The 72,089-nt window shown below is 45.8% G+C and overlaps 2 protein-coding genes across 5 annotated transcripts; one reads left to right on the top strand and one right to left on the bottom strand.

The window, feature by feature from the left end:
* Positions 1 to 741: 741 nt before the first annotated feature.
* Positions 742 to 7,888, bottom strand: LOC106603889 (ubiquitin-like domain-containing CTD phosphatase 1). Of its 2 annotated transcripts, none has more exons than XM_014198100.3 (11): positions 7,702 to 7,888; positions 7,065 to 7,242; positions 6,803 to 6,894; positions 6,510 to 6,595; positions 6,225 to 6,340; positions 5,919 to 6,017; positions 5,802 to 5,839; positions 5,436 to 5,534; positions 5,212 to 5,328; positions 2,018 to 2,145; positions 742 to 1,883 (listed from the first exon to the last, which is right to left on the bottom strand). In XM_014198100.3, the coding sequence occupies exons 2-11, from the start codon at positions 7,216 to 7,218 to the stop codon at positions 1,856 to 1,858; spliced, it is 957 nt and encodes a 318-aa protein (XP_014053575.1). In that variant the 5' UTR covers positions 7,219 to 7,242; positions 7,702 to 7,888; the 3' UTR covers positions 742 to 1,855. The 2 variants fall into 2 exon arrangements, with proteins under 2 accessions (XP_014053575.1, XP_014053574.1); XM_014198099.3 differs by having other exon boundaries at positions 744 to 1,883; positions 7,698 to 7,888.
* Positions 7,889 to 14,631: 6,743 nt separating this feature from the next.
* Positions 14,632 to 56,115, top strand: LOC106603890 (RING finger protein 145). Of its 3 annotated transcripts, none has more exons than XM_014198103.3 (11): positions 14,632 to 14,698; positions 16,569 to 16,782; positions 31,149 to 31,257; positions 31,548 to 31,639; positions 49,365 to 49,600; positions 49,744 to 49,919; positions 50,175 to 50,315; positions 50,510 to 50,692; positions 50,934 to 51,081; positions 52,977 to 53,333; positions 53,758 to 56,115. In XM_014198103.3, the coding sequence occupies exons 2-11, from the start codon at positions 16,599 to 16,601 to the stop codon at positions 54,220 to 54,222; spliced, it is 2,091 nt and encodes a 696-aa protein (XP_014053578.1). In that variant the 5' UTR covers positions 14,632 to 14,698; positions 16,569 to 16,598; the 3' UTR covers positions 54,223 to 56,115. The 3 variants fall into 3 exon arrangements, with proteins under 3 accessions (XP_014053578.1, XP_014053577.1, XP_082830889.1); XM_014198102.3 differs by having other exon boundaries at positions 14,649 to 14,841; XM_082974763.1 differs by lacking the exon at positions 14,632 to 14,698 and adding an exon at positions 16,410 to 16,427.
* Positions 56,116 to 72,089: the final 15,974 nt, after the last annotated feature.

Genomic DNA, 72,089 nt, shown 5'->3' with positions numbered 1-72,089 from the left:
GGTCAAATGCATCATTTAGAAAAATATTGTAACCAGGTACAGAGATATATTTGGTTTCCAGGCAGGCATAGCTGACGTCAACAGCCAATGAGGAAAAACTAAAAACTGCCTGATGGACAACGTCACCGTCTCCTTCTGAAATGACCTCTGTGACCAGCAGCAGGATACAGACGTCACACTCCTAATAGAGACCTAATCCACCTCAGTGTCAGACTGTGCACTCGGTAACTCAGTGACTGCGCCAGCTTCAATCAGTGACTGCGCCAGCTTCAATCAGTGACTGCGCCAGCTTCAATACATCTACGTGGTATGGTGGTGTCATAGAGGAGAGGCGCAGGGGGAGGGGAGAGAGCCGCAGGGGGAGGGGAGAGAGCCGCAGGGGGAGGGGGAGAGAGCCGCAGGGGGAGGGGGAGAGAGCCGCAGGGGGAGGGGGAGAGAGCCGCAGGGGGAGGGGAGAGAGCCGCAGGGGGAGGGGAGAGAGCCAGGGGAGGGGGAGAGAGCCAAGGGGAGGGGGAGAGAGCCGCAGGGGGAGGGGAGAGAGCCGCAGGGGGAGGGGAGAGAGCCAGGGGAGGGGGAGAGAGCCAAGGGGAGGGGGAGAGAGCCGCAGGGGGAGGGGAGAGAGCCAGGGGGAGGGGAGAGAGCCGCAGGGGGAGGGGAGAGAGCCAGGAGGAGGAGAGAGAGCCAGGGGGAGGAGAGAGAGCCGCAGGGGGAGGGGAGAGAGCCAGGAGGAGGAGAGAGAGCCAGGGGGAGGAGAGAGAGCCGCAGGGGGAGGGGAGAGAGCCAGGGGGAGGGGGAGGAGAGAGCCAGGGGGAGAGGAGAGAGCCGCAGGGGGAGGGGAGAGAGCCAGGGGGAGAGGAGAGGGGAGAGCCGCAGGGGGAGGGGAGAGAGCCGCAGGGGGAGGGGAGAGAGCCGCAGGGGGAGGGGAGAGAGCCGCAGGGGGAGGGGAGAGAGCCGCAGGGGGAGGGGAGAGAGCCGCAGGGGGAGGGGAGAGAGCCAGGGGGAGGGGCAGGGGAGAGAGCCAGGGGGAGAGGAGAGAGCCAGGGGGAGAGGAGAGAGCCAGGGGGAGGGGAGAGAGCCGCAGGGGGAGGGGAGAGAGCCGCAGGGGGAGGGGAGAGAGCCAGGGGGAGGGGAGAGAGCCGCAGGGGGAGAGGAGAGAGCCAGGTGGAGAGGAGAGAGCCGCAGGGGGAGGGGAGAGAGCCAGGGGGAGGGGAGAGAGCCAGGGGGAGGGGAGAGAGCCAGGGGGAGAGGAGAGAGCCAGGGGGAGAGGAGAGAGCCAGGGGGAGGGGAGAGAGCCAGGGGGAGAGGAGAGAAAAGAGAATACAGAACACTATCAGTCCAGAACAAACTCATGTTCGTATAACTCTGAGGTTAAGTGTCATAGCTACAGATGACAGTCAGTAATCTGAAAGAACGATTGGGTGAAACCTAACAAAAAACCATTGCATGTAAACTAAGTACTGATAGGTGTAAACTGAGTACTGATAGGTGTAAACTGAGTACTGATAGGTGTAAACTGAGTACTGAAAGGTGTAAACTGAGTACTGATAGGTGTAAACTGAGTACTGATAGGTGTAAACTGAGTACTGATAGGTGTAAACTGAGTACTGATAGGTGTAAACTGAGTACTGATAGGTGTAAACTGAGTACTGATAGGTGTATAGTATTTACTTTGTCTCCCAGACTGAAGTCAATAGAGAAAGACATAGATGAGGGAAGAACAGAAGTTTAAAAAACAAGCCAAACAATAGGAAACAGCTCCCAGTCAGAAACAGGCAGTAGTAGTAGAGGGCTTGAGTGTCTAGCACTGTTCCTGGTTGAGGAATGACCATCCCTTCACACATCCACAACAATGCTCTCACTGGCTCTGCTTCTTTGCGCGATACCTGCAGACATACACCACAACACAGCAATTGTCACAAAGCTATGATCATCTAGTAGAAAAAAGGTCAGGACTGAAGCAGCAAAACAACAGGAAGGTACGTTAAGACGAAGTTAGCTGCAGAATCAGTAACCTTACCTCTCCCAATGCTTATGGTTGAGACCAGAGAAGTCCTCCAGTTTGGCAATCTCTTTAAGATACTGAGACAGTTTGAAGAGCTCTTTGTCTTTTTCACGGTTTAAGTGCGCTTTCATGAATGGACGAATCTAAAGGGGGGGAAACATTGAAAATGGGTTGTATCAAAATGAACACCATAATGACAGCTGACAACTCGAAGACCCAGGGAGGTTTTGGTAGGTTTTGTTACGTTTTGGTAGGTTTTGGTAAGGTTTTGGTAGGTTTTGGTAAGGTTTTGGTAAGGTTTTGGTAAGTTTTGGTAAGGTTTTGGTAGGTTTTGGTAAGTTTTGGTAAGGTTTTGGTAAGGTTACTTATTGAAAACTGACATTAAAATGCAGAGGGCTCTATTTTCATCTGGCCTTAAGCCACTACTATTGTCAAAACACACACTAGTTTGCAATTCACCTGTTAAAGCCTTCACACATCTATTTTCCAACCCTAGCCCAGGATTGGTAATGTACCTCTCTTATAGGAACCAATTTCAGGCAGCACTGGTGGGGATATTTAAGACCCAACCAAAATGTGGTCTTAGTGGTAACGATGGCTGGACTTCCAGCGCTACGATAGCATTACATTAGGTTTGTTGAAATAGAGCCCAGACTCTCAAACAAACGCTGATCTCTTATAATGGCCGGCCATCACATTAGAGCAAATATTACGCCAGCCTCTAAATACTGTTGGGGTCTATAGAAGTGTAATTACACTGCATTTTACTGGTCTGCTCTAGTGGATTTCATAGCATCTCCACCTCGGTTAACACACATGTCCGTCCATGTAACCAGTGAGGAGAACTGATTAGTTCACCCCTTTAGTGACATTTTTGCAACGCGTTCTAAATGCAATGTGTGTTCTAAGTACCAAACTGAACTGATGGACCTTCCCTGTAGCTCAGTTGGTAGAGCATGGTGTTTGCAACGCCAGGGTTGTGGGTTCGATTCCCACGGGGGGCCAGTACGAAGAAAAAAAAAAATGTATGAAATGTATGCATTCACTAGTGTAAGTCACTCTGGATAAGAGCATCTGCTAAATGACTAATGTAAATGATGGACGACAATGTGGTTATCAACCTGTAAGGTAAAAAAACCTCGTCATAACGGGGTGAGCTGGTCTCTCTCACTCCCTTTTTATCCTCCATCCAGAAAGTACCACGACCTCAGAAACAGAGCAGATTTTACTCAGACTATTGAAAGTTCGCTGCAGCTAGCAACTGGAACGAGCTGCAACAAACACTCAAACTGGACAGTTTTATCTCCATCTCTTCATTCAAAGACTCAATCATGGACACTTACTGACAGTTGTGGCTGCTTTGCGTGATGTATTGTTGTCTCTACCTTCTTGCACTTTGTGCTGTTGTCTGTGCCCAATAATGTTTTTACCATGTTGTTGTTATGTTTCTACCATGTTGTTGTTATGTTATGTTGCTACCATGTTGTTGTTGTGTTGCTACCATGTTGTTGTTATGTTGCTACCATGTTGTTGTTATGTTGTGTTGCTACCATGTTGTTGTTATGTTGTGTTCCTACCATGTTGTTGTTATGTTGTGTTGCTACCATGTTGTTGTTATGTTGTGCTGCTACCATGTTGTTGTTATGTTGCTACCATGTTGTTGTTATGTTGTGTTCCTACCATGTTGTTGTTATGTTGTGTTCCTACCATGTTGTTGTTATGTTGTGTTCCTACCATGTTGTTGTTATGTTGTGCTGCTACCATGTTGTTGTTATGTTGTGTTGCTACCATGTTGTTGTTATGTTGCTACCATGTTGTTGTTATGTTGCTACCATGTTGTTGTTATGTTGTGTTGCTACCATGTTGTTGTTATGTTGTGTTGCTACCATGTTGTTGTTATGTTGTGCTGCTACCATGTTGTTGTTATGTTGTGCTGCTACCATGTTGTTGTTATGTTGTGTTGCTACCATGTTGTTGTTATGTTGCTACCATGTTGTTGTTATGTTGTGTTGCTACCATGTTGTTGTTATGTTGTGTTGCTACCATGTTGTTGTCATGTTGTGTTGCTACCATGTTGTTGTTATGTTGTGCTGCTACCATGTTGTTGTTATGTTGTGTTGCTACCATGTTGTTGTTATGTTGTGTTGCTACCATGTTGTTGTTATGTTGCTACCATGTTGTTGTTATGTTGCTACCATGTTGTTGTTATGTTGTGCTGCTACCATGTTGTTGTTATGTTGTGCTGCTACCATGTTGTTGTTATGTTGTGCTGCTACCATGTTGTTGTTATGTTGTGTTGCTACCATGTTGTTGTTATGTTGTGCTGCTACCATGTTGTTGTTATGTTGTGCGCTACCATGTTGTTGTTATGTTGTGCTGCTACCATGTTGTTGTTATGTTGTGCTGCTACCATGTTGTTGTTATGTTGTGCTGCTACCATGTTGATTGTTTCTACCATGTTGTGATGTGCTACCATGTTGTTGTTATGTTGTGTTGCTACCATGTTGTTGTTATGTTGTGTTGCTACCATGTTGTTGTTATGTTGTGTGCTACCATGTTGTTGTTATGTTGTGTTCCTACCATGTTGTTGTTATGTTGTGCTGCTACCATGTTGTTGTTAAGTTGTGTTGCTACCATGTTGTTGTTATGTTGTGTTGCTACCATGTTGTTGTTATGCTGTGTTGCTACCATGTTGTTGTTATGTTGTGCTGCTACCATGTTGTTGTTATGTTGTGTTCCTACCATGTTGTTGTTATGTTGTGTTGCTACCATGTTGTTGTTATGTTGTGTTGCTACCATGTTGTTGTTATGTTGTGCTGCTACCATGTTGTGTTTCTACCATGTTATTGTCATGTTGTGTTGCTACCATGCTGTGTTGTCATGTGTTGCTGCCTTGCTATGTGGTTGTTTTAGGTCTCTCTTTATGTAGTGTTGTCTCTCTTATCGTGATGTGTGTTTTGTCATATATATATATATAAATAATGTTTTTATTTTATATACCAGCCCCCGTCCCCGTAGGAGGCCTTTTGCTTTTTGGTGGGCTGTCATTGTAAATAAGAATTTGTTCTTAACTGACTTGCCTCGTTAAATAAAGGTTAAATATAGTTTTTTAAATTCACACTTCCAATGATAATAAATGCCGTCTCAAACAACCGCAAGTGAAGCAAAGAAACGTCCGGTCTTGTCATGTAAGTTCTACCAGAACTTACCTTCAGTCCGTTCTGTGGGTTCATTAGGAAATTTCTGCCAATGTCGTCAAACATGATAGTGTTCCTCTTGCTGTAGAACTCACTGTACTTTCCCCATATCACCCCAAGAGGCTTCACCTGAAACACACCCACCACAACACTGACTGGAGACAGTTCCACCAGGCAACTGGGACATGAATGAGTGGGATTTATGAGGTTGTCTGCTCCAGTGTAGGCCCACTCACCTCCACTACACCCCTCTTAGGCGTGTGCACTGTGATCATGGCTGCACTGTCCAGCATGAAGGTGATCTTGTAGTTAGGGTTGTCTGTCACTCCCAGCTCCTGAGAAACCAGAGGGCACGGGGAGACAGTCACATACACCACAACAGGAAGACAACATCTAATCTGACATTCTATACTACAGGTCAATACCGCATATTAAATCACTGCTACTCAATATGCATGTGTATAGTGCTCTCAATGGAAGTTTACATGTTGGGAAAAATATATTTGGGGAAACACTGCCCCTTTCTGGCCATGAAGAGTCAACAAATTGAGACTGATAAAAAAACATTTTTAAATATCAACATTTCAGAAGGGAATACTTACTTTCATTTTAGCATCAATCCACTTCATACTCGTGGCAGCTAGAACAAATTAAACACAAAATAGGGGCAGTTAAGTTAAACTTTCCATGTACATCAAAACAAGCAGTTTGGTACTTACACCAGATGACGATGTCATAGTCCTCATATGCCGAGGTCAGGAACTCATGGAGAAAAGGCCTCATGAGCTCTTGTCCCGTCTCGGCACATGACTTGTGATCTGGAATGAAACAAATCATAGAGAAACATGCTCAAACGTTTGAAAAAGCACAACCCCAAAACAGCAGAAGGACAAGGGTATAAAATCTTCCAATAATATTCTAACATCTTAGAATATGTTTCATATTTAGAAAATGGTGTAATTATTAAATCACTTAACTAGGCAAACAGCAGTTCCCAGTGCAGTTATGAAAGTCTTCCTACTCACCAAACAACGTGTAGTCCACATCTAGTACTAACAGACTCTTTCCTGCCCTGGGTGGGTTCATCCCCTCCACTTTGTAGTCTTTGACACGGCGGGCTATCTTAGCCAAGTTCTCCTCTCTAAAGAAAACAATAAAGGGCATTAAGTTAAAACAAGACATTGGACTGACTATGTGATCTTAGAAAACATACCGTAGAGTGCCAAGCGAAGTTTGAGTCGAATCAATTCATTACTTGGATGACTGAAACTACAGTATAAATTATTTGGATCTGCAAAGTCCTACTGCACCTGTTCTGTACTTCAATCACCTCTTCTTCAATGTCAAAGTCATTGACAATGTCATCATTCTCTGGGGGAGGTGCTAAAACTTCTTCCTTCACAAAACAAAACAAATCGATTGAGTGTTATGAGGCCTAGGGCTTTGACATGCTAAAGTTAGAAAATCAACACTCTACAAGTCGGTGCTTGTCGTGACATTGCTTCTGGTAAACATCTGGAAGCAGGCTTCACCAATCACAGTCCTAGGTGTGGAATGGTTCACCGTACAGTTTAGTACAAGAGCAGAAGGAAGTGGAACCCACCAGACTCTCTTCTCTGCTGCCCATCATCATGATCTTGGTATTGGGTTTCAGCTTCAGTGAACCCAGCTTCACTTGGTCCTCTGCTGGTTTGCCTGGGAGAGAGACAGAACCATTAAGACGTGATGAATCAGATATCCACAATGGTGTGAAACGTGAGAGGGAAAATACTTCCATACAATCTGTGCTGCACGTGCCAATTAGCTCTCAAATGCAGTAAAACAGTTATTGGCCTTTACATCTGCCATCCACAGATGGGTTTTACCTTTGACCTTTAATCCTAGAAGTTTCTGCCTCTCTGGGAGAACCCCTGTCAGGGACTTGATGGACTGCTTGAGGTCCAGCACAGTGTCCTCTTCGGAGAGTGTCCTGATGGAGTACTCCTGCCCACCCCATTTAATGATCACAGACACAGACATGCTGGTGCGAACCTCCTGCAACACCTGCACGAGATCAGAATAATAACTCTCAGCTACACATCCAGAAACCATGACAGCATAGCAATCTTATTGGAGATGCATTGCTTCCAGTACTTTGCAATGAAAACAAGTTATAAATTAAGTTTAATGTGGCTACCATATAGTTTTGTTAGTTAGCTACCTCGGTTAGGGATGGCCTAGTGTTATCTTTGTAGATAGATTCAGCTCACGCCATTCAGTAAATTAGCTAGCTAGCTAACGTTAGCTAGCTAGTTATTATCCGCAATTTATCAATCACTCAGATGCAATCTAATCAAATGATGATTGAAAAAAATGAACATAATGTCTGGCATTAGTAAGAAAAAATGACTTGCGTGTCTCTCATCCAGATCGAGCTAGCTAGCGAGCTAATTCGATGGCCTGCCAGCCATGGACTGTTATTTTTACAAGAGTAAAGACAATCAGATGCGCATTCATACCTACAAATTGCGGTGTGCCACAAATCCTTTCGTTTCTGTGGTGTGCAGGAACACGTGCTACGACGTGTAATAAATGTATAAAGTAAGTGATTTCTTAAAACTCAGTTTCATTCAGTGTTGTTTAATCAGCACTCGTTTCTGTCGCCCGGTTTGTTACCGAGCGCGCTTCGTTTCTAACTTCCTGTGGGTGGTGGAATACTAAAATACCGACAGATGGAGACAAATAGCAAGAGATAAAGGTTCAATAGCCAGGGCTTGTAAATGCATTGACTCATCCCATTTTTAACTACACAATCACCGAATAATATACTTTAAGTTATATTGATTCACCTAAATGTCGGCTTTGTGCTGTTGTATGTAATTTTATTTTGTCTAAAAAGTTAGATTTATTTTCAACTCTATGGAAGTATTTTAGAGCCATTCAACCATGCGTCTCTGTTCCATTCCACATCAGAGTGATTGGACAGAAGGCGTCTTCTCACTGCCGGTCCTCATCAGGCAGGATCAGGCGCTCACCTATGGCGCCATTTGCTGAGCTAAACACACCAAGACGCACCTCAAACAACACATACAACCTCACATAATACTGTCCAAAAACAATGACAATTTCTCTTAACCAGTGGCATATGGGCTTTTTAGGTGAGCGCTGATGCCGCCCTGTGATAAGCAGGGCTCACTTTGTCAAATGCAAGGATGGGTAATATTTAGCTTGTCCATTCCCATTGCGCCTCTCTAGGGTGATGTTGGAGAGACTCATCGCTGCAGCTCCACCAACGTTTCGTATATTTGTACCTAACATAAATCCCGTAGCACATATAGGACTTGGCAGAAATAGTATGTGTCCTTTTCTGTAGCCTACAGGTTGGAGATAAAATGGATGACAATGTAATGAGACATTTACTTTTTACATCTTGCAGGTTTCTTCGATCAAATAGCCTTAATAACTTGGCGCTCAATCAAATAAAACATGCGCAGTCATGTTAACAAACAACATATCCTAAAAACTGGACAGGTCAAAGTAAAATGGACAATCACAACTGTTGTACTGGAGTTTCACCACATTGTCATGATCAGTAGTTTCAAGTTTGTATCCATCAATTTTTGAAAAGCTGATCATAGGGAAAAATAAAATACTTCTGCATTTCCCGCTGTGTAAACACATTGCAAATAGGCTCATAATAACTCATGATACAGTTGGGTTGCTGATATTCAGTGTTTAAATAGCCAAAGTTGATTCATTACAGGAATCAGGACTAATAAACCAATGCAACGGCCTGTTTTACAAGTGGTGGGCATTCATCCAATTCCATTGCTGGCAGACATGGTAGACTACACCCCAGAGCTGATGTCTTTTGGCCGTCTTTTTCTGGTGTTTGACAAAAGGTAGGCTTACCATATAGATGGACAATCATACAGTTCAATTTCAGGCAACACTCTAGGCATCTCAGTAAGCACGGACCGACGCGGACGCCTTTTGGACATCTTTTTTTGGTGCAGTCTAGAACGGCCTTGATTTCCACATCCTTGGACATTGATTTTTGGTCCGGTCCGGAAATAAGCTTCTTGTGCATATGGAAAATGTATGGGATCTTTTATTTCAGCTTATGAAACATGGGACAAACACTTTACATGTTGCATTTATATTTTTGGTTAGTGTAACATGCTCATAATGGAAGAAGGCCGCCAGAAACGTGTTGTCACTGAACAATACTGTTGGCTGCAACTGTGATAAATCCATTAAAACAGTATACAGTGAGTGTATATTTTGCATTTGTGAAATTCATGAATTCTTTTAATTTGATATGAAAGTAAAGGGCTTTATGTTTCTAGAACCTAATTGCAATTCAGAATCAATTCATGTTTACATGGAGTATTTGGCTGTTTTGGCTGACAGAGCAAGTCTACCTGTGTAAAGGTACTAGGGCTAAATGTTTATATACTAACATCATGTGTACATCAAACAAAAGCTGCAATATGTAACTTTTTAGTTGACCCGGACAAAATCCACATAGAAATATTAGTTATAGATCTGTAATTCTTAATGAAAGGAAGTCTAAGAAGCAGTAGATATGTTCTATGTGTGCTATTCCTATACTTCCCTTACTTTTTATTTTATTTATTTATTTTCACCTTTATTTAACCAGGTAGGCAAGTTGAGAACAAGTTCTCATTTACAACTACTTACATTTCGTTTTTGCGTCTTTTACTTTCTGTTTTGTACACCAGCTTCAAACAGCTGAATATACAATATTTTTGGTTATTGAAAATATATTTCACAATGATTTAGATGGTACAATGATTTTCACAAACTGAAATTAGGCGAATTATTAGAATTTTAGCAACATTAAATGGCAGTGCGATTTTTGCATATTCCACCTGTAATTACCTGATTCCAGAGATCTCAAATCGTATTTTCTGTTGAGCATTGCAAACTTAACGAACAAATTTGGAAGCTGTTGACAATAAAAATAACCAAAAAATACAGCATCTCTCTGACCAGCAAGGAGTTCATTACAGCTGCTGCGCATGCTCAATAGACACTTGTTCATGATGAAGCTGCGCATGCTCAATAGACACTTGTTCATGATGAAGCTGCGCATGCTCAATAGACACTTGTTCTTGATGAATCTGCGCATGTGTCGTGGAAAATTGTTTTAAGAATATAATTAGGTCCATCCTTTATGTAAATGAGGTAAAACCCCCTATGCGTCCTGCCACCTTTTTCTTTCAACCCAATGGATAACGCCCATATCTGCTTTTAGCTCTAACATATTGATGGCTAGACTCTCCTCATATGGATATGAAAATAATGCCTGCATTGCATGCTTACGCTTGGCATATATTTAGTCATGGCCATACATACAGCTTGCCTGGCCGTTTCACATCGGTTACATGTGGCCATCTGTTATTTCCACTCAGGGCCTGCTGCCAGTCTCCTCTTTCGCTAGCTAATGTATTTCTATTTTTCTTTCCCTCAGCAAGTCTACCTTTCTCCCACACATGCTCAATAGATACTTGTTCATGATGAAGCCGCGCATGCTCAATAGACACTTGTTCATGATGAAGCTGCGCATGCTCAATAGACACTTCTTCATGATGAAGCTGCGCATGCTCAATAGACACTTGTTCATGATGAAGCTGCGCATGATCAATAGACACTTGGTCGTGATGAAGCTGCGCATGCTCAATAGACACTTGTTCATGATGAAGCTGCGCATGTTCAATAGACACTTGTTCATGATGAAGCTGCGCATGCTCAATAGATACTTGTTCATGATGAAGCCGCGCATGCTCAATAGACACTTGTTCATGATGAAGCTGCGCATGCTCAATAGACACTTGTTCATGATGAAGCTGCGCATGCTCAATAGACACTTGTTCATGATGAAGCTGCGCATGATCAATAGACACTTGGTCGTGATGAAGCTGCGCATGCTCAATAGACACTTGTTCATGATGAAGCTGCGCATGCTCAATAGACACTTGTTCATGATGATGCTGCGCATGCTCAATAGACACTTGTTCGTGATGAAGCTGCGCATGCTCAATAGACACTTGTTCATGATGAAGCTGCGCATGCTCAATAGATACTTGTTCATGATGAAGCCGCGCATGCTCAATAGATACTTGTTCATGATGAAGCTGCGCATGCTCAATAGACACTTGTTCGTGATGAAGCCTCGCATGCTCAATAGACACTTGTTCATGATGAAGCTGCGCATGCTCAATAGATACTTGTTCATGATGAAGCTGCGCATGCTCAATAGATACTTGTTCATGATGAATTGCGCATGCTCAATAGACACTTGTTCATGATGAAGCTGCGCATGCTCAATAGACACTTGTTCATTATGATGCTGCGCATGCTCAATAGACACTTGTTCATGATGAAGCTGCGCATGTTCAATAGACACTTGTTCATGATGAAGCTGCGCATGCTCAATAGATACTTGTTCATGATGAAGCCGCGCATGCTCAATAGATACTTGTTCATGATGAAGCTGCGCATGCTCAATACACACTTGTTCATGATGAAGCTGCGCATGCTCAATAGACACTTGTTCGTAATGAAGCTGCGCATGCTCAATAGATACTTGTTCATGATGAAGCTGCGCATGCTCAATAGACACTTGTTCGTGATGAAGCTGCGCATGCTCAATAGATACTTGTTCATGATGAAGCTGCGCATGCTCAATAGATACTTGTTCATGATGAAGCTGCGCATGCTCAATAGACACTTGTTCGTGATGAAGCTGCGCATGCTCAATAGATACTTGTTCATGATGAAGCCGCGCATGCTCAATAGACACTTGTTCATGATGAAGCCGCGCATGCTCAATAGATACTTGTTCATGATGAAGCTGCGCATGCTCAATAGACACTTGTTCATGATGAAGCCGCGCATGCTCAATAGACACTTGTTCGTGATGAAGCCGCGCATGCTCAATAGATACTTGTTCATGATGAAGCCGCGCATGCTCAATAGACACTTGTTCGTGATGAAGCTGCGCAGGCTCAATAGACACTTGTTCGTGATGAAGCTGCGCATGCTCAATAGATACTTGTTCATGATGAAGCCGCGCATGCTCCATAGACACTTGTTCGTGATGAAGCTGCGCATGCTCAATAGATAATTGTTCATGATGAAGCCGCGCATGCTCAATAGACACTTGTTCATGATGAAGCTGCGCATGCTCAATAGACACTTGTTCATGATGAAGCTGCGCATGCTCAATAGACGCTTGTTCATTATGATGCTGCGCATGCTCAATAGACACTTGTTCATGATGAATTGCGCATGCTCAATAGACACTTGTTCATGATGAAGCTGCGCATGCTCAATAGACACTTGTTCATTATGATGCTGCGCATGCTCAATAGACACTTGTTCATGATGAAGCTGCGCATGCTCAATAGACACTTGTTCTTGATGAAGCTGCGCATGCTCAATAGATACTTGTTCATGATGAAGCCGCGCATGCTCAATAGATACTTGTTCATGATGAAGCTGCGCATGCTCAATAGACACTTGTTCGTGATGAAGCTGCGCATGTTCAATAGACACTTGTTCATGATGAAGCTGCGCATGCTCAATAGATACTTGTTCATGATGAAGCTGCGCATGCTCAATAGATACTTGTTCATGATGAATTGCGCATGCTCAATAGACACTTGTTCATGATGAAGCTGCGCATGCTCAATAGACACTTGTTCATTATGATGCTGCGCATGCTCAATAGACACTTGTTCATGATGAAGCTGCGCATGTTCAATAGACACTTGTTCATGATGAAGCTGCGCATGCTCAATAGATACTTGTTCATGATGAAGCCGCGCATGCTCAATAGATACTTGTTCATGATGAAGCTGCGCATGCTCAATACACACTTGTTCATGATGAAGCTGCGCATGCTCAATAGACACTTGTTCGTAATGAAGCTGCGCATGCTCAATAGATACTTGTTCATGATGAAGCTGCGCATGCTCAATAGACACTTGTTCGTGATGAAGCTGCGCATGCTCAATAGATACTTGTTCATGATGAAGCTGCGCATGCTCAATAGATACTTGTTCATGATGAAGCTGCGCATGCTCAATAGACACTTGTCCGTGATGAAGCTGCGCATGCTCAATAGATACTTGTTCATGATGAAGCCGCGCATGCTCAATAGACACTTGTTCATGATGAAGCTGCGCATGCTCAATAGACACTTGTTCTTGATGAAGCTGCGCATGCTCAATAGATACTTGTTCATGATGAAGCCGCGCATGCTCAATAGATACTTGTTCATGATGAAGCTGCGCATGCTCAATAGACACTTGTTCGTGATGAAGCCTCGCATGCTCAATAGATACTTGTTCATGATGAAGCTGCGCATGCTCAATAGATACTTGTTCATGATGAAGCTGCGCATGCTCAATAGATACTTGTTCATGATGAATTGCGCATGCTCAATAGACACTTGTTCATGATGAAGCTGCGCATGCTCAATAGACACTTGTTCATTATGATGCTGCGCATGCTCAATAGACACTTGTTCGTGATGAAGCTGCGCATGCTCAATAGATAATTGTTCGTGATGAAGCCGCGCATGCTCAATAGACACTTGTTCATGATGAAGCCGCGCATGCTCAATAGACACTTGTTCGTGATGAAGCTGCGCATGCTCAATAGATACTTGTTCATGATGAAGCCGCGCATGCTCAATAGACACTTGTTCGTGATGAAGCTGCGCATGCTCAATAGATACTTGTTCATGATGAAGCCGCGCATGCTCAATAGACACTTGTTCATGATGAAGCTGCGCATGCTCAATAGACACTTGTTCATGATGAAGCTGCGCATGCTCAATAGATACTTGTTCATGATGAAGCCGCGCATGCTCAATAGACACTTGTTCGTGATGAAGTCGCGCATGCTCAATAGATACTTGTTCGTGATGAAGCCGCGCATGCTCAATAGACACTTGTTCGTGATGAAGCTGCGCAGGCTCAATAGACACTTGTTCGTGATGAAGCTGCGAATGCTCAATAGATACTTGTTCATGATGAAGCCGCGCATGCTCAATAGACACTTGTTCGTGATGAAGCTGCGCATGCTCAATAGATACTTGTTCATGATGAAGCCGCGCATGCTCAATAGACACTTGTTCATGATGAAGCTGCGCATGCTCAATAGACACTTGTTCGTGATGAAGCTGCGCATGCTCAATAGATACTTGTTCATGATGAAGCCGCGCATGCTCAATAGACACTTGTTCGTGATGAAGCTGCGCATGCTCAATAGATACTTGTTCATGATGAAGCCGCGCATGCTCAATAGACACTTGTTCATGATGAAGCTGCGCATGCTCAATAGACACTTGTTCATGATGAAGCTGCGCATGCTCAATAGATACTTGTTCATGATGAAGCCGCTCATGCTCAATAGATACTTGTTCATGATGAAGCTGCGCATGCTCAATAGACACTTGTTCATGATGAAGCCGCTACCTAGCTGGGTGAGATGTGAGGAGAGCGGACGATTCCACCCACCGAGAAAATGACATCATTTCAACCGTTCATTTGGGAGACGCCTAGTTAAAATGTTTGATATTCGACCGGAGAAACATCATCAAACTGAGTTTAACGTCGTTCTCGCAATGTAGGTTCTTTGCTTTTCCGTGGGACAACGTTGATAACGCGACAGCAAGCTAACTTCGCTAGCTGACTAGCTACACGTCGTCACATGCAGTGCGGTTATAAGGCGTAACAAGCAATGCTTCTAGCCAACTGTTGCTAACTTAAATTCATTTTTATCGTGAGCAGCTGTTGATGTTGTGGTTACGTGTTTTGTTTGCTAACTATGCATGGTGGTACTTAGCAATACCAGATGTTTGTAATGTTAACGTTAACAGTTAGTAAGGATGTTTTAGCAGCTAGCTAATGTTAGCTTTTGACGGAACGTTAGCTAGATGCCACCCAGTGCAGTTTTCTAAGTCCTACCTCTGCCCATCCGCTATGTTAACATGCATGATGCAGTGACTTCTTTAGCATCTTGCCTCATTTTACGACCCGTCAAATTCACATAATTGTAGATCGCTACATAACAGAATTGAAAATGAGATGACGATAAAGATGTGATTATTCAGCACCTTTCTTGCGGGGCACAACTGGTTTCGGTTAACTAGCCGTGGCTGACGTTAGGCGATGTTACTAAAGTTAATGTCATAACGCTCAGAGCCAAGCAACAACAAGCCGTCCATGTAGCGTATTTAGACGCCGAGCTAAACTTGAATCGCTTTAATAACTTCACCCTCAGCAGAACGTGATCCGGTAACTGGTGGTGGTATGACCGTATTTCACGTCATTTCGGTTATGTAATCATAATTAGAAGTGGTCTTATTAGTTAACGGGACGTTTCTGGACAGTCAGTCATGACTGATACGTGTGAATTCCAAAGTGATGTAGCTAACGTTAGCTAGCCAGTTTACTTATAAGTACAGTGTTTAAGCTATTGTTTTTACCGTGGACCTGTATGGTCTGAAAATGAGGGCCAGGGGGATGGGATCTCAGAGATCCATTAAATAAGTTCTATATGTAATTCTATGGAATGGGGTATACCCTCCATCAGTGTCTGTCTTTATTAGCATGTTTTTTTTTACATGATGGGTGTAATACAGACCGTGTGAAAGGACAGGCAAGCAGCATCATGATCATACGCCTTACTAACTTTCCACTATGGAAGGAATGTTTACAGTTTCAGGCAGATGCTGGGACCAGTTGGGATGATTGGCTGTGGGGCAGATGAATAGCTTTTCATTCACATTGATCCTGCTCAACCAAGCATGTAGGATTCTTGGAAAATTGCCCGCTATGTAGACCCATAGTGAGAGGTGACAATAAATGAAATGCAGAAATTAACATTTATTACATCTATTCCCACAAGTCCACTCTTTTTCCTTTATTTTAAATTTTATTGTGAAAGTGACATCCAGCCCCATGTTGCCTAATATGGTCTCATTGCCTGTACTTCAGGCTTGACTTGTGGAATTACAACACTTTCTGTGCAGGCATTTTTAGTCTATATAGTTCCTTCCTTCCTCGTTAGACTCGATTTGTCTGAACATGCAGGCAGAGGCTTGAAGTGTTAAGTTCTTCTTGGTCAAATACAACTGTGTTTATCAATCCTTTACAGCAACTTGTGCATGCTTCCCTGGGAATGGGTTTATGAAACACCACATAACATAGGTGAATCTATGGAATTGGAGCTCTGAGAAAACAGAATTTTGCTGCTGTTTAATAAAAACAAATATTTAGCCTACATGTAATAGCACTTGAGACTGCTCACCTTTTGCTTTCTTCTCCCTACTCCTTATCCGCCCTGTTCAGTCTTAGGTTGTAGCGTGCTGTGTCGGGGCCATGGCGTTGAAGGACAAGCTGGAAGCGGTGCTGAACGTGGGGCTACGGGTCCCCAGCATCATGCTGCTGGAGGTACTCTACCGCTGGGATGTCAGCTCCTTCTTCCAGAAGATCCAGAGGAGCAGTCTCAACAACAACCCCCTCTTCCAGTACAAGTACCTGGCTCTCTACCTGCACTATGTAGGTCAGTACCTTGCTCACACACACACACACACACACACACACACACACACACACACACACACACACACACACACACACACACACACACACACACACACACACACACACACACACACTCCTCACCTTTTTCAGTGCTACTGCAATTGGTCATGCCACTTCTGCAGGCCTTTAAGTTCTCATTTATAGCAACTGTGTACATTTTAAGCAGCACATTTTGACAAATTCACCCATACACTTACAATACATTTCTAGTGGTCCATCTTATGATAAACATATTTTAAAGTGGTCCCCCCCCCAAGGTAAATGTAATGTTACATGCTTACTAATGAATTTAATCGGTTGGTAAATGTCAGATGAGTTGTGAATTTTCTTGGCTACTATAGAAGTTTGCACTTTTTTGAGTGGCCATGAACTTTGCATGAACTGTTAAAGGGGCAGTGCAGTTAATGTGATTTTCCTAGATAGATGGATAGATAGATAGATGGATAGATAGATGGATAGATAGATGGATAGATAGATAGATGGATAGATAGATAGATAGATAGATAGATAGATAGATGGATAGAGATAGATAAATAGATATATGGATAGATGGATGGATGGATGGATGGATGGATGGATGGATGGATGGATGGATAGAGAGATAGATAGATATATGGCTCTTACACAAAATGGGAATGATCTATTCAGGAGGGGTGGAGTTTTTGGCCCAGATCATAATGTCACAATCCAATCTTATTATAATAGACCAATGACCATTCAGGGGTGTGCTCTAAACCATCCTATCAGCCAATCAGGCATGGAAATATCTTAATTTGTTCTTCTAACAGCCACACAATCAGACAGAGCATTTCAAGGGTCAAAGAAGGCTCAGGGAAATGAATGATATAAAATATATTTAAGTTAATTTAATGGAAATAAGTTACTTATTAGACATAGTCTTTTTTAAAAAGACTGGGGGCTTTGCACCTCAGAGTAGATGAACTCTCCAGTGACATTGTGATATGTATGTATGTATGTATGTATGTATGTATGTATGTATGTGTGTGTGTGTGTGTGTGTGTGTGTGTGTGTGTGTGTGTAATATATATATTTTTTTAAATATCACATCCGTAACAAATACTGTACACTACGATGATCATATCCAAACTATCAAACAGGCTTGCGGTGTTAGCCAATAGTTCAGCACTACACCCAAAATAATCTATCTCTAGTGTGCCCTGACCAGGAAAAACACTGCAGCTGTAGCCTGTAACTAGGACCCTGTTTTTCATGCTTGTGTCTCATGCATATGAATGTAATTTATGGAATACATTATATAGTTTATGTTCAGCAATTTTGAACCTACTAAGTCTTGCTTTGTGTTTATAAATGCTTTCAGGTTCAAAGCTGAGACAGGATAAAATGAATGGCACAAAGGATGACTGACATTGTTTGTACTCAGAATTTGCATCATGGCTGTAATGTCTTTGATTCATGTCAGCATCTCCTCTGCAATTTATACTGGTGAATTTTGTATTCATAATGGCACATTAATACAGGCACACACAATACTGCTAATTTTGGGCTCCCGAGTGGCACAGTGGTCTAAGGCACTGCATTTCAGTGCTAGAGGCGTCACTACAGACCCTGGTTTGATTCCAGGCTGTATCACAACCGGCTGTGTTTGGGAGTTCCGTAGGACGGCGCACAATTGGCCCAGCGTCGTCGGGGTAGGCCGTCATTGTAAATAAGAATTTGTTCTTAACTCATTTGCCTAGTTAAAAACAAATCCAGTATGGCTATGCTCTGGTTGAGTGGGCCTGGCCTTTTACTAAGAGCTCAGTGGAGGCAGGGCTTGACATCTCATATCGCTTGTCTGGGGGCAAGTCAAAATATGATTTATGATTATTATTATTATTATTATTATTATTAATAATAATAATTGGACAAGTAGACTATAGATTGAAATCACAATATGAAATAATTAGATAAGTGTCCTCCAGACGCAATGTGTTGCTCACTTCAGATTTCTGCGTTGACGGGCAGTCTTTCCATCACCTGCAGTCACAAAATGCACTTTTGCAGTCAAAGCGCAGACCCGTGTGTAGCCACGTGTTCATATTCCTTGCTAGTTAGTACGTTTTTGACCAGTTATAGGTTACTTTTTGGTCAGAAAACGGAGTTTGTATGGTCATGACAATCCTGGAAAAGTCTTGGTATGTGAATCCTGAGTACAGTGCCCCTATTCCATCATTTATTCCAGCCTGAATTCAAAATGGATCAAATTGATTTCTCACCCATCTACAAACAATATCCCATAATGACAGTGAAAACAATGTTTTTAGACATTTTTGCAAATGTATTGAAAATAAAATAGATCAAATTTACTTAGGTGTTAACACCCCTGAATCAAAACATGTTAGAATCACCTTTGGCAGTGATTACAGCTGTGAGTCTTTCTGGGTAAGTCTCTAAGAGCTTTGCACACCTGGATTGTGCAACATTTGCAGTCTTTTAAAAATTATTTTAGCGCTGTCAAGTTGGTGGTTGATCATTACTAGACAGCCAATTTCAAGTCTTTCCATAGATTTTTCAAGTACGTTTTAAGTTGAATATGTAACTAAGCCACTCGGGCACATTCAATTTCATCTTGGTAAGCACCTCCAGTGTGTATTTGGTCATTGTTTTAGGTCATTGTCCTGCTGAAGGGTGAAATTGTCTCTGTTGGAAAGCAGACTGAACCAGGTTTTCCTCTAAGATTTTGCCCATCTATTCTGTTTCTTTTTATCCTAAACTCCCTAGTCCTTGCCGATGACAAGCATACCCATAACATGATGCATTCACTGCCGTGCTTGAAAAGATGAAGTGGTGCTCAATGTGCTCTGTTGGATTTGTCCCAAACAACACATTTTATTCAGGACATGATGTTCATTTCTTTGCTACCTTTTTATTTCTTTCTATACAGGCTTCCTTCTTTTCACTCTGTCATTTAAGTTAGTATTGTGGAGTCACGACAAGGTTGATCCATCCGCAGGTTGCTCACAGCCATTCAACTCTAACTACTTTAAAGTCACCATTGGCCTCGTAGTGAAATCCCTGAGTGGTTTTCTTTCTCTCAGGCAATTGAGTTAGGAAGGACGCCTGTAACTTTGTAGTGGCTGGGTCTATTGATACACCATCCAAAGTGGAATTCAAATCAAATGTTATTGGTCGCAGATGTTATTGCGAGTGTAGGCAAATGCTTGTGCTTCTAGTTCCGACAGTGCAGCAATATTTAACAAGTAATTCAACAACGACCTAATACACACACATCTAAGTAAAGGAATTAAGAATATATTCATATATGGATGAGCAATGTCAGAGCGGCATAGACTAAGATACAGTATAGAATACAGTAAACACATGAGATGAGTAATCCAATATGTGTAAACATTAAAGTGACTAGTGCTCCATTTTATTAATGTGGCCAATGATTTCAAGTCTGTATGTTGGCAGCAGCCTCTCTGTGCTAGTGATGGCTGTTTAACAGTCTGATGGCCTTGAGATGGAAGCTGTTTTTCAGTCTCTCAGTCCCATCTTTGATGCACCTGTACTGACCTTGCTAGTGGTTAGAGCGTTTGGCCAGTAACCGAAAGGTTGCTGGATCGAATCCCCAAGCTGAAAAGGTACAAATCTGTCGTTCTGCCCATGAGCAAGGCAGTTAACCAATTGTTCCGGGGGGCCCGACTACTTGATGTCAATTATGGCAGCCCCCCGTACCTCTGATTCAGAGGGTTTAAAGTCCCCCCCCCCACTTCTCTCTGATTTAGAGGGTTAAATGTGGAAGACACTTTTCAGTTGAATACATTCAGTTCTACCACTGACTAGGTATCCCCCTCTCCCCTTCTGGATGATAGCGGGGTGAACAGGAAGTGGTTCGGGTGGTGGTTGTCTTTGGTGATCTTTTTGGCCTGCCTGTGATGTCGGGTGCTGTAGGTGTAATTAACTTCCCCCATGCTTAAAGGGATATTCAATGTCTGCTTTTTAACATTTTTACACATCTACCATTTGGTGCCCTTTGCGAGGCATTGTAAAAACTCCCTGGTCTTTGTGATTTGGAATTCACTGCTCTACTAAGGGACCTTGTGTGGGGTACAGAGATGAGGTAGTCATTCAACAATCATGTTAAACACTTTTATTGAACACACAGTGAGTCCATGCAACTTATTATGTGACTTGTTAAGCACATTGAACTGAATTAGGCTTTCCATAACAAAGGTGTTGAATAGTTGTTTTATACAAGACATTTCAGCTTAAAATGTATTAATTTGTAAATAGATCTAAGAACATAATTCTACTTTTACATTATGGAGTAGTGTGTGTGTGTGTAGGCCAGTGAGAGTAAATTTAATCCATTTTAAATTCGGCTGTAACCAATGAAATGTGGGAAAAGTAGCGTGTGTGTGAATACTTTCTGAAGACACTGTGTGTGTGTGCAGGTGGGCCTGAGGAGATTGAGAGATGGACGTTGCTGCAGCAGTTAGGCTAGTCTATTAAACAGACTAACTACATAGCCAATTCATAACATATAGTGTACCCTGACTAGTTTTCACAGTATTAACTAATAGCATCTATTAAAGTCATTGTCCTGTCCAATGTCCTAAACCTTGATAAACGGGAGCATTAATAAACCAAATAAGGCTACTCCTGTTGTAGAATCACCCTTCCAGTGCTTAATATTGGCAGTTGATGAAAAAATCTGACATTGTTGGAAAACTGGGATTCCCCTCTATTCGTCATTGGCCATGTGATTCTGACAACATTAGCCAATCAGAATATTTCTATCGTGCTGTCAATAGATCTCCCCAGAAACTTGACTGAAGTTTGTAGATAAACTTGTCATAGTTGCCTTTTTGTGGGTGTAAAATGGTTTTGTTAGTCTAAGGCTGTGTAAATGCTTGAGTTGAAGCTCTCCAGTAACCTCTTCATACACCACACAAAGGAGTGGTTTGTTATTCGTCCTTATCTCTGGGCACGAAGCCAACTCGTTATACATTTTCTCCTGTCTGTTTGGGCTCTAAAGATAGATGAATAGGCTGTGCGGAGCAGGTTAAAACATGTTTTTGTTAGTATAATGCTACAGGGGGGTAGAGCTAATTAGCCCTTATTTCTCATGTAGGCTTACTTCCCTCCGAGGGGTAAGCAGCTCTTTGTGTAGGTAGAGTATATAGAGATTAACTTGTAAATAATCAAGATCTGCTATGTCCCGAGGGCTCCCTGTCCCGCTATGTCCCGAGGGCTCCCTGTCCCGCTATGTCCCGAGGGCTCCCTGTCCCGCTATGTCCCGAGGGCTCCCTGTCCCGAGGGCTCCCTGTCCCGCTATGTCCCGAGGGCTCCCTGTCCCGCTATGTCCCGAGGGCTCCCTGTCCCGCTATGTCCCGAGGGCTCCCTGTCCCGCTATGTCCCGAGGGCTCCCTGTCCCGAGGGCTCCCTGTCCCGCTATGTCCCGAGAGCTCCCTGTCCCGCTATGTCCCGAGGGCTCCCTGTCCCGCTATGTCCCGAGGGCTCCCTGTCCCGAGGGCTCCCTGTCCCGCTATGTCCCGAGAGCTCCCTGTCCCGCTATGTCCCGAGGGCTCCCTGTCCCGCTATGTCCCGAGGGCTCCCTGTCCCGCTATGTCCCGAGGGCTCCCTGTCCCGAGGGCTCCCTGTCCCGAGGGCTCCCTGTCCCGAGGGCTCCCTGTCCCGCTATGTCCCGAGGGCTCCCTGTCCCGCTATGTCCCGAGGGCTCCCTGTCCCGCTATGTCCCGAGGGCTCCCTGTCCCGAGGGCTCCCTGTCCCGCTATGTCCCGAGAGCTCCCTGTCCCGCTATGTCCCGAGGGCTCCCTGTCCCGCTATGTCCCGAGGGCTCCCTGTCCCGAGGGCTCCCTGTCCCGCTATGTCCCGAGAGCTCCCTGTCCCGCTATGTCCCGAGGGCTCCCTGTCCCGCTATGTCCCGAGGGCCCCCTGTCCCGCTATGTCCCGAGGGCCCCCTGTCCCGCTATGTCCCGAGGGCTCCCTGTCCCGAGGGCTCCCTGTCCCGAGGGCTCCCTGTCCCGAGGGCTCCCTGTCCCGCTATGTCCCGAGGGCTCCCTGTCCCGCTATGTCCCGAGGGCTCCCTGTCCCGCTTTGTCCCGAGGGCTCCCTGTCCCGAGGGCTCCCTGTCCCGCTATGTCCCGAGGGCTCCCTGTCCCGAGGGCTCCCTGTCCCGCTATGTCCCGAGGGCTCCCTGTCCCGAGGGCTCCCTGTCCTGCTATGTCCCGAGGGCTCCCTGTCCCGCTATGTCCCGAGGGCTCCCTGTCCCGCTATGTCCCGAGGGCTCCCTGTCCCGCTATGTCCCGAGGGCTCCCTGTCCCGAGGGCTCCCTTGAATCCTTCAATTGCTCAAATAAACCTCTTATTGCCGATTTAAAAACGAATTCTGCCTGATTCCTCAAATGAGTTTTCCTCGCCACTTTGAAATAGATTAGCCATTTGATCCCTGATTTATTGAATGAGGAACTTTAGGCCTATAGAATAAAGACAAGTATCTGGTTGTAATGTTGCTGTAATTTTTCTAGGCCAACCAGTCTCCATGAGACTTAAATGGGCGGTGTTGTTTTGAGGCAGGCTTGAATATGCCTGAAAGCTACCCTCTGCCTATTAGCTTATGTTTTTGTTTGATTCTGTTATTAATATATGATCATTAATTGTGAAGTGGTTCCTTGCATCATAAAACCCATTTTCCAGAGACCCTTTTGGTCCATGCCTGATGTTAGACTTTGTTGTCGAGACAAATGACTTGAGCTTTTAGACAAAATCAATCATACTTGGCTGATGCTTGTGTTTCAGACCAGAACAGAAGGGCATGAGGTCATCAGGATCATTAAACAGTGAAACGATGCCATAGTTAAGCATGGCCTGACCTTAAACATCTGCTTGTCTACAGCCACTTTTTGTTGTTGTACTTTGTCATCATGGTGAAGCGTTGGCTCGGTCACATTTCTCTCCTTCCATCTGCCTTTAGCTTTTTTCCACAATCCAAGACAAGTATTTTAATGGGACTTCCCGTGATGCTCGGCGGAAAATAAGTCAATCTGCTGACAGCACGTCTGCTATTCCAGTTAGTGTATTTTATCTTAATGTGCAAAGAGGATTTAACCAATGATACTGTTTTGTGGTTTGGCATAGTGATCTGTACTGTACAAGGCATGGCGGCTCCCATTATCAGCAGGTCAGACTGCTGGATAATTGTGTAGTAGACAGACAGTGTGAGCTATGGGGAAAAGCTGGCAGCAGGGTTGGGTATGTGACTCTCGTTTAGGCAGGCTAAAGACTGTTGACTCACTTTGCTGGCCTAGCGCCACGCGCTCTGTGGGCGGGCCTAGCGCCACGCGCTCTGTGGGCGGGCCTAGCGCCACGCGCTCTGTGGGCGGGCCTAGCGCCACGCGCTCTGTGGGCGGGCCTAGCGCCACGCGCTCTGTGGGCGGGCCGCGCCACGCGCTCTGTGGGCGGGCCTGCGCCCGCGCTCGGGGCGGGCCAGCGCCACGCGCTCTGTGGGCGGGCCGGCCAGCGCTCGGGGCGGGCCGGCCAGCGCCGGGGCGGCCGGCCAGCGCCCGCGCTCTGTGTGTGTGGGCGGGCCGGCCTAACGTCATGCAGGGAGTAGGACTGAGTGATCTCAAAGAAGCCATTTTCTTCCCATGGGAGGAGAGTGGAGGTGGTACAGGCCATGATAACCAGCTTACAGACCATTAAAACACCCTTTACTGCAGTCACTAGATAGATACGCTAATCATCAATGGGAATGACTGTTTTTGGTTAACTTTGTATTTTGTGTGTAAGCACACACTTTCTTTGGTGGATGAGACGATGAGCTTGGTATCTGCTGATGAACAGCAGAACACAGTGAACTGAATTGAACCTCTGTGTGTTTGTCTTGGGGAGGGAGAAAATATATTCTTCTGTGTTTCTAGGTTTCACCTAATATTTTGAATCTGAGGGCTTTTGGTACATGCTGTAGCAGCCTGTCTACAACTCTTTTGTTTATGGGCAGGGACGGCGTATCTATCGGGGACGGCGTATCTATCGGGGACGGCGTATCTATCGGGGACGGCGTATCTATCGGGGACGGCGTATCTATCGGGGACGGCGTATCTATCGGGGACGGCGTATCTATCGGGGACGGCGTATCTATCGGGGACGGCGTATCGGTACTGCCCCCACAGATGGTTCTATCACATCGGTTAACTATTTGTCCTGTCTGCATGACTTTGCATAGTAAATTGCTGTGGATTAACGGCTCGTTAAACTGTTAAACGCAAGGATTTTTCTGCCATTGATATCCTTGTCAGGCCGCCTAAGCATAAGTTCAAACTGTGCAAATAAAATGAAATTATACAAAAATGAAATCGGGATGGAAAAACGCTGTGTAAACCTAAACCAGATATAAAGTATGCAGAGAAGATAATGGACCTAATATATTTTAACAATCATCAAAATAAAAGCTAGACGGTGGGGAATAGAACATTCCCAAAACATTTAGCAGTATAGATTTTATGTTCAAGCAAAAGAACACCACATTAGCCAAAATTTGAAATAGTTGCAGGAAATTTGCTTTAAAACCTCAATTCACTCAGCCCCATGGCAGAAAGTTGAATCGCATGAAATTTGTTTTAAAATAGCGTTTTTTTAAATCTAAGTTCCATGGATAAATGTTCTTAATTGCAGGAAGTTGGCGTAAATGAAAAGATTCACCGCGAAGATAAGGGGCTGCTAAAATTGTCTCTAGAACTTTGCTGCACCTACAAGCCAACCGGACCCCCTGCCACACCCCTGGTCACGCCCACCACCTAAACCCCTTTTTGAAACAGAAACCAAAACCAACTCTAGCCCGTGTTGGCTTACCTACAGGAGTAGTATGTGCTCTGTTCATAACACACATGGCTGCTCCTGACCAATGGCTGGAAGGCTTCTTCTCTGTGCACAATTCAGTTACTCACTCCCGCCCCTCACGGGCCTGTCCCCGCCCCTCACGGGCCTAGCTATATCACGAGGACCGCTGTATTAGTTTTATATGAAATAATGTGACCTCCCCCAGGCACAGGACAGGAAATTACCTTTTATAGTCACTTTATCATTTGTCTGTGCGCCTCTTTTATATTTAATTTTAGGAGAAGAGGGTTTAACTTTATTCTGATCAAAAATATAAACGTAACAATTTCTAAGATTTTACTGAGTTACAGTTAATTAGGCCCTAATCTATGGATTTCACATGACTGTAAGTACAGATATGCATCTGGTCACAGATACCTTTTTAAATAAAAGGGGAGTGGGACACCAGTCGGGCTGCTCTGGTGGGACACCAGTCGGGCTGCTCTGGTGGGACACCAGTCGGGCTGCTCTGGTGGGACACCAGTCGGGCTGCTCTGGTGGGACACCAGTCGGGCTGCTCTGGTGGGACACCAGTCGGGCTGCTCTGGTGGGACACCAGTCGGGCTGCTCTGGTGGGACACCAGTCGGGCTGCTCTGGTGGGACACCAGTCGGGCTGCTCTGGTGGGACACCAGTCGGGCTGCTCTGGTGGGACACCAGTCGGGCTGCTCTGGTGGGACACCAGTCGGGCTGCTCTGGTGGGACACCAGTCGGGCTGCTCTGGTGGGACACCAGTCGGGCTGCTCTGGTGGGACACCAGTCGGGCTGCTCTGGTGGGACACCAGTCGGGCTGCTCTGGTGGGACACCAGTCGGGCTGCTCTGGTGGGACACCAGTCGGGTGGTTGGATGTTGCCTGTGGAATGTTGTCCCAGTCCTCTTCAATGGCTGTGTGAAGTTGCTGGATATTGGCGGAACTGGAACACGCTGTCGTACACATCGATCCAGCAAAGGGTCTGAATTCTTATGTACATTTTTTATTAGCAAAAATGTCTAAACGTCTTGTTTTGTCGGTATTTATTGTGTGTAGATTAAGGGGAGGACAATTTAATCAATTTTAGAATAAGGCTGTAATGTAAAAAAATGTGGAGAAAGTCAAGGGGTCTGAATGCGCTGTGTATGTGTATACATATATATTTTGTGTGTATGTATATTTTTCAATATTGCAATATTTATTTTTAGCTAGTCGGCTGTACCTGCGCCAAAACTCCTGTATTTTTCCTTCTATAGCTTGTTCTCCGTCTCTTTAAATAGGGAGCCAATGTTTTCAGCACTTTATTTCCATGACTGATCTAAACTCATTTTCTCATGCCTCTCTATGGTCCCTCTGCAGCAGACGTATAGTGAGCAATATGTTTGGAACATCGAATCGCAATAAAATCACAGTATAGAATCACACTATACGTATGGAATCATATCCTATCGGCACCAAAGTATTGTGATACTATCATATTGTGAGGTCCCTGGTAATTCCCAGCCCTACTACTGCAACTCTGAGTGAAGAGCGGGAGCCTCCAACCAAAGCCCCACACAATGTTACACTGACTCATATTCATCCCTGAAGGAAAGCACTGAACACAGGCTCTCTAAAGCCAGAGCTTGTTCTGTTCAGATACCGCATGGACTTCCAATGAAGGTTCTATTTGGGTTCTGGATTCGTTCAAGGCATTACGTCAGCAGTGCTTACCCTCTCCCTTCGTCCCTTCACATGTTTCTGTTTAGTGCTCTGTGACGGTTTTGACTGAGCAGCCAGATGAGCCTATTGACAGCAGTGACTTGTCTGGTCGGGCTGGCCGGCAGAATATAGCTCTAACTCTCAGGATTATATAAGCGGGATCCGCTCATGGCTACAGCCACAGTCTGAGGGGGAGAAGGGAGGGAGGGTTAAGCTTGCCCCCCCTCTAATCTCCCGTCACCCTGGCTTTCACTGTGAGGCTGGCTCATCCTGACTGACCGGGCCACTCGCACGCTAGTGTCTGGGCTCACCTACAACATTGACTTCAGTCAGCCTGTGGCGATCCGAGAGAGAGGATCACAATCATTTTGGTTCTCAAGGGAGGTAGAATCATGAACGGTGAGCGCTTTGTTGTTTTGGCTCTGTACTCCAGCACTTGATACAATGACTGAGGTTAAAGTGTACACTGTCAGTTTACACTTAAAGGTATTTTCATCCATATTGGGAATTATTTCACTTTTTGTACACAGTCACTCCATTTTAGGGGACTAAAAATATTGGGACCAATTCACTTGTATTAATGTAGTGAATAGTTAAGGTCTTGGTAACATTCATACTGGGCAGTGGTTACATCAAGCTTGTGACTCTACAAACATGTTGGATGCATTTGCAGTTTTTGGTTGATTCAGATTTTGTGCACAATAACTGATTGGTAAATCATGTGTCATTTTGGAATCACTCATGGTGAATAGAATGTTTCTGAACACTTCTACATTAATGTGGATGCTACCATGATTACAGATAATCCTGAATCAATCATGGAAAATGATGTGAGTTTTTAAAGCACAAATATCATAGCCCCCAGACATGCTGACCTCTCACCCTTACAGCAATGGGAGGGTTGCAGTTTCTGTGGGTGGGTATGTTAGTCTTTAAGTTTCTGTCTCTCCAGAATGACTCAGTCCACTGACCATTCTTCAAGCCTCGATGGCTAACTGTTTATGTCATGCTCCCTGATCTCTACTAAACGTTTGATCAGGTTTAGTTGCACGTTTGACTTCCACTCACTCACTCACAGCGGATGATGGAGAGAGTTGTGGTTTCCTGGGTGTGTTGGCTGTTTGCTAACAGAATCCCAAGGGTGAATTGCCATATGTATTGCTGGGTCCAAGTCAGCCAGTGAGTCCCGAGTGTATTAGTGCCTGGTGACTTTGTCTAGAACTGTTCCGGCTGACTCCTACAGGCCGTGCTCAACCAAGATGGTGGAGGGAGGGCAGGATTATTGCTTTCACTGTCCTCACTACTCCTCTGTATTACTGAGAGGATTGGAATAACAGTTGTTGCAGGATTCTACATGAAGTGAAGGCCAGTCAGACAGTCGTGGACGCCTGTGTTAAATCTGTCCCTTATGTGTTAGACTAGCAGTTGACAGTGTCTTTTTGTCCCTTAAAAAAAAATCTGGTGTTTTAATAATAATATTTCACCTTTATTTAACCAGGTAGGCCAGTTGAGAACAAGTTCTCATTTACAACTGCGACCTGGCCAAGATAAAGCAAAGCAGTGCGACAAAAGCAACAGTTACACATGGGATAAACGTTTAGTCAATAACGTGTGTGTGTGTGTGTGTGTGTGTGTGTGTGTGTGTGTGTGTGTGTGTGTGTGTGTGTGTGTGAGGTAAAAGTATCTCAATAACCGACGGACCAAACATTTAATGAACAAGTAAACACCATAAAGTACCAGAGGAGGAAGTCTGACCTACACTGGTCGGAACAAACACCAGACTGGTCACAGGGAAACTGTTCGCAGCTTCCCACCCAACATCAGTGCATTAAGACAGGTCTTAACCAGCTTCCCACCCAACATCAGTGCATTAAGACAGGTCTTAACCAGCTTCCCACCCAACATCAGTGCATTAAGACAGGTCTTAACCAGCTTCCCACCCAACATCAGTGCATTAAGACAGGTCTTAACCAGCTTCCCACCCAACATCAGTGCATTAAGACAGGTCTTAACCAGCTTCCCACCCAACATCAGTGCATTAAGACAGGTCTTAACCAGCTTCCCACCCAACATCAGTGCATTAAGACAGGTCTTAACCAGCTTCCCACCCAACATCAGTGCATTAAGACAGGTCTTAACCAGCTTCCCACCCAACATCAGTGCATTAAGACAGGTCTTAACCAGCTTCCCACCCAACATCAGTGCATTAAGACAGGTCTTAACCAGCTTCCCACCCAACATCAGTGCATTAAGACAGGTCTTAACCAGCTTCCCACCCAACATCAGTGCATTAAGACAGGTCTTAACCAGCTTCCCACCCAACATCAGTGCATTAAGACAGGTCTTACAGGAAGGGAACACATAAAGACAGTTGAAACACGACATGATTCAATACACTTCCCTGGTGACTGCTTTCAAGGCAACACAAACTGCCTGCTTTATACCGTTTCCACCAATCCTCTGGGGACTAGAGCAGCAGCCAAACCCTATGAACAATGGGACCCCCACCTATTGGCGCACCCACCCACTAAAAACAGTCTGTAGTTTGCTGGACCACTGCTGTGTGGCAAGCTGGACTTACCCACATCACAGCTAGCTGGTGTTTCTGCTTTAGTGTTACTGAGTGGGCTATCATGTCTAATTGAAGTGAATATGTATTCCACTTCATGGTGCTGTGCTGTACAGTTCCCTCCCTCTGATTCACTGTCTCCCTTTCATGTGACAGGGTATATCCTCAGCCTGGTGCTCCTGACTGAATGTCTCTGTTCTGCTGTGTGACAGGTTACATCCTCAGCCTGGTGCTCCTGACTGAATGTCTCTGTTCTGCTGTGTGACAGGTTACATCCTCAGCCTGGTGCTCCTGACTGAATGTCTCTGTTCTGCTGTGTGACAGGTTACATCCTCAGCCTGGTGCTCCTGACTGAATGTCTCTGTTCTGCTGTGTGACAGGTTACATCCTCAGCCTGGTGCTCCTGACTGAATGTCTCTGTTCTGCTGTGTGACAGGTTACATCCTCAGCCTGGTGCTCCTGACTGAATGTCTCTGTTCTGCTGTGTGACAGGTTACATCCTCAGCCTGGTGCTCCTGACTGAATGTCTCTGTTCTGCTGTGTGACAGGTTACATCCTCAGCCTGGTGCTCCTGACTGAATGTCTGTGTTCTGCTGTGTGACAGGTTACATCCTCAGCCTGGTGCTCCTGACTGAATGTCTCTGTTCTGCTGTGTGACAGGTTACATCCTCAGCCTGGTGCTCCTGACTGAATGTCTCTGTTCTGCTGTGTGACAGGGTACATCCTCAGCCTGGTGCTCCTGACTGAATGTCTCTGTTCTGCTGTGTGACAGGTTACATCCTCAGCCTGGTGCTCCTGACTGAATGTCTCTGTTCTGCTGTGTGACAGGTTACATCCTCAGCCTGGTGCTCCTGACTGAATGTCTCTGTTCTGCTGTGTGACAGGTTACATCCTCAGCCTGGTGCTCCTGACTGAATGTCTGTGTTCTGCTGTGTGACAGGTTACATCCTCAGCCTGGTGCTCCTGACTGAATGTCTCTGTTCTGCTGTGTGACAGGTTACATCCTCAGCCTGGTGCTCCTGACTGAATGTCTCTGTTTTGCTGTGTGACAGGTTACATCCTCAGCCTGGTGCTCCTGACTGAATGTCTCTGTTCTGCTGTGTGACAGGTTACATCCTCAGCCTGGTGCTCCTGACTGAATGTCTCTGTTCTGCTGTGTGACAGGTTACATCCTCAGCCTGGTGTTCCTGACTGAATGTCTCTGTTTTGCTGTGTGACAGGTTACATCCTCAGCCTGGTGCTCCTGACTCTGCCTCGTCAACACCTGGTGAAGCTCTACCTGTACGTGCTCACTGCCCTGCTGCTCTTCGCTGGACACCAAGTCTCCAGGTGAGAGAGCGAGACATGCAGACATAGACTTTAAATTGTTAGCAAGGAGTGAACTGTATTTGGAAGGTCATTTTAAAAAGCCATTGCGTGCTGTGATTGTTACCTGTTTTATGGAGCAATGTGAAAATGGTTAAGAGTAATATTATTGAGTGACTCAAGCTTCTACAGGCTCTGGGTGTCTAATTTGCTGAATTCTGAGGGATATTTCTGTATCTAGCCAGTGAGGACTGAGGATTGCAGGTGTGACTGCAGGAGGTGAACTCATCTCTAGTTTGTCTTATTGTTTTTAGGGATTATGTCTGCAGTGAGCTGCATTCTGGGTACGAGGGACCGCTCTACCTGGAGCCACTGTCCATGAACCGCTTCTCCACCGCCCTCCTAGGTAACTAACTGAACACAGTCCCTCCTTTCACTACCAACCTCATAGGTAACTAACTGAACACAGTCCCACCTTTCACTACCAGCCTCATAGGTAACTAACTGAACACAGTCCCACCTTTCACCACCAGCCTCATAGGTAACTAACTAACTGAACACAGTCCCACCTTTCACTACCAGCCTCATAGGTAACTAACTAACTGAACACAGTCCCACCTTTCACTACCAGCCTCATAGGTAACTAACTAACTGAACACAGTCCCACCTTTCACCTCCAGCCTCATAGGTAACTAACTAACTAAACACAGTCCCACCTTTCACTACCAGCCTCATAGGTAACTAACTAACTGAACACAGTCCCACCTTTCACTACCAGCCTCATAGGTAACTAACTAACTGAACACAGTCCCACCTTTCACTACCAGCCTCATAGGTAACTAACTAACTGAACACAGTCCCACCTTTCACTACCAGCCTCATAGGTAACTAACTAACTGAACACAGTCCCACCTTTCACTACCAGCCTCATAGGTAACTAACTGAACACAGTCCCACCTTTCACTACCAGCCTCATAGGTAACTAACTAACTAAACACAGTCCCACCTTTCACCTCCAGCCTCATAGGTAACTAACTAACTGAACACAGTCCCACCTTTCACCACCAGCCTCATAGGTAACTAACTAACTAAACACAGTCCCACCTTTCACTACCAGCCTCATAGGTAACTAACTAAACACAGTCCCACCTTTCACCTCCAGCCTCATTGGTAACTAACTAACTGAACACAGTCCCACCTTTCACCTCCAGCCTCATTGGTAACTAACTAACTGAACACAGTCCCACCTTTCACTACCAGCCTCATTGGTAACTAACTAACTGAACACAGTCCCACCTTTCACCTCCAGCCTCATAGGTAATTAACTAACTAAACACAGTCCCACCTTTCACTACCAGCCTCATAGGTAACTAACTAAACACAGTCCCACCTTTCACTACCAGCCTCATAGGTAACTAACTAAACACAGTCCCACCTTTCACTACCAGCCTCATAGGTAACTAACTAAACACAGTCCCACCTTTCACTACCAGCCTCATAGGTAACTAACTAACTAAACACAGTCCCACCTTTCACTACCAGCCTCATAGGTAACTAACTAACTGAACACAGTCCCACCTTTCACTACCAGCCTCATAGGTAACTAACTAACTAAACACAGTCCCACCTTTCACTACCAGCCTCATAGGTAACTAACTAACTAAACACAGTCCCACCTTTCACTACCAGCCTCATAGGTAACTAACTAACTAAACACAGTCCCACCTTTCACCACCAGCCTCATAGGTAACTAACTAACTGAACACAGTCCCACCTTTCACTACCAGCCTCATAGGTAACTAACTAACTAAACACAGTCCCACCTTTCACTACCAGCCTCATAGGTAACTAACTAAACACAGTCCCACCTTTCACCTCCAGCCTCATTGGTAACTAACTAACTAAACACAGTCCCACCTTTCAAAACCAGCCTCATTGGTAACTAACTAACTAAACACAGTCCCACCTTTCAAAACCAGCCTCATTGGTAACTAACTAACTAAACACAGTCCCACCTTTCACCACCAGCCTCATTGGTAACTAACTAACTAAACACAGTCCCTCCTTTCACTACCAGCCTCATAGGTAACTAACTAAACACAGTCCCACCTTTCACTACCAGCCTCATAGGTAACTAACTAACTAAACACAGTCCCTCCTTTCACTACCAGCCTCATAGGTAACTAACTAAACAAACAAAGTCCCTCCTTTTACTACCAGCCTCATAGGTAACTAACTAAACACAGTCCCACCTTTCACCTCCAGCCTCATTGGTAACTAACTAACTGAACACAGTCCCACCTTTCACTACCAGCCTCATTGGTAACTAACTAACTGAACACAGTCCCACCTTTCACCTCCAGCCTCATAGGTAATTAACTAACTAAACACAGTCCCACCTTTCACTACCAGCCTCATAGGTAACTAACCTAACACAGTCCCACCTTTCACCTCCAGCCTCATTGGTAACTAACTAACTAAACACAGTCCCTCCTTTCACTACCAGCCTCATAGGTAACTAACTAAACACAGTCCCACCTTTCACTACCAGCCTCATAGGTAACTAACTAACTAAACACAGTCCCTCCTTTCACTACCAGCCTCATAGGTAACTAACTAAACAAACAAAGTCCCTCCTTTTACTACCAGCCTCATAGGTAACTAACTAACTAAACACAGTCCCACCTTTCACCTCCAGCCTCATAGGTAACTAACTAACTGAACACAGTCCCACCTTTCACCTCCAGCCTCATTGGTAACTAACTAACTGAACACAGTCCCACCTTTCACTACCAGCCTCATTGGTAACTAACTAACTGAACACAGTCCCTCCTTTCACTACCAGCCTCATAGGTAACTAACTAAACACAGTCCCACCTTTCACTACCAGCCTCATAGGTAACTAACTAACTAAACACAGTCCCTCCTTTCACTACCAGCCTCATAGGTAACTAACTAAACAAACAAAGTCCCTCCTTTTACTACCAGCCTCATAGGTAACTAACTAAACACAGTCCCACCTTTCACCTCCAGCCTCATTGGTAACTAACTAACTGAACACAGTCCCACCTTTCACTACCAGCCTCATTGGTAACTAACTAACTGAACACAGTCCCACCTTTCACCTCCAGCCTCATAGGTAATTAACTAACTAAACACAGTCCCACCTTTCACTACCAGCCTCATAGGTAACTAACCTAACACAGTCCCACCTTTCACCTCCAGCCTCATTGGTAACTAACTAACTAAACACAGTCCCTCCTTTCACTACCAGCCTCATAGGTAACTAACTAAACAAAGTCCCTCCTTTTACTACCAGCCTCATAGGTAACTAACTAACTAAACACAGTCCCACCTTTCACCTCCAGCCTCATAGGTAACTAACTGAACACAGTCCCACCTTTCACCTCCAGCCTCATAGGTAACTAACTAACTGAACACAGTCCCACCTTTCAAAACCAGCCTCATAGGTAACTAACTAAACACAGTCCCTCCTTTCACTACCAGCCTCATAGGTAACTAACTAACTAAACACAGTCCCACCTTTCACCTCCAGCCTCATAGGTAACTAACTAACTGAACACAGTCCCACCTTTCACCTCCAGCCTCATTGGTAACTAACTAACTGAACACAGTCCCACCTTTCACTACCAGCCTCATTGGTAACTAACTAACTGAACACAGTCCCACCTTTCAAAACCAGCCTCATAGGTAACTAACTAACTGAACACAGTCCCACCTTTCAAAACCAGCCTCATAGGTAACTAACTAAACACAGTCCCTCCTTTCACTACCAGCCTCATAGGTAACTAACTAACTAAACACAGTCCCACCTTTCACCACCAGCCTCATAGGTAACTAACTAACTGAACACAGTCCCACCTTTCACTACCAGCCTCATAGGTAACTAACTAACTAAACACAGTCCCACCTTTCACCTCCAGCCTCATAGGTAACTAACTAACTGAACACAGTCCCACCTTTCACCTCCAGCCTCATTGGTAACTAACTAACTGAACACAGTCCCACCTTTCACTACCAGCCTCATTGGTAACTAACTAACTGAACACAGTCCCACCTTTCACCTCCAGCCTCATAGGTAATTAACTAACTAAACACAGTCCCACCTTTCACTACCAGCCTCATAGGTAACTAACCTAACACAGTCCCACCTTTCACTACCAGCCTCATAGGTAACTAACTAAACACAGTCCCACCTTTCACTACCAGCTTCATAGGTAACTAACTAAACACAGTCCCACCTTTCACTACCAGCCTCATAGGTAACTAACTAACTGAACACAGTCCCACCTTTCACTACCAGCCTCATAGGTAACTAACTAACTAAACACAGTCCCACCTTTCACCACCAGCCTCATAGGTAACTAACTAACTGAACACAGTCCCACCTTTCACTACCAGCCTCATAGGTAACTAACTAACTAAACACAGTCCCACCTTTCACCACCAGCCTCATAGGTAACTAACTAAACACAGTCCCACCTTTCACTACCAGCCTCATAGGTAACTAACTAAACACAGTCCCACCTTTCACTACCAGCCTCATAGGTAACTAACTAACTAAACACAGTCCCTCCTTTCACTACCAGCCTCATAGGTAACTAACTAAACAAACACAGTCCCTCCTTTCACTACCAGCCTCATAGGTAACTAACTGAACACAGTCCCACCTTTCACTACCAGCCTCATAGGTAACTAACTAACTAAACACAGTCCCACCTTTCACCTCCAGCCTCATAGGTAGCTAACTAACTAAACACAGTCCCACCTTTCACTACCAGCCTCATAGGTAACTAACTAACTAAACACAGTCCCACCTTTCACTACCAGCCTCATAGGTAACTAACTAACTGAACACAGTCCCACCTTTCACCACCAGCCTCATAGGTAACTAACTAAACACAGTCCCACCTTTCACTACCAGCCTCATAGGTAACTAACTAAACAAACACAGTCCCTCCTTTCACTACCAGCCTCATAGGTAACTAACTAACTAAACACAGTCCCACCTTTCACCACCAGCGTCATAGGTAACTAACTAACTGAACACAGTCCCACCTTTCACCTCCAGCCTCATTGGTAACTAACTAACTGAACACAGTCCCACCTTTCACTACTCGCCTCATTGGTAACTAACTAACTGAACACAGTCCCTCCTTTCACTACCAGCCTCATAGGTAACTAACTAAACACAGTCCCACCTTTCACTACCAGCCTCATAGGTAACTAACTAACTAAACACAGTCCCTCCTTTCACTACCAGCCTCATAGGTAACTAACTAAACAAACAAAGTCCCTCCTTTTACTACCAGCCTCATAGGTAACTAACTAAACACAGTCCCACCTTTCACCTCCAGCCTCATTGGTAACTAACTAACTGAACACAGTCCCACCTTTCACTACCAGCCTCATTGGTAACTAACTAACTGAACACAGTCCCACCTTTCACCTCCAGCCTCATAGGTAATTAACTAACTAAACACAGTCCCACCTTTCACTACCAGCCTCATAGGTAACTAACCTAACACAGTCCCACCTTTCACCTCCAGCCTCATTGGTAACTAACTAACTAAACACAGTCCCTCCTTTCACTACCAGCCTCATATGTAACTAACTAAACACAGTCCCACCTTTCACTACCAGCCTCATAGGTAACTAACTAACTAAACACAGTCCCTCCTTTCACTACCAGCCTCATAGGTAACTAACTAAACAAACAAAGTCCCTCCTTTTACTACCAGCCTCATAGGTAACTAACTAACTAAACACAGTCCCACCTTTCACCTCCAGCCTCATAGGTAACTAACTGAACACAGTCCCACCTTTCAAAACCAGCCTCATAGGTAACTAACTAAACACAGTCCCTCCTTTCACTACCAGCCTCATAGGTAACTAACTAACTAAACACAGTCCCACCTTTCACCTCCAGCCTCATAGGTAACTAACTAACTGAACACAGTCCCACCTTTCACCTCCAGCCTCATTGGTAACTAACTAACTGAACACAGTCCCACCTTTCACTACCAGCCTCATTGGTAACTAACTAACTGAACACAGTCCCACCTTTCAAAACCAGCCTCATAGGTAACTAACTAACTGAACACAGTCCCACCTTTCAAAACCAGCCTCATAGGTAACTAACTAAACACAGTCCCTCCTTTCACTACCAGCCTCATAGGTAACTAACTAACTAAACACAGTCCCACCTTTCACCACCAGCCTCATAGGTAACTAACTAACTGAACACAGTCCCACCTTTCACTACCAGCCTCATAGGTAACTAACTAACTAAACACAGTCCCACCTTTCACCTCCAGCCTCATTGGTAACTAACTAACTGAACACAGTCCCACCTTTCACCTCCAGCCTCATAGGTAATTAACTAACTAAACACAGTCCCACCTTTCACTACCAGCCTCATAGGTAACTAACCTAACACAGTCCCACCTTTCACTACCAGCCTCATAGGTAACTAACTAAACACAGTCCCACCTTTCACTACCAGCTTCATAGGTAACTAACTAAACACAGTCCCACCTTTCACTACCAGCCTCATAGGTAACTAACTAACTGAACACAGTCCCACCTTTCACTACCAGCCTCATAGGTAACTAACTAACTAAACACAGTCCCACCTTTCACCACCAGCCTCATAGGTAACTAACTAACTGAACACAGTCCCACCTTTCACTACCAGCCTCATAGGTAACTAACTAACTAAACACAGTCCCACCTTTCACCACCAGCCTCATAGGTAACTAACTAAACACAGTCCCACCTTTCACTACCAGCCTCATAGGTAACTAACTAAACACAGTCCCACCTTTCACTACCAGCCTCATAGGTAACTAACCTAACACAGTCCCACCTTTCACTACCAGCCTCATAGGTAACTAACTAAACACAGTCCCACCTTTCACTACCAGCTTCATAGGTAACTAACTAAACACAGTCCCACCTTTCACTACCAGCCTCATAGGTAACTAACTAACTGAACACAGTCCCACCTTTCACTACCAGCCTCATAGGTAACTAACTAACTAAACACAGTCCCACCTTTCACCACCAGCCTCATAGGTAACTAACTAACTGAACACAGTCCCACCTTTCACTACCAGCCTCATAGGTAACTAACTAACTAAACACAGTCCCACCTTTCACCACCAGCCTCATAGGTAACTAACTAAACACAGTCCCACCTTTCACTACCAGCCTCATAGGTAACTAACTAAACACAGTCCCACCTTTCACTACCAGCCTCATAGGTAACTAACTAACTAAACACAGTCCCTCCTTTCACTACCAGCCTCATAGGTAACTAACTAAACAAACACAGTCCCTCCTTTCACTACCAGCCTCATAGGTAACTAACTGAACACAGTCCCACCTTTCACTACCAGCCTCATAGGTAACTAACTAACTAAACACAGTCCCACCTTTCACCTCCAGCCTCATAGGTAACTAACTAACTAAACACAGTCCCACCTTTCACTACCAGCCTCATAGGTAACTAACTAACTAAACACAGTCCCACCTTTCACTACCAGCCTCATAGGTAACTAACTAACTGAACACAGTCCCACCTTTCACCACCAGCCTCATAGGTAACTAACTAAACACAGTCCCACCTTTCACTACCAGCCTCATAGGTAACTAACTAAACAAACACAGTCCCTCCTTTCACTACCAGCCTCATAGGTAACTAACTAACTAAACACAGTCCCACCTTTCACCACCAGCGTCATAGGTAACTAACTAACTGAACACAGTCCCACCTTTCACTACCAGCCTCATAGGTAACTAACTAACTAAACACAGTCCCACCTTTCACCTCCAGCCTCATAGGTAACTAACTAACTGAACACAGTCCCACCTTTCACTACCCGCCTCATAGGTAACTAACTAACTGAACACAGTCCCACCTTTCACTACCAGCCTCATAGGTAACTAACTAACTGAACACAGTCCCACCTTTCACCACCAGCCTCATAGGTAACTAACTAAACACAGTCCCACCTTTCACTACCAGCCTCATAGGTAACTAACTAAACAAACACAGTCCCTCCTTTCACTACCAGCCTCATAGGTAACTAACTAAACACAGTCCCACCTTTCACTACCAGCCTCATAGGTAACTAACTGAACACAGTCCCACCTTTCACCTCCAGCCTCATAGGTAACTAACTAACTAAACACAGTCCCGCCTTTCACTACCAGCCTCATAGGTAACTAACTAAACACAGTCCCACCTTTCACTACCAGCCTCATAGGTAACTAACTGAACTCAGTCCCACCTTTCACCTCCAGCCTCATAGGTAACTAACTAACTAAACACAGTCCCGCCTTTCACTACCAGCCTCATAGGTAACTAACTAAACACAGTCCCGCCTTTCACTACCAGCCTCATAGGTAACTAACTGAACACAGTCCCTCCTTTCACCACCAGCCTCATAGGTAACTAACTAACTAAACACAGTCCAACCTTTCACTACCCGACTCATAGGTAACTAACTAACTGAACACAGTCCAACCTTTCACTACCAGCCTCATAGGTAACTAACTAAACACAGTCCCACCTTTCACTTCCAGCCTCATAGGTAACTAACTAACTAAACACAGTCTCACCTTTCACTACCAGCCTCATAGGTAACTAACTGAACACAGTCCCACCTTTCACCACCAGCCTCATAGGTAACTAACTAACTGAACACAGTCCCACCTTTCACTACCAGCCTCATAGGTAACTAACTAAACACAGTCCCACCTTTCACTACCAGCCTCATAGGTAACTAACTAACTGAACACAGTCCCACCTTTCACTACCAGCCTCATAGGTAACTAACTAACTGAACACAGTCCCACCTTTCACTACCAGCCTCATAGGTAACTAACTAACTGAACACAGTCCCACCTTTCACTACCAGCCTCATAGGTAACTAACTAACTGAACACAGTCCCACCTTTCACCTCCAGCCTCATAGGTAACTAACTAACTGAACACAGTCCCACCTTTCAAAACCAGCCTCATAGGTAACTAACTAAACACAGTCCCTCCTTTCACTACCAGCCTCATAGGTAACTAACTAACTAAACACAGTCCCACCTTTCACCACCAGCCTCATAGGTAACTAACTAACTGAACACAGTCCCACCTTTCACTACCAGCCTCATAGGTAACTAACTAACTAAACACAGTCCCACCTTTCACCTCCAGCCTCATAGGTAACTAACTAACTGAACACAGTCCCACCTTTCACCTCCAGCCTCATAGGTAACTAACTAACTGAACACAGTCCCACCTTTCACCTCCAGCCTCATAGGTAATTAACTAACTAAACACAGTCCCACCTTTCACTACCAGCCTCATAGGTAACTAACCTAACACAGTCCCACCTTTCACTACCAGCCTCATAGGTAACTAACTAAACACAGTCCCACCTTTCACTACCAGCTTCATAGGTAACTAACTAAACACAGTCCCACCTTTCACTACCAGCCTCATAGGTAACTAACTAACTGAACACAGTCCCACCTTTCACTACCAGCCTCATAGGTAACTAACTAACTAAACACAGTCCCACCTTTCACCACCAGCCTCATAGGTAACTAACTGAACACAGTCCCACCTTTCACTACCAGCCTCATAGGTAACTAACTAACTAAACACAGTCCCACCTTTCACCACCAGCCTCATAGGTAACTAACTAAACACAGTCCCACCTTTCACTACCAGCCTCATAGGTAACTAACTAAACACAGTCCCACCTTTCACTACCAGCCTCATAGGTAACTAACTAACTAAACACAGTCCCTCCTTTCACTACCAGCCTCATAGGTAACTAACTAAACAAACACAGTCCCTCCTTTCACTACCAGCCTCATAGGTAACTAACTAAACACAGTCCCACCTTTCACTACCAGCCTCATAGGTAACTAACTGAACACAGTCCCACCTTTCACTACCAGCCTCATAGGTAACTAACTAACTAACACAGTCCCACCTTTCACTACCAGCCTCATAGGTAACTAACTAACTGAACACAGTCCCACCTTTCACCACCAGCCTCATAGGTAACTAACTAAACACAGTCCCACCTTTCACCTCCAGCCTCATTGGTAACTAACTAACTGAACACAGTCCCACCTTTCACTACCAGCCTCATTGGTAACTAACTAACTGAACACAGTCCCACCTTTCACCTCCAGCCTCATAGGTAACTAACTAACTGAACACAGTCCCACCTTTCACTACCAGCCTCATAGGTAATTAACTAACTAAACACAGTCCCACCTTTCACTACCAGCCTCATAGGTAACTAACTAAACACAGTCCCACCTTTCACTACCAGCCTCATAGGTAACTAACTAACTAAACACAGTCCCACCTTTCACTACCAGCCTCATAGGTAACTAACTAAACACAGTCCCACCTTTCACTACCAGCCTCATAGGTAACTAACTAACTAAACACAGTCCCACCTTTCACTACCAGCCTCATAGGTAACTAACTAACTAAACACAGTCCCACCTTTCACTACCAGCCTCATAGGTAACTAACTAACTAAACACAGTCCCACCTTTCACTACCAGCCTCATAGGTAACTAACTAACTAAACACAGTCCCACCTTTCACTACCAGCCTCATAGGTAACTAACTAACTGAACACAGTCCCACCTTTCACCACCAGCCTCATAGGTAACTAACTAAACACAGTCCCACCTTTCACTACCAGCCTCATAGGTAACTAACTAAACAAACACAGTCCCTCCTTTCACTACCAGCCTCATAGGTAACTAACTAACTAAACACAGTCCCACCTTTCACCACCAGCGTCATAGGTAACTAACTAACTGAACACAGTCCCACCTTTCACTACCAGCCTCATAGGTAACTAACTAACTAAACACAGTCCCACCTTTCACCTCCAGCCTCATAGGTAACTAACTAACTGAACACAGTCCCACCTTTCACCTACCCGCCTCATAGGTAACTAACTAACTGAACACAGTCCCACCTTTCACTACCAGCCTCATAGGTAACTAACTAACTGAACACAGTCCCACCTTTCACCACCAGCCTCATAGGTAACTAACTAAACACAGTCCCACCTTTCACTACCAGCCTCATAGGTAACTAACTAACTAAACACAGTCCCACCTTTCACTACCAGCCTCATAGGTAACTAACTAACTAAACACAGTCCCACCTTTCACTACCAGCCTCATAGGTAACTAACTAAACACAGTCCCACCTTTCACCTCCAGCCTCATTGGTAACTAACTAACTAAACACAGTCCCTCCTTTCACTACCAGCCTCATAGGTAACTAACTAAACACAGTCCCACCTTTCACTACCAGCCTCATAGGTAACTAACTAACTAAACACAGTCCCTCCTTTCACTACCAGCCTCATAGGTAACTAACTAAACAAACAAAGTCCCTCCTTTTACTACCAGCCTCATAGGTAACTAACTAACTAAACACAGTCCCACCTTTCACTACCAGCCTCATAGGTAACTAACTGAACACAGTCCCACCTTTCACCTCCAGCCTCATAGGTAACTAACTAACTGAACACAGTCCCACCTTTCACTACCAGCCTCATAGGTAACTAACTAACTGAACACAGTCCCACCTTTCACTACCAGCCTCATAGGTAACTAACTAACTGAACACAGTCCCACCTTTCACTACCAGCCTCATAGGTAACTAACTAACTGAACACAGTCCCACCTTTCACTACCAGCCTCATAGGTAACTAACTAACTGAACACAGTCCCACCTTTCACCTCCAGCCTCATAGGTAACTAACTAACTGAACACAGTCCCACCTTTCACCTCCAGCCTCATAGGTAACTAACTACTGAACACAGTCCCACCTTTCACAACCAGCCTCATAGGTAACTAACTAAACACAGTCCCACCTTTCACTACCAGCCTCATAGGTAACTAACTAACTAAACACAGTCCCACCTTTCACCACCAGCCTCATAGGTAACTAACTAACTGAACACAGTCCCACCTTTCACCACCAGCCTCATAGGTAACTAACTAACTGAACACAGTCCCACCTTTCACTACCAGCCTCATAGGTAACTAACTAACTAAACACAGTCCCACCTTTCACCTACCAGCCTCATAGGTAACTAACTAACTGAACACAGTCCCACCTTTCACCTCCAGCCTCATAGGTAACTAACTAACTGAACACAGTCCCACCTTTCACCTACCAGCCTCATAGGTAATTAACTAACTAAACACAGTCCCACCTTTCACTACCAGCCTCATAGGTAACTAACTAACTAAACACAGTCCCACCTTTCACTACCAGCCTCATAGGTAACTAACTAAACACAGTCCCACCTTTCACTACCAGCTTCATAGGTAACTAACTAAACACAGTCCCACCTTTCACTACCAGCCTCATAGGTAACTAACTAACTGAACACAGTCCCACCTTTCACTACCAGCCTCATAGGTAACTAACTAACTAACACAGTCCCACCTTTCACCACCAGCCTCATAGGTAACTAACTAACTGAACACAGTCCCACCTTTCACTACCAGCCTCATAGGTAACTAACTAACTAAACACAGTCCCACCTTTCACCACCAGCCTCATAGGTAACTAACTAAACACAGTCCCACCTTTCACTACCAGCCTCATAGGTAACTAACTAAACACAGTCCCACCTTTCACTACCAGCCTCATAGGTAACTAACTAACTAAACACAGTCCCTCCTTTCACTACCAGCCTCATAGGTAACTAACTAAACAAACACAGTCCCACCTTTCACTACCAGCCTCATAGGTAACTAACTAAACACAGTCCCTCCTTTCACTACCAGCCTCATAGGTAACTAACTAAACAAACACAGTCCCTCCTTTCACTACCAGCCTCATAGGTAACTAACTAAACACAGTCCCACCTTTCACTACCAGCCTCATAGGTAACTAACTGAACACAGTCCCACCTTTCACTACCAGCCTCATAGGTAACTAACTAACTAAACACAGTCCCACCTTTCACTACCAGCCTCATAGGTAACTAACTAACTGAACACAGTCCCACCTTTCACCACCAGCCTCATAGGTAACTAACTAAACACAGTCCCACCTTTCACTACCAGCCTCATAGGTAACTAACTAAACAAACACAGTCCCTCCTTTCACTACCAGCCTCATAGGTAACTAACTAAACACAGTCTCACCTTTCACTACCAGCCTCATAGGTAACTAACTGAACACAGTCCCACCTTTCACCTCCAGCCTCATAGGTAACTAACTAACTAAACACAGTCCCGCCTTTCACTACCAGCCTCATAGGTAACTAACTAAACACAGTCCCGCCTTTCACTACTAGCCTCATAGGTAACTCACTGAACACAGTCCCACCTTTCACCACCAGCCTCATAGGTAACTAACTAACTAAACACAGTCCAACCTTTCACTACCCGACTCATAGGTAACTAACTAACTGAACACAGTCCAACCTTTCACTACCAGCCTCATAGGTAACTAACTAAACACAGTCCCACCTTTCACTTCCAGCCTCATAGGTAACTAACTAACTAAACACAGTCTCACCTTTCACTACCAGCCTCATAGGTAACTAACTAACTGAACACAGTCCCACCTTTCACCACCAGCCTCATAGGTAACTAACTAACTAAACACAGTCCCACCTTTCACTACCAGCCTCATAGGTAACTAACTAACTGAACACAGTCCCACCTTTCACCACCAGCCTCATAGGTAACTAACTAACTAAACACAGTCCCACCTTTCACTACCAGCCTCATAGGTAACTAACTGAACACAGTCCCACCTTTCACTACCAGCCTCATAGGTAACTAACTAAACACAGTCCCACCTTTCACTACCAGCCTCATAGGTAACTAACTAACTAAACACAGTCCCACCTTTCACCACCAGCCTCATAGGTAACTAACTAACTGAACACAGTCCCACCTTTCACTACCAGCCTCATAGGTAACTAACTAACTAAACACAGTCCCACCTTTCACCTCCAGCCTCATAGGTAACTAACTAACTAAACACAGTCCCACCTTTCACCTCCAGCCTCATAGGTAACTAACTAAACACAGTCCCACCTTTCACTACCAGCCTCATAGGTAACTAACTAACTAAACACAGACCCACCTTTCACTACCAGCCTCATAGGTAACTACCTCAACACAGTCCCACCTTTCACTACCAGCCTCATAGGTAACTACCTCAACACAGTCCCACCTTTCACCTCCAGCCTCATAGGTAACTAACTGAACACAGTCCCACCTTTCACCACCAGCCTCATAGGTAACTAACTAACTGAACACAATCCCACCTTTCACCTCCAGCCTCATAGGTAACTAACTAACTGAACACAGTCCCACCTTTCACTACCAGCCTCATAGGTAACTAACTAACTGAACACAGTCCCACCTTTCACCTCCAGCCTCATAGGTAACTAACTAACTGAACACAGTCCCACCTTTCACTACCAGCCTCATAGGTAACTAACTAACTTCATCATAGGCAGTAGGTAGGGTGTTTGAGGTGGGTGCTATTGAATGTGTTGCTCTGAGATGTCGTTTGCCGCAGAGCTCCTCAGCTCTCTAATGGGGAGCACACAACGAGGTAGTGCGTCTGAATACAGTCAGTCTTCCAGTAACAAAGGGGACGCCCACAACTCTGACAGGCCTCTCAATATCTCTTTTAATCTCTACCTTTCCCCCACGCTCGCGCTCTCATTGATGTATTTCTTTGTTGCACTGCTTCTTTCATAAGAGGGAAGCTTGTTGTGGTTCTGCAGTATCTGTAGGCTTTTAGCTTACTGGGGTGTGGGAGCCGCCTCTTCTAAAAATACGACTGGTCATACTATTGTTGTGTTCAGAGCTCAGTAAAGGGCTGAAAGCCCGAAAGGGGAAGAAGCAAGCAACCAGTGTCTTATGTCATCATGAATAGGAGGCCTGCCTGTGAAATGCCGTTATATAATGACCTGATGATGAGCAGATTCTGCTTCTGTTAGGTAACCCTCTGCTACTTTTAACGATGGGAACCCTTTCCCTAACAAGGGGAGGGACTGGTTGATTCCTTGGCTTTGAGTTTTGCGGTCTTGAATAGGGATTGTCATTGAACTTTGACCTTTTTAGATTCAATCAGAGAAGTACTCTCATTTCTCTAAAATACTGGTGGAATAGTTCCTTTTTGGAGAAATTGTAGGTTTGTTTTAACAATGAAAAAGCTTTGTTTAAATGAAATGATGCTTAGGTAACCACCAGCCTCATGGGTAACTAACTAAACACAGTCCCACCTTTCACTACTAGCCTCAGTTTTTGAAAAATTGTAGGTCCTTCCTCTGACACCGCCTGATATAGAGGTCCTGGATGGTAGGAAGCTTAGCCCCAGTGATGTATTGGACCATACATGCTAATCTCTGTAGCGCCTTGTGGTCGGATGCCGAGCAGTTGCTATACCAGGCGGCAATGCAACCAGTCAGGATGCTCTCGATGGTGCAGTTGTAGAACTTTTTTGAGGATCTGAAGACCCATGCGAAATCTTTTCAGTCTCCTGAGGGGGAATAGGCGTTGGAAGTACCATGATATTTCAAATTCCAGGAAATACCATGATATTTTAAATTCTTAATCTAAAAAAAACAAGTTTGAATGTAGTTTTTATGGTGTGTTGAGCTGCTACTGCTCATTTAGCCCTCCAGTCTGCCCTCACTATGCTGTTCTCCCCACTTCAAATAATCATTACAGGCATGCACACAATGTAGTTTCTGTCCTGACACAGATCAATGCAAAACACCAGACACTTTTTGTAACAATCAGTTCAATCGTGGTGAAAATAGCAGTCTGTCCTGTGTTTACCTCTGCATTTGTGTCATTCTGATTTTGGTCAAGAGCAGATAAAGTGAAATAATGTAAAATGCCCATCAACCGTTGTTGTCCTGTCCTGCCTTGAGCTCTGCATGTCACATGGAGTTCATGTTGGTTAGATGTCAGGTAGCCTTAGCTGTTAAGAGTGTTGGGCCAGTAACCGAAAGGTCGCTTGGTCAACTCTCCGTGCCGACTAGGTGAATTATCTCTGTGCCTTTGAGCAAGGCACTTAAACCTTATTCCTCCTTTACGTTGCTCTGATAAGAGCGTCTGCTAAATGACAATGTCATGTTTTCTAGCAAGAGGAGAGCAGCTGTAGGCAGGGACCTCTTGGCCCAGTCACTGTGCTGTCCTCACCAGCCTCGGTGAAGTCACTGTGCTGTCCTCACCAGCCTCGGTGAAGTCACTGTGCTGTCCTCACCAGCCTCGGTGAAGTCACTGTGCTGTCCTCACCAGCCTCGGTGAAGTCACTGTGCTGTCCTCACCAGCCTCGGTGAAGTCACTGTGCTGTCCTCACCAGCCTCGGTGAAGTCACTGTGCTGTCCTCACCAGCCTCGGGGAAGTCACTGTGCTGTCCTCACCAGCCTCGGGGAAGTCACTGTGCTGTCCTCACCAGCCTCGGTGAAGTCACTGTGCTGTCCTCACCAGCCTCGGTGAAGTCACTGTGCTGTCCTCACCAGCCTCGGGGAAGTCACTGTGCTGTCCTCACCAGCCTCGGGGAAGTCACTGTGCTGTCCTCACCAGCCTCGGGGAAGTCACTGTGCTGTCCTCACCAGCCTCGGGGAAGTCACATCAGCTCCTAGAGAGAGAGACTGGGTTTGACATGGTCTTCACTGTGTCTCAATCCATCTCTAATCTCTTTCTAGTGCAGTAGCATGTTAGCACTGTCATCCCAGTCAACTTGGGGCATGTAGCAGTAAAGATGCCAGTCCTGCCTGCCTCAGTGTACTCTTTTTGAGGTGCGTTTTGCCCTTATTTGTCCTCGAGGGCATTGTAAATGTAACTTGCAAAATCGTCAATGCTTTAATTGTTTTCTCAGTCAGATCTTTACTTTCTCTTAAGATTCAGCTGTTCTGTGTCACTACACCGCAGCTGTGGATGTTCACCTACACCCTGTGTATTAACCCCGTCCCTCCTGTGTCCCTCTCTCTCCAGCTCAGCTGGTGGTGTGCACCCTGTGTATTAACCCCGTCCCTCCTGTGTCTCTCTCTCTCCAGCTCAGCTGGTGGTGTGCACCCTGTGTATTAACCCCGTCCCTCCTGTGTCTCTCTCTCTCTCCAGCTCAGCTGGTGGTGTGCACCCTGTGTATTAACCCCGTCCCTCCTGTGTCTCTCTCTCTCCAGCTCAGCTGGTGGTGTGCACCCTGTGTATTAACCCCGTCCCTCCTGTGTCTCTCTCTCTCTCCAGCTCAGCTGGTGGTGTGCACCCTGTGTATTAACCCCGTCCCTCCTGTCTCTCTCTCTCTCCAGCTCAGCTGGTGGTGTGCACCCTGTGTATTAACCCCGTCCCTCCTGTGTCTCTCTCTCTCTCCAGCTCAGCTGGTGGTGTGCACCCTGTGTATTAACCCCGTCCCTCCTGTGTCTCTCTCTCTCTCCAGCTCAGCTGGTGGTGTGCACCCTGTGTATTAACCCCGTCCCTCCTGTGTCTCTCTCTCTCTCCAGCTCAGCTGGTGGTGTGCACCCTGTGTATTAACCCCGTCCCTCCTGTGTCCCTCTCTCTCCAGCTCAGCTGGTGGTGTGCACCCTGTGTATTAACCCCGTCCCTCCTGTGTCTCTCTCTCTCTCCAGCTCAGCTGGTGGTGTGCACCCTGTGTATTAACCCCGTCCCTCCTGTGTCCCTCTCTCTCCAGCTCAGCTGGTGGTGTGCACCCTGTGTATTAACCCCGTCCCTCCTGTGTCTCTCCTCTCTCCAGCTCAGCTGGTGGTGTGCACCCTGTGTATTAACCCCGTCCCTCCTGTGTCTCTCTCTCTCCAGCTCAGCTGGTGGTGTGCACCCTGTGTATTAACCCCGTCCCTCCTGTGTCTCTCTCTCTCTCCAGCTCAGCTGGTGGTGTGCACCCTGTGTATTAACCCCGTCCCTCCTGTGTCTCTCTCTCTCTCCAGCTCAGCTGGTGGTGTGCACCCTGTGTATTAACCCCGTCCCTCCTGTGTCTCTCTCTCTCCAGCTCAGCTGGTGGTGTGCACCCTGTGTATTAACCCCGTCCCTCCTGTCTCTCTCTCTCCAGCTCAGCTGGTGGTGTGCACCCTGTGCTCCTGCGTCATGCAGACCAAGAGGATCTGGCTGTTCTCTGCTCACCTGCTCCCCCTGGTGGCCCGTCTCTGTCTGGTTCCCCTGGAGACCATCGTGTTCATCAACCGCTTCGCCATGATCTTCACGGGCCTCGAGGTCATCTACTTCCTGGCCTCCAACCTGCTGGTGCCCTACAACCTGGCCAAGACCGCCTACAGGGAGCTGGTGCAGGTGAAACTGGAGGACATTCAGTCAGTCCATTATCACCGATCCTCAGTGTTTTTCCCCTCTCAGGAGGCTGGAAATCTACCAGCTGTCTGGATGTGTTTTCTATTTTATTTATAGTAGCTAACCATCCCCTTCTTTGTGCCCAGGTGGTGGAGGTATACGGGCTGCTGGCTCTGGGGATGTCCTTGTGGAACCAGCTGGTTCTGCCAGTCCTCTTCATGTGCTTCTGGTTGGTTCTGTTCGCCCTGCAGATCTACAGCTACTTCAGTAGCCGGGACCAGCCCACCTCCAGAGAGAGGCTGCTCTTCCTGTTCCTCACCAGGTGGGACCAGCACTACAAACACTTTCGTGGTGTTGCAGTTTCTGTCATGGAATGTTTATCCCGTGTGGCATGCGAGAGGTTTTCAACCCAAGCTGACCTGTTTCTCTGGAACTTTTTCTCAACGTTATTGAGTCAAGTTCTACAGTTTCACTCACGTCTGTTTTAAATCCCAGAAAATGGGATGTGGTCCATCTATTACAAATACATGCATGACCTTTGAATAAGTTTAGTGATGAATTCTCCTTGTCCCCCCAGTATTGCAGAGTGCTGCAGCACCCCCTACTCCCTGCTGGGCCTGGTCTTCACCGTTTCCTTCGTGGCGCTGGGCGTCCTCACCCTCTGCAAGTTCTACCTGCAGGGCTACCGAGCCTTCATGAATGACAACACCATGCACCGGTCAGTCCGCTGCCCGCCCAGCTGCCTTCTCATTCAGCCCTTGTGATGCTCTGTGTTCATGTCTGTTAAGTGTGTTCTTTGGACCACAGGTTTGAACACTGAGGAACCATTTTCCTTTCTGACATAATTTTAAAAAGACGGAGTATTTCTGAATCTCTCTTTCCCCCTACTTCCCTCCCTCCCTCCCATCTCAGGGGGATGACAGAGGGCATCACGTTACTGATCCTGGCTGTACAGACAGGTCTGATCGAACTGCAGGTCATCCACCGAGCCTTCCTCCTGAGTATCATCCTCTTCATCGTGGTGGCCTCCATCCTACAGTCCATGCTGGAGATAGCTGACCCCATTGTACTGGCACTAGGGGCCTCCCGGGACAAGTAAGACGTTCAAGGCTGATTTTGAAATGTGACTTTATTTTTGCTCTGCTTTTGACTAGGGCCCATAGGTTCATCCAAACAGAGAGAGAGAAATGTATTTAACCTTTATTTATACAGAGAAATGGGCAGCAGAGTAACTTAAGATGTAAACCCAACTATATGATTGAATTGGACAGAACTTTCTCAATCCCCTCTGAGGCGGATCCCATCTAATAGGTGTGCTGGTGGTTGCTCTGTTCAGGAGCCTGTGGAAGCACTTCCGGGCCGTGAGCCTGTGCTTGTTCCTGCTGGTCTTCCCAGCCTACATGGCCTACATGATCTGCCAGTTCTTCCTCATGGACTTCTGGCTCCTCATCATCATCTCCTCCAGCATCCTCACCTCACTGCAGGTACACACACACCAAGCTGTTGCTGTGGAGACACATGTACACACACCACGCTCTGTTGCTATGGAGACGCACGCACACACACACACCAAGCTCTGTTGCTGTGGAGACACATGCACACACACACACACCTCAAGCTCTGTTGCTGTGGAGACACACGCACACACACACCTCAAGCTCTGTTGCTGTGGAGACACATGCACACACACACACACCAAGCTCTGTTGCTGTGGAGACACATGCACACACACACACACCAAGCTCTGTTGCTGTGGAGACACATGCACACACACACACACCAAGCTCTGTTGCTGTGGAGACACATGCACACACACCAAGCTCTGTTGCTGTGGAGACACATGCACACACACCAAGCTCTGTTGCTATGGAGACACATGCACACACACCATGCTCTGTTGCTGTGGAGACACATGGTGACGGGACGGGCACGGTAAGGACTGTAAGCTACCCCCTGCTATTTCCTGGCCACCTGTGAGTTTACGTTACCTCTGAAATACAGGAAACCCAGCACACTCCGACAGGTGGCGTCAACACGTGATTGGTCCTTTGATGTTTTGGATCTCCCTGAAATAAGATCCAAAGAAAGGTGCTTTGGGTAAAGGATGTTTGGCATACCTTATTAAAGTCTGTATCCAAAATGTTTACTTCAGTAGCAGAGATCCCACTCTGGAAATGTTATGTACTTGTAGAGAATGTTTTAAAACCAATATAAACAAAAAGGGTACTTTTTAATTATCCTTAAAATATATTTTATTCTCAATCTACTCATGTTTCAGGTGACACCAAGACAGGCTTTGACGCGTCTACACACTAACGGTAGTAATGTCTTAATATTAACTGGATAGCTGTCTATAATCTCTTCATCAGAGGGTCATGAACATTACCTAGTAATGTCTTAATGTTAACTGGATGGCTGTCTATAATCTCTTCATCAGAGGGTCATGAACATTACCTAGTAATGTCTTAATGTTAACTGGATGGCTGTCTATAATCTCTTCATCAGAGGGTCATGAACATTACCTAGTAATGTCTTAATATTAACTGGATAGCTGTCTATAATCTCTTCATCAGAGGGTCATGAACATTACCTAGTAATGTCTTAATATTAACTGGATAGCTGTCTATAATCTCTTCATCAGAGGGTCATGAACATTACCTAGTAATGTCTTAATGTTAACTGGATGGCTGTCTATAATCTCTTCATCAGAGGGTCATGAACATTACCTAGTAATGTCTTAATGTTAACTGGATGGCTGTCTATAATCTCTTCATCAGAGGGCCATGAACATTACCTAGTAATGTCTTGTACTTTTAGAAAGCTCCGAAGCTTCCACCACAGATTGACGGACAGTCTGATCAGGGGACTCGTGTTAAGGCTGGACCCCTGAGCCTCCAATGGCTGTGAATATTTCATCTGATGCCCCAGTCATTCAAGCCCAACTGAATTGAAGCAGGGGCTGTCAGACTGAACTATCACAACAGGATTTAGAACAACAAAGATGATTTAAGCTTATTACATTGATAAGCCAATTAAATGATAACTGAAGTCCCCTAGGGGGTCTTAATGTTTACGATTAGGCCTGGGTAAGACCAAAATGTCAAGTTTCCCAACTTTAATTAGTTATTTCTCAATCATTATTTTGGATCCAGATTTCAAAGCTATGTCCTTCCCCCAAATTACCTTTCTATGGATTTCATTTCAGGAAGATCTAAAACATCATCAATATCTTTGGAAACGCCTTGGTGATTAGTTTTTAGAACATTCTGGTACGAAGACCTGAAGTGTCCTTTAACAGAAAGGAGTAGATCTTACTGATTTAGTTTGTGTATATGACCTGTGATCCTAACCGCTTGCCCTCACTGTCCCTGTTCCCTAGGTGCTGGGCACCCTGCTTATCTACATCCTGTTCATGGTGGAGGAGGTCCGTAAGGAGCCCGTACAGAACATGGACGACGTCATCTACTACGTGAACGGAACCTACCGGCTGCTGGAGTTCCTGGTGGCGCTCGTGGTGGTGGCCTATGGCGTGTCTGAGACGGTGTTCGGGGAGTGGACGGTGATGGGCTCCACCATCATCTTCATCCACTCCTACTACAACGTCTGGCTGCGTGCACAGCTGGGCTGGCAGAGCTTCTTGCTGCGCCGAGACGCCGTCAACAAGATCAAGAGCCTGCCCACCGCCTCTGACCTGCAGCTGGAGAAGTACAACGACATCTGCTCCATCTGCTATCAGGTTTGTGTGTGTGTGTGTGTGTGTGTGTGTGTGTGTGTGTGTGTGTGTGTGTGTGTGTGTGTGTGTGTGTGTGTGTGTGTGTGTGTGTGTGTGTGTGTGTGTGTGTGTGTGTGCGTGCGCACGGAAAGAAGTGTGCATGCTTGAAGAGAAAAGTGAGTGTTTGAGACCAACATTATTGGTCTGATAAATGTTTTAAAAGCCTTCTGGTTTGAAGTGGACGACAGTACAGCTAGAGGAGATATGTAGTCGATTCTGCTTCAACATAAAACATCTAGATTTATTATTCATAGAGAAGGAAAGTTTAGTTTGAATAAGGATATGTAACTGATACTTCCACTCATCAGAAAAGGGTCCATGTTGAATCTGGTATTGTAGTAGGCTTTACCATTTCAGTAGTTAACCAGTGTCTTGTCCCTTCCTGTAGGACATGAAGTCAGCTGTCATTACTCCCTGCAGCCACTTCTTCCACGCTGGCTGTCTCAAGAAGTGGGTTTATGTACAGGAGACCTGCCCCCTCTGTCACAAACAGCTGAAGAGCCAATCACAGCCTGCCAATGCCACCGCTGCACCCACCCAGGACATTCTACCAGCCAATCCCAACCCAGCAGAGGCTGGGCAAGGAGAGCCAGTGGCTGAGGGGGACCAAAGCGTTACTCAGAATGGTGTTCCAGTTGAAGGGAGCCAAGCCAGCCCCTCTTCCTCCTCTGCTAACCCTAACCTAGAGCTGCGCCCCCAGCAGGCTGACACAGTGGACAGTGTGTATTTGGAGGGCCAGGTGGCTGGTCTGTCACAGGGCCCGGGGGAGTCTTGTCTCCGGCATCGCCAGCCCCAGCAGTCTGCCTTCTCACCTGCAGCAGCATCATCCACAGCATGTGGAGCTGAACTCTAGTCAGATCTACAACGGTCTGCCAGCCTCTGCTGCCTCTGATCCTCACTCCTGCACACCACCACCTCACACACCACCACCTCACACACCACCACCTCACACACAGCTAAAGACTAAGTGGCCAATACGTAGAACCAAGATGGAGGTGGCTGGTTAACTGTTGGACTGACTTCCTGTTGCCACTATCCAACACCTCCCCCTTAATGAACTCATCTATTTGTTGGCCTGTTTCTTAAATGTTGGTTTTAAACTCATTAACATTTCATGGTTATTAATCCTATAGGATTGTATGAAATCTGATGCTGACTTTAGTGCTGTTTGAGTCTGAGATGCCATACTGAACATCATTACATTTCACTGTTGAGAAATATGCATCGACTTCTCCCACTTGACGACAAAATGTGTAAGTAGCCTTGTGCTAGCCAGGAGGACTGATAGCAGCAGATCTGTTTCTGTAGCATGAGGCAGGTTGACTAGACAGGACACTAGTCCAGGGGTCGGCAACCCTGGTTCTGGAGAGCTGCAGGCACTTCATGTTTCGGTTTAACCAACCTGGAAGGAACAGGTGGGTTGAGTTTAGTCAATCACTGAACTGATCAGTTAGCTCAGTTGGTCTGGTGTGCTGCCTCGTTGGAACAACATCCTGCAGTAGCTGTGATAGTCCAGGAACAGGGTTGTCTACCCCTCCACTAGTCTATCGCAGGGCCTTACCCCCATCGCTCTCTTTAACACGGAGTCCCAAGTAGATACAAATCGTGTCCCGTTTCTTCAGTCTTTGGTAGGACTGGGCCGGGATTGAACTCACAACCTTCCAATTTCAGGGTGGAAACTCTAAACACAAGGCCACTGAGTTTATCAACAAAATGCAGCTTTGAATTTGACAGTTGCGTTCTACTGTACACCCATTAAGCAGAGGACAAAACACAGCCACAGCATTTTGTAGTTTCATTAACGCTCATTCAACATCCCAATATATTCCAATTGGGCTGTATTTCACTGCTAATTAGAATTACATTTTATCAAGGAATTTGAGCCTCTGTAGATCACCAACGTTAGAGTTGCCCCCCCCCGGGGCCTGCCCTGGTTGGGCCGGGGGGCCTGCCCTGGTTGGGCCGGGGGGCCTGTTACACAACCTGAATGTTACCAAGTCCAGGGGCAGGGCAGGCTGGTGTGTAGGTGGAAGACACCAATGTTCCCCGGGTGTGTTTTAGATGAAATGAATTCATACTGAAGAGAACAGACACACATGGCACTTGATGTAGAAGCTTTATGCACGCTTAGGCTTGCATGCAGTCACCGTCCGATAGCCATAGGAACTTCTATTTTCATGATATGTAATGTAGCCATTTGCGCTGTCATTTATAGCAACGCTCCAAAGTTGTCTTTTTGTCAGGTACCAAATATTTTTGGTATGTATGAGGAAAAGCCCTATATAAATGTGTGTATATAAACATTTATATTGTATGTGAAGAGGAATTTTGATATGCCTGCTATTCAGTGTTGAAGCTGCACCCCGCCCCAGTATGAAGTGATCAGAGGCTTGCGTGAACACTTTAGTTACCCTCTCGGTAGAAGTGTGAGAGAGCTGATCACAGATTGAGGGAGTTGCCAGCGCTGAATTGACCTAAAACAGTATTATTTGTTACAATTTTGAGAATGAATACATAGTATTATGTATGATCAAACTTGTCAAACGTTCCATCAATTAATTGGTGGCTTTTGGACATTTTCTTGAATCTATATTGGGAGAAGCGACTAAGACTGTATAGTATTTTACATACATCATGACATTTGAAGAGGACTTTGAGCATTTGGAATGTAATGTTTCTTTTGACAACTAAAATAATGAGCTTTTAGGGCTTCTTTTTTTAAATAAAAAGAATGACGACCTCTGAATGCTGATTTCCAGTCAAATTGTTTTGGTAAGAAATTTGCCTGGAACCCCGCAGGCTCTACTCTGGGACCCAGCAGGCTCTACTCTGGGACCCAGCAGGCTCTACCCTGGGACCCAGCAGGCTCTACCCTGGGACCCAGCAGGCTCTACTCTGGGACCCAGCAGGCTCTACTCTGGGACCCAGCGGGCTCTCTACCCTGGGGCCCAGCGGGCTCTCTACCCTGGGGCCCAGCGGGCTCTCTACCCTGGGGCCCAGCGGGCTCTCTACCCTGGGGCCCAGCGGGCTCTCTACCCTGGGGCCCAGCGGGCTCTCTACCCTGGGGCCCAGCGGGCTCTCTACCCTGGGACCCAGCGGGCTCTCTACCCTGGGGCCCAGCGGGCTCTCTACCCTGGGACCCAGCGGGCTCTCTACCCTGGAACCCCCCCCGGGCTCTACCCTGGAACCCCCCCGGGCTCTACCCTGGAACCCCCGCGGGCTGAACCCTGCAGGCTGTACCCTGGAACTCCGCGGGCTGTACCCTGGAACCCCCCCGGGCTGTACCCTGGAACCCCCCCCGGGCTGTACCCTGGAACCCCCCCCGGGCTGTACCCTGGAACCCCCCCCGGGCTGTACCCTGGAACCCCCCCCGGGCTGTACCCTGGAACCCCCCCCGGGCTGTACCCTGGAACCCCCCCGGGCTGTACCCTGGAACCCCCGCGGGCTGTACCCTCTACCCTGGAACCCCCCCGGGCTGTACCCTGGAACCCCCCCGGGCTGTACCCTGGAACCCCCCCGGGCTGTACCCTGGAACCCCGCGGGCTGTACCCTGGAACCCCGCGGGCTGTACCCTGGAACCCCGCAGGCTGTACCCTCTACCCTGGAACCCCCCCGGGCTGTACCCTGGAACCCCCCCGGGCTGTACCCTGGAACCCCCCCGGGCTGTACCCTGGAACCCCCCCGGGCTGTACCCTGGAACCCCCCCGGGCTGTACCCTGGAACCCCGCGGGCTGTACCCTCTACCCTGGAACCCCCGCGGGCTGTACCCTGGAACCCCGCGGGCTGTACCCTGGAACCCCGCAGGCTGTACCCTCTACCCTGGAACCCCCCCGGGCTGTACCCTGGAACCCCCCCGGGCTGTACCCTGGAACCCCGCGGGCTGTACCCTCTACCCTGGAACCCCGCAGGCTGTACCCTCTACCCTGGAACCCCCCCGGGCTGTACCCTGGAACCCCCCCGGGCTGTACCCTGGAACCCCCCCGGGCTGTACCCTGGAACCCCGCAGGCTGTACCCTGGAACCCCGCAGGCTGTACCCTGGAACCCCGCAGGCCGCCATTGTGAATAAGAATTTGTTCTTAATTGACTTGCCAAGTTAAATAAAACCCACAAGGGCTCCGAGTGGAGCCGCGGTCTAAGGCACTGCATCTCAGTGCTAGAGGCGTCACAACACCCTGGTTCGATCCTGGGCTGTATCACAACCGGCCGTGATTGGGACTCCCATAGGGTGGCGCACAATTGGCCCAGTGTCGTCCAGGTTTGGCCGGTGTAGGCCGTCATTGTAAGTAAGAATTTGTTCTTAACTGGCTTGCCTAGTTAAATAAAGGTTACATAAAAGAAATGAAAAGGCCACAGGGGTGGAAGGTGGAGGCAAATGTGAAGAGAACTGGCATGGGGTGGAATTAGCTGGAGAAGACTTCCCAGATCAGTGTGATGGAGAACGGCCTATGCTTCCGAAGGAGGTGAGGTAAGATTTGAGTGAGGGGTGTTCTTCTCTGACAACCTCCAATGGGTTTTGAGAATGAGGTGAGGAGAGAGGATGCAAGGAGGAAGCAGTTGAGGTTCTTCCCTGGTCTTGAGTTTAGCACAGACAGACACCCACGTTTTTGGAGCCTGCGCTGGCACTGCATTAAAGTTTGTCAAGTCTGTCAGTCCCACTTTACAATACACAGACCGTATACCATATAAACTGGATGGTTTGAGCCCTGAATTATGATTTGCTGAAAACCATGGGAAATCAGACCTTATACAATAGGTATGACATATTAATTTAACTGCTCTAATTACATTAGTAACCAGTTTATAATAGCCATAAGGCTCCTCAGGGGTTTGTGATAAATGGCCACTATACCGCAGTTAAGATCTGAGTCCAGGCTCTCCCTTTAGCTGTGGTATATTGGCTGTATACCATACCTCAAGTCTTATTGTGTAAATAACTGGTAATACACATGTTATTACATTGAGATTGTGTATTTTCTAAAATGTCTTGGATGGTGAACAACCATGAGTTGTACGTACAATACTGTAGCCACAACGACTTCACTGTAACGTATCTTTTCGTAATTGCCATGAACCACTTTGGAAAAACCTGGTTACAATGATTCTGTCAACTGAAATTTAACAACCACGAAATGGCGGAGCGATTTCTGCATAGTGCATCTTTAAATTTAGCAAACGTATTTTGTTTGACGTCATTACTGTTTTTTTAAATGTTCTAATATGTTTTTATAAAATCTTTGTCACTCAAATAAATTAGCATTGTTCAAACACATGGTCAGTCACAGGACATGGCCTATAAACTCCAAGGTTTCCATGGACAAATTCCATCTATAGAGCCCAATCACAAGTACCAAATGAGGCTAACATTTTCAAAAGGCAAATTTTGCTGTCATAGAAATGATCACAGAAAGGATCAATGGCAAAGATGCGAGGTATGCCCTCTTTTCCATCTCTATGATATAAACCCACACATCTGGGAGATGGTGCAAAAAGAGGAGTCCTCTGTCTATCTCTAGTTCTCGCTCACTCAATGGGATAATCTCAATTGCATACTCCTCACGTCCTCGCTTCCTTCTCAAAACACATTGGATTAGAAAGCCAGAGATACCCTCCCTTCTGACCTTCTCCAATGGATTTTGAGAAGGAGGCGAGGAGAAAGGACGTGAAGAGTGCGCAATTGAGATTCTCCTATGTAGCCATTTATAAGAATCAAGAAGTTCCCTCTCCCAACTATCATTTCAAAGAAAACAAGTCTGATCTTTGTCTCTGTGTGAGAGTAAACAGCTAAATGGCCCAGCAGGGAATTCAGTTGAATCAGGACCAGTTCTGTTGTTCTGTCAGTCTGGATCTACTGAAAGAGCTGGTCACTATTGACTGTGGATGTGCCGGAACAAAAAGTCAGAGAGAGGGGGTTGGGGGGGGGCCTGGGGAGTTCTGCGGTACCGGAACGAATGGAACACAATCACCTTAATAATAAAGCGTTGCATGCATACCATCGCATTTGGGTAGTAATACTTATGTAAATGTGATATTTCTGTTTTTATATATATATATATATATATGAATTTGCAAAAAATTCTAAAAACCTGTTTTTGGTTTGTCTTTATGGGGTAGATTGATGAGTGGGGAAAAAACAATTTAATCAAATTTAGAATAAGGCTGTAACAACAAAATGTGGAAAGGTCTGAACACTTTCCTGAATGATCTGTAAATGAATGCTCTAAAAAAAACATGAGTCAAGCTCATTCCACGGAAGGCCGAGTATCTGCGGGTTTTCACTCCTCCCTTGGACTTGATTGATTAAGGTCACTGATTAGCAAGGAACTTCCCTCACCTGGTTGTCTAGGTCTTAATTGAAAGGCAAAACCAAAATCCGACAGATACTAGGCCCTCCATGGAATGAGTTTGACGCCCCTGCTCTAAACTAAACCATATTCAAACTCCTCCCACTCCTCTCCTACCTGGAGGGGAGCCCTCCCCTCATTGGTCACCACACACCTCCATTAAAGCTTGTTAAGAACAATAAAGTCCACCTGAAAGGGGTGGAGCTCCCCATTTAAATGCCCCCACATGCAGTCATTAGCCGTCTTTCAACCGAACTAGCATGTAACTGCAGAGATGCGTTATTGGCTGCGAGGGAAGGGTAATTGGCTGCGAGGGATGGGTAATTGGCTGCGAGGGATGGGTTATTGGCTGCGAGGGATGGGTTATTGGCTGCGAGGGATGGGTTATTGGCTGCGAGGGATGGGTTATTGGCTGCGAGGGATGGGTTATTGGCTGCGAGGGATGGGTTATTGGCTGCGAGGGAAGGGTATTGGCTGCGAGGGAGGGTTATTGGCTGCGAGGGAAGGGTTATTGGCTGCGAGGGAGGGTTATTGGCTGCGAGGGAAGGGTAATTGGCTGCGAGGGATGGGTTATTGGCTGCGAGGGAAGGGTTATTGGCTGCGAGGGATGGGGTTATTGGCTGCGAAGGAAGGGTTATTGGCTGCGAGGGAAGGGTTATTGGCTGCGAGGGAAGGGTTATTGGCTGCGAGGGATGGGTTATTGGCTGCGAGGGAAGGGTTATTGGCTGCGAGGGAAGGGTTATTGGCTGCGAGGGAAGGGTTATTGGCTGCGAGGGAAGGGTTATTGACTGCGAGGGAAGGGTTATTGGCTGCGAGGGAAGGGTTATTGGCTGCGAGGGAAGGGTTATTGGCTGCGAGGGATGGGGTTATTGGCTGCGAGGGATGGGGTTATTGGCTGCGAGGGATGGGGTTATTGGCTGCGAGGGATGGGGTTATTGGCTGCGAGGGATGGGCTGCGAGGGAGGGATTGACTGCGAGGGATGGGTTATTGACTGCGAGGGATGGGGCTGCGAGGGAAGGGTTGACTGCGAGGGATGGGTAAATTGACTGCGAGGGATGGGTAAATTGACTGCGAGGGATGAGTAAATTGACTGCGAGGGATGAGTAAATTGACTGCGAGGGATGGGTAGACGCGAGGTGGTGACTGCGAGGGATGGGTAAATTGGCTGCGAGGGATGGGTAAATTGACTGCGAGGGATGGGTAAATTGACTGCGAGGGATGGGTAAATTGACTGCGAGGGATGGGTTATTGGCTGCGAGGGATGGGTAAATTGACTGCGAGGGATGGGTTATTGACTGCGAGGGATGGGTTATTGACTGCGAGGGATGGGTTATTGACTGCGAGGGATGGGTTATTGGCTGCGAGGGATGGGTTATTGGCTGCGAGGGATGGGTAAATTGACTGCGAGGGATGGGTTATTGACTGCGAGGGATGGGTTATTGACTGCGAGGGATGGGTAAATTGACTGCGAGGGATGGGTATATTGACTGCGAGGGATGGGTAAATTGACTGCGAGGGATGGGTTATTGACTGCGAGGGATGGGTTGAGATGGCGGAAAGCGTGTTGAGTACAGTTAGTGAGAATGATGGGTAGACAACAGTGAACAAAAAGGGCAAAAATTGTTGTGGAAAATGAGTCTGATAAATTGTTGCTTGTTGGAGTATGTTTTTTGAATAAGGATGTTCATTTGGGAAACAAGGATGGTGAAGAAGGCGTTGGGATAAGTGGCTGTAGTCATAGTAACCAGGAGTGGTATGGTATTGATATCGTGTCGTCATAATAACCATGTATTGATATTGTGTAGTCATAGTAGCCAGGTATTGATATCGTGTAGTCATAGTAACCAGCAGTGGTATGGTATTGATATCGTGTAGTCATAGTAACCAGCAGTGGTATGGTATTGATATCGTGTAGTCATAGTAACCAGCAGTGGTATGGTATTGATATCGTGTAGTCATAGTAACCATGTATTGATATTGTGTAGTCACAGTAACCATGTATTGATATCGTGTCGTTATAGTAGCCAGGAGTGGTATGGTATTGATATCGTGTAGTCATAGTAACCAGGTATTGATATTGTGTAGTCATAGTAACCAGGAGTGGTATGGTGTTGATATCTCTGTCATATCCTCACATGGTCTCTCCTATCATTGCTATGCAGACGACACACAATTAATCTTCTCCTTTCCCCCTTCTGATAACCAGGCGGCGAATCGCATCTCTGCATGTCTGTCAGACATATCAGTGTGGATGACGGATCACCAGCTCAAGCTGAACCTCGGCAAGACGGAGCTGCTCTTCCTCCCGGGGAAGGACTGCCCGTTCCATGATCTCGCCATCACGGTTGACAACTCCCTTGTGTCCTCCTCCCAGAGTGCTAAGAACCTTGGCGTGATCCTGGACAACACCCTGTCGTTCTCCACTAACATCAAGGCGGTGACCCGATCCTGTAGGTTCATGCTCTACAACATTCGCAGAGTACGACCCTGCCTCACACAGGAAGCGGCGCAGGTCCTAATCCAGGCACTTGTCATCTCCCGTCTGGATTACTGCAACTCGCTGTTGGCTGGGCTCCCTGCCTGTGCCATTAAACCCCTACAACTCATCCAGAACGCCGCAGCCCGTCTGGTGTTCAACCTTCCCAAGTTCTCTCACGTCACCCCGCTCCTCCGCTCTCTCCACTGGCTTCCAGTTGAAGCTCGCATCCGCTACAAGACCATGGTGCTTGCCTACGGAGCTGTGAAGGGAACGGCACCTCCATACCTTCAGGCTCTGATCAGGCCCTACACCCAAACAAGGGCACTGCGTTCATCCACCACTGGCCTGCTGGCCCCCCTACCTCTGAGGAAGCACAGTTCCCGCTCAGCCCAGTCAAAACTGTTCGCTGCTCTGGCACCCCAATGGTGGAACAAGCTCCCTCACGACGCCAGGACAGCGGAGTCAATCACCACCTTCCGGAGACACCTGAAACCCCACCTCTTTAAGGAATACCTGGGATAGGATAAAGTAATCCTTCAAACCTTCTAAGAGCGTCTGCTAAATGACTTAAATGTAATGTAAATGTAACATCGTGTAGTCATAGTAACCAGGTGTTGATATCGTGTAGTCATAGTAACCATGTATTGATATCGTGTCGTTATAGTAGCCAGGAGTGGTATGGTATTGATATCGTGTAGTCATAGTAACTAGGTATTGATATCGTGTAGTCATAGTAACCAGGTATTGATATTGTGTAGTCATAGTAACCAGGAGTGGTATGGTGTTGATATCATGTAGTCATAGTAACCAGGTATTGATATGGTGTTGCTATCGTGTGTATCTAAAGAGCAATAGGAGTGTGCATTGTGGCTCACAAAATTATTGACGCATGAAGTGGACAGTTTTTTTGATTTTCGAAACAGGGCACTGGTAAAAGGTTTTATCTTTGGCGTCCCGTTGGACATTGATAATAAATAGCTTAGGCTAAACATTCCAGCAGTAGTTAAAGCAATGAGAAGTTTCTGTATTATTGATGTTTGATGAAATGCATCTACCAACCTATGTAAAGCTGAGATTTGTCTGGCTGGTGTGTTTACGGACATATTCAATCTCTCCCTATCCCAGTCTGCTGTCCCCACATGCTTCAAGATGGCCACCATTTTTCCTGTACCCAAGAAGGCAAAGGTTACTGAACTTAATGACTATCCCCCAGTAGCGATCTCCTGTTATCATGAAGTGCTTTGAGAGACTAGTCAAGGACCCTATCACCTCTACCTTACCTGCCACTTCGATTTGCTTACCGCCCCAATAGATCCACAGACGATGCAATCGCCATCACTCTGCACACTGCCCTAGCCCTATATCTGGACAAGAGGATTACCTATGTAAGAATGCTGTTCATTGACTACAGCTCAGCATTCAACACCATAATACCCTCCAAGCTCATCATTAAGCTTGAGGCCCTGGGTCTGAAACCCGCCCTGTGCAACTGGATCGTGGACTTCCTGATGGGCAGCCCCCAGGTGGCGAAGGTAGGAAACGTCACCTCCGCTGATCCACAACACTGGGACCCCACAAGGGTGGGTGCTCAGCCCCCTCCTGTACTCCCTGTTCACCCATGAATGCGTGGCCAAGCACGCCTCCAACTCAATCATCAAGTTTGCAGACGACAACAGCAGTAGGCTTGATTACTAACGATGACAAGACAGCTTACAGGGAGGAGGTGAGGGCTCAGAGCCTCTTCAAACTCAGGAGGCTAAAGAAATGTGGCTTGTCACCTAAAACCCTCACACATTTTTACAGATGCACAATTGAAAGCATCCTGTCGGGCTGTATCACCACCTGGTACAGCAACTACACTGCCCGCAACAGCTAGGCTCTCCAGAGGGTGATGCATTACCGGGGGGCAAACTTCCGCCCTCCAGGACCCCTACAGCACCCGATGTCACAGGAAGGCCAAAAAGATCATCATGGACATCAACAACCCAAGCCACTGCCTGTACATCCCGCTATCATCCAGGCGAGGTCAGAACAGGTGCATCAAAGCGGGGACCGAGAGACTGAAAAACAGTCTCTATCTCAAGGCCATCAGACTGTTAAACAGCCATCACTAGGACATTAGAGGCTGCTGCCTATAGGCATAGACTAGAAATCACTGGCCATTTTAAGAAATGGAACACTAGTCACTTTAATAATGTTTACATATCTGGCATTACTCATCTCACATGTATATACTGTTTTTCTATACTATTCTACAGTATCTCATTCACTTAAAAATGTTTCCATATCTTGCATTACTCATCTCATATGTATATACTGTTTTTCTACACTATTCTACTGTATCTTAGACTGTTCTGCTCTGACATCGCTCGTCCATATGTACAGTTGAAGTCAGAAGTTTACATACACTTAGGTTGGAGTCATTAAAACTCAATTTTTCAACCACTTAACAAACTATAGTTTTGGCAAGTAGGTTAGGACATCTACTTTGTGCATGACAATTGTTTACAGACAGATTATTTCACTTATAATTCACTGTATCACAATTCTAGTGGGTCAGAAGTTTACATATACACTAAGTTGACTGTGCCTTTAAACTGCTTGGAAAATTCCAGAAAATGTCATGGCTCTAGAAGCTTCTGATAGGCTAATTGACATAATTTGAGTCAATTGGAGGTGTACCTGTGGATGTATTTCAAGGCCTACCTTCAAACCCAGTGCCTCTTTGCTTGACATCATAGGAAAATCAAAAGAAATGGTAGACCACCATAAGTCTGGTTCATCCTTGGGAGCAATTTCCAAACGCCTGAAGGTACCACGTTCATCTGTACAAACAATAGTATGCAAGTATAAACACCATGGGACCACGCAGCCGTCATATCGCTTAGAAAGGAGACGTGTTCTGTCCCCTAGAGATGAACGTACTTTGGTGCTAAAAGTGCAAATCAATCCCAGAACAACAGCAAAGGACCTTGTGAAGATGCTGGAGGCAACGGGTGCAAAAGTATCTATATCCACAGTAAAATGAGTCCTATATCGACATAACCTGAAAGGCCGCTCAGCAAAGAAGAAGCCACTGCTACAAAACCGCCATAAAAAAGCCAGACTACGGTTTGCAACTGCACATGGGGGCAAAGATTGTACTTTTTGGAGAAATGTCCTCTGGTCTGATGAAACAAAAATAGAACTGTTTGGCCATAATGACCCTCGTTATGTTTGGAGGAAAAAGGGCGAGGCTTGCAAGCCGAAGTACACCATCCCAACTATGAAGCACGGAGGTGGCAGCATCATGTTGTGGGGGTGCTTTGCTGCACTTCACAAAATCGATGGCATCATGTGGAAGGAAAAGTATGTGGATATATTGAAGCAACATCTCAAGACTTCAGTCAGGAAGTTAAAGCTTGGGTCTTCCAAATGGACAATTTTTTTTAACCTTTATTTAACTAGGCAAGTCAGTTAAGAACAAATTCTTATTTTCAATGATGGCCTAGGAACAGTGGGTTAACTGCCTTGTTCAGGGGCAGAACAACAGATGTTTTACCTTGTCAGCTCAGGGATTCAATCTTACAACCTTTTGGTTACTAGTCCAACGCTCTAACCATTAGGCTACCTGCCGCCCATACTTTCAGCGCTCTAACCACTAGGCTACCTGCCGCCCATACGAGCGTACTTCCAAAGTTGTGGAAAAATGGCTTAAGGACAACAAAGTCAATGTATTGGAGTGGCCATCACAAAGCCTTGACCTCAATCCCATAGAACATTTGTGGGCAGAACTGAAAAAGCACATGCGAGCAAGGAGGCCTACAAACCTAACTCAGTTACACCAGCTCTGTCAGGAGAAATGGGCCAAAATTCACCCAACTTATTGTGGGAAGCTTGTGGAAGGCTACCTGAAACATTTGAACACAGAGTTGGAATGAAACAGTTGCACACAGTTCCCTTTGAAAGGAACAGTGAGCGGGTCAAGGAACTCCGCCACCAATACGTCCACGTATGATGTCTATCCAATATGTCTAGTTCTATATAGTGAGTTTTACACTATGGGGTCAGGGAACTCTGGCACCAATACATCCAGGTATGGTGTCTATCCAATATGTCTAGTTCTATATAGTGAGTTTTACACTATGGGGTCAGGGAACTCTGGCACCAATACATCCAGGTATGGTGTCTATCCAATATGTCTAGTTCTATATAGTGAGTTTTACACTATGGGGTCAGGGAACTCTGGCACCAATACATCCAGGTATGGTGTCTATCCAATATGTCTAGTTCTATATAGTGAGTTTTACACTATGGGGTCAGGGAACTCTGGCACCAATACATCCAGGTATGGTGTCTATCCAATATGTCTAGTTCTATATAGTGAGTTTTACACTATGGGGTCAGGGAACTCTGGCACCAATACATCCAGGTATGGTGTCTATCCAATATGTCTAGTTCTATATAGTGAGTTTTACACTATGGGGTCAGGGAACTCTGGCACCAATACATCCAGGTATGGTGTCTATCCAATATGTCTAGTTCTATATAGTGAGTTTTACACTATGCTACTCTACATGTTAACATGGGTTACAGTAGGACACTATGCTACTCTACATGTTAACATGGGTTACAGTACATTCAGTAGGACACTATGCTACTCTACATGTTAACATGGGTTACAGTACATACAGTAGGACTCTATGCTACTCTACATGTTAACATGGGTTACAGTACATACAGTAGGACACTATGCTACTCTACATGTTAACATGGGTTACAGTACATACAGTAGGACACTATGCTACTCTACATGTTAACATGGGTTACAGTACATACAGTAGGACACTATGGTACTCTACATGTTAACATGGGTTACAGTAGGACACTATGCTACTCTACATGTTAACATGGGTTACAGTACATACAGTAGGACACTATGCTACTCTACATGTTAACATGGGTTACAGTACATACAGTAGGACACTATGCTACTCTACATGTTAACATGGGTTACAGTACATACAGTAGGACACTATGCTACTCTACATGTTAACATGGGTTACAGTACATACAGTAGGACACTATGCTACTCTACATGTTAACATGGGTTACAGTACATACAGTAGGACACTATGCTACTCTACATGTTAACATGAGTTACAGTATATACAGTAGGACACTATGCTACTCTACATGTAAACATGGGTTACAGTACATACAGTAGGACACTATGCTACTCTACATGTAAACATGGGTTACAGTACATACAGTAGGACACTATGCTACTCTACATGTTAACATGGGTTACAGTAGGACACTATGCTACTCTACATGTTAACATGGGTTATAGTAGGACACTATGCTACTCTACATGTTAACATGGGTTACAGTAGGACACTATGCTACTCTACATGTTAACATGGGTTATAGTAGGACACTATGCTACTCTACATGTTAACATGGGTTACAGTAGGACACTATGCTACTCAACATGTTAACATGGGTTACAGTACATACATTAGGACACTATGCTACTCTACATGTTAACATGGGTTACAGTACATACAGTAGGACACTATGCTACTCTACATGTTAACATGGGTTACAGTAGGACACTATGCTACTCTACATGTTAACATGGGTTACAGTAGGACACTATGCTACTCTACATGTTAACATGGGTTACAGTACATTCAGTAGGACACTATGCTACTCTACATGTAAACATGGGTTACAGTACATACAGTAGGACACTATGCTACTCTACATGTTAACATGGGTTACAGTAGAACACTATGCTACTCTACATGTTAACATGGGATACAGTAGGACACTATGCTACTCTACATGTTAACATGGGTTACAGTAGGACACTATTCTACTCTACATGTTAACATGGGTTACAGTACATTCAGTAGGACACTGCTACTCTACATGTAAACATGGGTTACAGTACATACAGTAGGACACTATGCTACTCTACATGTTAACATGGGTTACAGTAGGACACTATGCTACTCTACATGTTAACATGGGTTACAGTACATACAGTAGGACACTATGCTACTCTACATGTTAACATGGGTTACAGTACATACAGTAGAACCCAATGCTACTCTACATGTTAACATGGGTTACAGTACATACAGTAGGACACTATGCTACTCTACATGTTAACATGGGTTACAGTAGGACACTATGCTACTCTACATGTTAACATGGGTTACTGTAGGACACTATGCTACTCTACATGTTAACATGGGTTACAGTACATACAGTAGGACACTATGCTACTCTACATGTAAACATGGGTTACAGTAGGACACTATGCTACTCTACATGTTAACATGGGTTACTGTAGGACACTATGCTACTCTACATGTTAACATGGGTTACTGTAGGACACTATGCTACTCTACATGTTAACATGGGTTACAGTACATTCAGTAGGACACTATGCTACTCTACATGTTAACATGGGTTACAGTACATACAGTAGGACACTATGCTACTCTACATGTTAACATGGGTTACAGTACATACAGTAGGACACTATGCTACTCTACATGTTAACATGGGTTACAGTACATACAGTAGGACACTATGCTACTCTACATGTTAACATGGGTTACAGTACATACAGTAGGACACTAAGCTACTCTACATGTTAACATGGGTTACAGTAGGACACTATGCTTCTCTACATGTTAACATGGGTTACAGTAGGACACTATGCTTCTCTACATGTTAACATGGGTTACAGTAGGACACTATGCTACTCTACATGTTAACATGGGTTACAGTACATACGGTAGGACACTATGCTACTCTACATGTTAACATGGGTTACAGTACATACGGTAGGACACTATGCTACTCTACATGTTAACATGGGTTACAGTACATACAGTAGGACCTTATGCTACTCTACATGTTAACATGGGTTACAGTAGGACACTATGCTACTCTACATGTTAACATGGGTTACAGTAGGACACTATGCTACTCTACATGTTAACATGGGTTACAGTACATACAGTAGGACTCTATGCTACTCTACATGTTAACATGGGTTACAGTACATACAGTAGGACACTATGCTACTCTACATGTTAACATGGGTTACAGTACATACAGTAGGACACTATGCTACTCTACATGTTAACATGGGTTACAGTACATACAGTAGGACACTATGCTACTCTACATGTTAACATGGGTTACAGTACATACAGTAGGACACTATGCTACTCTACATGTTAACATGGGTTACAGTACATACAGTAGGACACTATGCTACTCTACATGTTAACATGAGTTACAGTATATACAGTAGGACACTATGCTACTCTACATGTAAACATGGGTTACAGTACATACAGTAGGACACTATGCTACTCTACATGTAAACATGGGTTACAGTACATACAGTAGGACACTATGCTACTCTACATGTTAACATGGGTTACAGTAGGACACTATGCTACTCTACATGTTAACATAGGTTACAGTACATACAGTTGGAACACTATGCTACTCTACATGTTAACATGGGTTACAGTACATACAGTAGGACACTATGCTACTCTACATGTTAACATGGGTTACAGTAGGACACTATGCTACTCAACATGTTAACATGGGTTACAGTACATACATTAGGACACTATGCTACTCTACATGTTAACATGGGTTACAGTACATACAGTAGGACACTATGCTACTCTACATGTTAACATGGGTTACAGTAGGACACTATGCTACTCTACATGTTAACATGGGTTACAGTACATACAGTAGGATACTATGCTACTCTACATGTTAACATGGGTTACAGTAGGACACTATGCTACTCTACATGTTAACATGGGTTACAGTAGGACACTATGCTACTCTACATGTTAACATGGGTTACAGTACATTCAGTAGGACACTATGCTACTCTACATGTAAACATGGGTTACAGTACATACATTAGGACACTATGCTACTCTACATGTTAACATGGGTTACAGTAGAACACTATGCTACTCTACATGTTAACATGGGATACAGTAGGACACTATGCTACTCTACATGTTAACATGGGTTACAGTAGGACACTATGCTACTCTATATGTAAACATGGGTTACAGTACATTCAGTAGGACACTATGCTACTCTACATGTTAACATGGGTTACAGTACATACAGTAGGACACTATGCTACTCTACATGTTAACATGGGTTACAGTACATACAGTAGAACCCAATGCTACTCTACATGTTAACATGGGTTACAGTACATACAGTAGGACACTATGCTACTCTACATGTAAACATGGGTTACAGTAGGACACTATGCTACTCTACATGTTAACATGGGTTACAGTAGGACACTATGCTACTCTACATGTTAACATGGGTTACAGTACATACAGTTGGACTTTCTCTTTCAGGGAGTCATGGAGTTGGAGGTTAGTCAGACCCCACATGAAATCCTTTATGTAGACGAGGCAGGGTTTAACCTGCCAAAAACACGTAGGCGGGAAAACGGTCAGCGTTGATGTGCCGGGTCAGAGAGGAGCAAATATTACAATGTGTGCTGCCATCTGGAGTGCTGGTTTGGTCCTGCAGAAATGCCAGATTGGTCCCTACAACACTGAGCTCCTTTTTTTGTTTGTAGATGACCTCCACCAACAACTGGTGCCAGAAGCAGAAAGGGAACAGCTGGGAGGAAACATGAGGACATTTGTGATTGTATGGGACAATGTAGCATTCCACCATTCACATGTAATCACAAACTGGTTTGCAGCCAATCCAAGAATGGTTTCCTTTTTCCTCCCCCCATACTCGCCTTTCCTCCCCCATACTCGCCTTTCCTCCCCCATACTCGCCTTTCCTCCCCCCCTACTCGCCTTTCCTCCCCCCCTACTCACCTTTCCTCCCCCCCACTCACCTTTCCTCCCCCCACTCACCTTTCCTCCCCCCTACTCACCTTTCCTCCCCCCTACTCACCTTTCCTCCCCTTTCCTCCCCCCTACTCACCTTTCCTCCCCCCTACTCACCTTTCCTCCCCCCTACTCACCTTTCCTTTCCTCCCCCCTACTCACCTTTCCTCCTCCCTACTCGCCTTTCCTCCTCCCTACTCGCCTTTCCTCCCCCCTACTCACCTTTCCTCCCCCCTACTCACCTTTCCTCCCCCCTACTCACCTTTCCTCCCCCCCTACTCACCTTTCCTCACCTTTCTTCCCCCCTACTCACCTTCCCTCCCCCCTACTCACCTTCCCTCCCCCCTACTCGCCTTTCCTCCCCCCTTCTCGCCTTTCCTCCCCCCTACTCACCTTTCCTCCCCCCTACTCACCTTTCCTCCCCCCTACTCACCTTTCCTCACCTTTCCTCACCTTTCCTCCCCCCTACTCACCTTCCCTCCCCCCTACTCACCTTTCCTCCTCCCTACTCGCCTTTCCTCCCCCCCTACTCGCCTTTCCTCCCCCTCTACTCACCTTTCCTCCCCCCCACTCACCTTTCCTCCCCCCTACTCACCTTTCCTCCCCCCTACTCACCTTTCCTCCCCCCTACTCACCTTTCCTCCCCCCTACTCACCTTTCCTCCCCCCTACTCACCTTTCCTCCCCCCCTACTCACCTTTCCTCACCTTTCCTCCCCCCTACTCACCTTCCCTCCCCCCTACTCACCTTCCCTCCCCCCTACTCACCTTTCCTCCTCCCTACTCGCCTTTCCTCCCCCCCTACTCGCCTTTCCTCCCCCTCTACTCGCCTTTCCTCCCCCCCTACTCGCCTTTCCTCCTCCCTACTCGCCTTTCCTCCCCCCTACTCACTTTTCCTCCCCCCTACTCACCTTTCCTCACCTTTCTTCCCCCCTACTCACCTTCCCTCCCCCCTACTCACCTTCCCTCCCCCCTACTCGCCTTTCCT

Source organism: Salmo salar, chromosome 04 (genome assembly GCF_965601325.2).
Source record: "Salmo salar chromosome 04, fSalSal1, whole genome shotgun sequence".
Taxonomy (NCBI): domain Eukaryota; kingdom Metazoa; phylum Chordata; class Actinopteri; order Salmoniformes; family Salmonidae; genus Salmo; species Salmo salar.
Note: the sequence above shows the minus strand (reverse complement) of the source record. Positions and strands in the feature narration are given on the sequence as shown.

Excerpts from the sequence above, each read along its gene's own strand:
- LOC106603889 (XM_014198100.3), bottom strand. The coding sequence starts at position 7,218 with ATGTCTGTGTCTGTGATCATTAAATGGGGTGGGCAGGAGTACTCCATC. Across the intron at positions 6,018-6,224 it reads TGTGGACTACACGTTGTTTG|ATCACAAGTCATGTGCCGAG; the intron begins GTGAGTAGGAAG and ends GTTTCATTCCAG. Across the intron at positions 1,884-2,017 it reads AACCATAAGCATTGGGAGAG|GTATCGCGCAAAGAAGCAGA; the intron begins GTAAGGTTACTG and ends GTATGTCTGCAG.
- LOC106603890 (XM_014198103.3), top strand. The coding sequence starts at position 16,599 with ATGGCGTTGAAGGACAAGCTGGAAGCGGTGCTGAACGTGGGGCTACGG. Across the intron at positions 50,693-50,933 it reads CTAGGGGCCTCCCGGGACAA|GAGCCTGTGGAAGCACTTCC; the intron begins GTAAGACGTTCA and ends TGCTCTGTTCAG. Across the intron at positions 51,082-52,976 it reads GCATCCTCACCTCACTGCAG|GTGCTGGGCACCCTGCTTAT; the intron begins GTACACACACAC and ends CCTGTTCCCTAG.